The 65,867-nt window shown below is 39.9% G+C and overlaps 9 protein-coding genes and 3 long non-coding RNA genes across 14 annotated transcripts in view; 4 read left to right on the top strand and 8 right to left on the bottom strand.

Moving 5' to 3' along the window:
• Positions 1–354, bottom strand: part of LOC145696326 (uncharacterized) — a 579-nt gene extending 225 nt beyond the window's left edge. Inside the window, exons 1-3 of the mRNA XM_081773350.1 lie at positions 238–354; positions 141–197; positions 1–97 (exon numbers count right to left, since the gene is read on the bottom strand). The exon at positions 1–97 is cut by the window's left edge and continues 55 nt beyond it. Coding sequence (XP_081629476.1) covers positions 1–97; positions 141–197; positions 238–331 — 248 coding nt within the window. The 5' untranslated portion in view covers positions 332–354. The remainder of the gene's footprint in view (positions 98–140; positions 198–237) is intronic.
• Positions 355–1,723: 1,369 nt separating this feature from the next.
• Positions 1,724–2,260, bottom strand: LOC145711416 (uncharacterized). Its single transcript, XR_014135184.1, has 3 exons — positions 2,146–2,260; positions 1,990–2,097; positions 1,724–1,946 (listed from the first exon to the last, which is right to left on the bottom strand). It is a non-coding gene; the product is annotated as an uncharacterized LOC145711416 (long non-coding RNA).
• Positions 2,261–2,722: 462 nt separating this feature from the next.
• On the bottom strand, positions 2,723–5,176 carry LOC145711825 (uncharacterized). Its single transcript, XM_081789514.1, has 5 exons — positions 4,625–5,176; positions 4,224–4,335; positions 3,887–4,154; positions 3,252–3,849; positions 2,723–3,211 (listed from the first exon to the last, which is right to left on the bottom strand). The coding sequence occupies exons 1-5, from the start codon at positions 4,988–4,990 to the stop codon at positions 2,825–2,827; spliced, it is 1,731 nt and encodes a 576-aa protein (XP_081645640.1). The 5' UTR covers positions 4,991–5,176; the 3' UTR covers positions 2,723–2,824.
• Positions 5,177–5,919: 743 nt separating this feature from the next.
• Positions 5,920–7,135, top strand: LOC145711824 (uncharacterized). Its single transcript, XR_014135203.1, has 3 exons — positions 5,920–6,189; positions 6,276–6,979; positions 7,024–7,135. It is a non-coding gene; the product is annotated as an uncharacterized LOC145711824 (long non-coding RNA).
• A 145-nt stretch (positions 7,136–7,280) lies between these two features.
• On the bottom strand, positions 7,281–15,753 carry LOC145710886 (trypsin-like). Of its 3 annotated transcripts, none has more exons than XM_081788594.1 (12): positions 15,572–15,753; positions 13,874–14,283; positions 11,777–11,848; positions 11,519–11,661; positions 11,023–11,140; positions 10,267–10,359; positions 10,007–10,088; positions 9,816–9,957; positions 8,711–8,974; positions 8,528–8,669; positions 8,137–8,212; positions 7,281–7,731 (listed from the first exon to the last, which is right to left on the bottom strand). In XM_081788594.1, the coding sequence occupies exons 2-11, from the start codon at positions 14,151–14,153 to the stop codon at positions 8,157–8,159; spliced, it is 1,392 nt and encodes a 463-aa protein (XP_081644720.1). In that variant the 5' UTR covers positions 14,154–14,283; positions 15,572–15,753; the 3' UTR covers positions 7,281–7,731; positions 8,137–8,156. The 3 variants fall into 3 exon arrangements, with proteins under 3 accessions (XP_081644720.1, XP_081644718.1, XP_081644721.1); XM_081788592.1 differs by having other exon boundaries at positions 8,167–8,212; XM_081788595.1 differs by lacking the exon at positions 8,137–8,212.
• A 16,062-nt stretch (positions 15,754–31,815) lies between these two features.
• Positions 31,816–33,722, bottom strand: LOC145711823 (thrombospondin-type laminin G domain and EAR repeat-containing protein-like). Its single transcript, XM_081789513.1, has 6 exons — positions 33,629–33,722; positions 33,228–33,435; positions 32,914–33,081; positions 32,522–32,592; positions 32,372–32,476; positions 31,816–31,979 (listed from the first exon to the last, which is right to left on the bottom strand). Exons 1-6 carry the CDS (start codon positions 33,720–33,722, stop codon positions 31,852–31,854), a joined length of 774 nt encoding a protein of 257 aa, XP_081645639.1. The 3' UTR covers positions 31,816–31,851.
• A 329-nt stretch (positions 33,723–34,051) lies between these two features.
• On the bottom strand, positions 34,052–34,683 carry LOC145711361 (uncharacterized). Its single transcript, XR_014135162.1, has 3 exons — positions 34,565–34,683; positions 34,267–34,356; positions 34,052–34,177 (listed from the first exon to the last, which is right to left on the bottom strand). It is a non-coding gene; the product is annotated as an uncharacterized LOC145711361 (long non-coding RNA).
• Positions 34,684–35,755: 1,072 nt separating this feature from the next.
• LOC145711822 (thrombospondin-type laminin G domain and EAR repeat-containing protein-like) lies at positions 35,756–42,028 on the bottom strand. Its single transcript, XM_081789512.1, has 6 exons — positions 41,897–42,028; positions 38,378–38,811; positions 37,880–38,020; positions 37,587–37,701; positions 36,411–36,656; positions 35,756–35,913 (listed from the first exon to the last, which is right to left on the bottom strand). The coding sequence occupies exons 1-6, from the start codon at positions 41,958–41,960 to the stop codon at positions 35,756–35,758; spliced, it is 1,158 nt and encodes a 385-aa protein (XP_081645638.1). The 5' UTR covers positions 41,961–42,028.
• A 4,869-nt stretch (positions 42,029–46,897) lies between these two features.
• Positions 46,898–48,607, top strand: LOC145711821 (heparan sulfate glucosamine 3-O-sulfotransferase 1-like). The gene is made up of 6 exons (XM_081789511.1): positions 46,898–46,906; positions 46,983–47,055; positions 47,150–47,230; positions 47,277–47,403; positions 48,151–48,283; positions 48,416–48,607. The coding sequence occupies exons 1-6, from the start codon at positions 46,898–46,900 to the stop codon at positions 48,539–48,541; spliced, it is 549 nt and encodes a 182-aa protein (XP_081645637.1). The 3' UTR covers positions 48,542–48,607.
• Positions 48,608–51,073: 2,466 nt separating this feature from the next.
• On the top strand, positions 51,074–52,286 carry LOC145711820 (uncharacterized). The gene is made up of 6 exons (XM_081789510.1): positions 51,074–51,156; positions 51,311–51,463; positions 51,508–51,545; positions 51,755–51,825; positions 51,870–51,960; positions 52,125–52,286. The coding sequence occupies exons 2-6, from the start codon at positions 51,436–51,438 to the stop codon at positions 52,284–52,286; spliced, it is 390 nt and encodes a 129-aa protein (XP_081645636.1). The 5' UTR covers positions 51,074–51,156; positions 51,311–51,435.
• Positions 52,287–52,817: 531 nt separating this feature from the next.
• LOC145711322 (uncharacterized) lies at positions 52,818–54,429 on the top strand. Its single transcript, XM_081789043.1, has 4 exons — positions 52,818–52,902; positions 53,078–53,188; positions 53,250–53,402; positions 54,309–54,429. Exons 1-4 carry the CDS (start codon positions 52,864–52,866, stop codon positions 54,345–54,347), a joined length of 342 nt encoding a protein of 113 aa, XP_081645169.1. The 5' UTR covers positions 52,818–52,863; the 3' UTR covers positions 54,348–54,429.
• A 1,116-nt stretch (positions 54,430–55,545) lies between these two features.
• On the bottom strand, positions 55,546–56,478 carry LOC145711819 (uncharacterized). Its single transcript, XM_081789508.1, has 3 exons — positions 56,290–56,478; positions 55,629–55,956; positions 55,546–55,582 (listed from the first exon to the last, which is right to left on the bottom strand). The coding sequence occupies exons 1-3, from the start codon at positions 56,345–56,347 to the stop codon at positions 55,546–55,548; spliced, it is 423 nt and encodes a 140-aa protein (XP_081645634.1). The 5' UTR covers positions 56,348–56,478.
• Positions 56,479–65,867: the final 9,389 nt, after the last annotated feature.

The raw sequence follows: 65,867 nt of genomic DNA, 5'->3' as shown, positions 1-65,867 counted from the left end.
ACTTCAGCCAAAATGTCGGTATAATTTGTATTGGTCGTTCGCGCTTCGAGGCTTCTTCGAGCATCTTCGTCGTTTTTCGTGCATCGATAGGCGATTTCTAAGAAATATTCAGCTTTTATCAATCTTATCCGGGAACTTACCGGTGACATCATTGTTCCAGCAGCAGCCAGCTTGAAGACAGTCAGATTCTCCCCATTCTTTTCATTTTTTTAAACGGTCAGTGCGATATATTTTTACCTTGGCTTTGCCCTTGACCACATCGAACACGATTAAAGGTGCTGCAGGTTCCAGCAAGTGCACAGGCAAAAAGAAGCGAGTACTTCAGCCACATTTTCTCTTTCTTCGCAATTTTTATTTTTATGCTTACACAGAAATTTTATTCTAGAGAGAATCAGATACCATACCATAGACACAATCAGATCACCATAAGCAGGCCCCAGATCATGGTAGAAGGATCAACCACCTAAAAGGTGCACCGTGCACCCTTTTTCGGAATATCACCTCACCCACCTCACCTAAAACTTTTCAAAAATTGTCTTTTTTAGGTGCACCTGAAAGGTGCACCTTTTTCCAATCTATCACCTCACCCACCTCACCTAAAATTTTTGAGATTTGGGACTTTTTTAGGTGCACCTAAAGGTGCACCTTTTTTGTACTTATCACCTCACCTCACCTCACCTAAAAACTAGGTGATTTTGAACCCTGATTGAAGCCATTATATAAGATAAAATCAATCATTTTTGGAAAAAGACGGATGCGAATTATTTGCATTTATCAGCAAGAAAGCGAAGCGGAGCACTAAAGATTCTTATTTTTCGGGAATATCAAAATTTATAGTGATGCTTTTTCTTTTGCAAACTTTTCTCGATATCGGAGCAAGCTATTCGAATTATGAATTGTACAACTTCGACCCCTGCAATTTGTCAAAGTTCCCAGAGCATCATAACGAGAGCCAAATGGTTCATGAAACTGATATTCTACATGTGAAGCAAGTCCCGAGTGAAGAGGAAGATGTCTTTGAGCTAAAGATTCTGTCAAAATTCGACTTTCGTGGTTTTATGCTTCAAGCAAGCTACGATGGTGAACAATCGCCTAAAATTGTTTTGTTAGCATAATTTTAAGGACAGCCCGCTGGAACATTTGAGTCGAAAAATGGGACTGTTTATTCATGTTCTTTGATCATGCACAAGAATAAATCTTACAAAAAGTCCCTTCAGGCTATCTGGGTAAGTTTCTTCCTTGTTTCTTTCATTTATTATAATAATAAACAATTTATTTAGAGAAGCAAAGAAAGACTAGCACATGTCAAATTTACGATTATTTTGGTAAAAAGCTACTTTGAAAACTGGACGATAGAAGAAGTTTCTGTTCATCTTCGGGATAAAATTGAACCAAAAGAAACCACCACTCCCTCTGTCGCCAATGCAGAAGCAACCATTCAAATGATTACCGAGAAAGAATCCGCCGCGGAGACAATTTATGGGCCTTTACCGGAGATGCCTATTGAAAACAAGGAAGAAATGCGTGATCGATACGTTTTCATTTTGAAAGTTGTGCTTTCTTTTTGCTCGGCGAGCTTTGCTTTTCTTTTGATACGGTATAAAATCTCTTTAGTCCGTGAAATAAGAGTATTTCAGCCACGTGCGATTGGTGCTTCGATCAGAAAAGTACGACGTCTACCGAAGCCAACACATTCATCGAATTACCAACGAGTTTTTCACCCCTACTGAGTCTTTTCAAAGTTCCATTCGCCGTTAAATTTATTAAATATTCACAAAAGAAAAATAAATTAAAAGAAGTCTCTCGCGAACCAGTTTCTTCTTGAATCATTCCATCTTGCTCTTGCTGTTCTTCTATTCTTTGCTTCGATTTCTTTGGTCTTAAAATGGTTGAGCGGAGAAAATGAGTGACTTTATCTTCGTTTGCAGCTGCTGCTCCGTAGACTCCTTTGAAAAAGGGTTTGAATAGAAATATTGGCGAGGGTAGTACCTAGAAGCGCGGTTCCTACAATCAACAGAATAACCCCTTGAACTTCTGTTGTGTTTTTACACCAGCAATCTTTGCACTTTGAGTCGATACAGCTAAGCAAGGAGGCGGCTGAAAACAGCACTTGTCACCTCTGATTATTTCCCTGTAATTATCTACCTGTAATGCACAAGCCAAAACCACTTATCAAAAGAATCGCAGAAAGCACCTCCCCGGATTTCATTTATTCGTTTTAATTTCTCTCTTTTTTGACGCCAAAGGAAGCGTATTTACTCTTGCTGGCATGAATCGTAAAATGCCTCGCCAAAGAGAGAGAGCTTTCATTATTTTCAGCGTGAGCTGAGTAATTTCGACAACAATGAAGCAAGCCATTAACAAAGTCAACAGTAATTAAACATTCAAACGAAACTGTCGTGGGAAATAATTCTAGATGGAAATACTGTATATTACTAATTAGAGGAACATTTCAGTGAATTTGTGAATGAGATCTGTACTTGTTGAAGAAGTTTTGATTTCTTTGTTGTTCGAAGCAAAGTTAATTTGGTATTTGACGAGAAATCCTTGGTAGTCTTTGAGGGCTTCGAGTTTTTGCTCTGTTGGAAGTTTTTGTTTGTGTTCGTATTCTTCTTTCCACTTTTGCCAGGAAGGGTCTTTATCGTTAAGGTACTCCTAGAAACGAGTAAAATGATGGGTTTGAAGATGAGCGTCTCTTAAACCTTGATGGAATCGTGTGGCAAGTTGCGGAAGGCTTCCCAAAGAGCGGAAGAGTTGGCGTTGGCAACTTTGTTCCAATGATCGAAGAAAAACTCGTCTTTGCTCGGGCAAAGATCCAGGCCGTTCAAGGACCCGAGAGCCACGGACCAGATTTTGAGACGGAAGGATTTGCAGAACTCCTTTCCTGAAAACGCGTTTTTGTTGAGCTTAACTTGCTCCAACCATTGATAAGTACAGAAGTTTCAGTATCTCTGTCCCCGAGAAAACATCTGTCCTGAATATTTGCGCTTCCAATTATACACCTCTCGTCATCAACGATCATCAGTTTTGAATGAACATAAATTTGCGAGTGAAAAAGCTCATTGTTATGTTTTTCCCATTTGTGAAATGCGGCGATAGTGATGTAATTGTCGAAAACGATTTGTTTTTCAGGATTTTCTGAACTCATCTTTGAGTTGTACAGATCTAACTGATGCTTGATTGAGTGAACTCCTTCTGTCAGGCTGTGGCGCTAGAAAAAGATGATATTCATGTAAGCCTGATAAATAAACCTGGAGATGAAAGAAAAGCTCCTGTTCTGGGGTGTTTCGGTCTTCGAATTTACCATAGAAATCAGCTACTTCTGGCAACACAATGTAAACTTTGAAATCTTCGTCCTTCTCGAAGGCGGTTATTATTCTTGAAGCAATCGAAGCCGCGATCTTATTCTGTATTCTGTTGCTCGAGTTTTGAGATAAAGAAGCGTCAGAAATAAACCATTGCGTTTCAATGTAAATGAATCGTTTTGAATGTTTGATAACTTCACAGTAAGCATTGTAGATGGAGCATTCTTTTTCTTTCAGACCAGTTGAAGATTCTCCAGCAGATCGGAGAACTAAAATGACCTTCAACATGAAGCAATTAATCGCATTTGTCTGACCTTGAATACTTTCCACGTTCGTAGCAAGATCGAAATGACCACCGTATCTTTCCTCGATATTGTAGTCTGCTTCGATGCATTTTAATTGAAGCGCCGGAGTATTATTCAAACGAAAACAGCAGAAACTGTTGATTTTCTCGTTCGAAAAATTCCAGCGCTGGATAAAATGCGCGGCGAGATCGCGAGCACTTTCGCCGAATATTTGGCAAGCATTGTCGTGATACGGAATCCTTATCAAATGCAATTAAATTTATTAAAAAAACTTACCTTTTCAAATCTTTTCGAGGCTTTTCCCAGTCGGGATTCTCAAATGAATTGAAATAATCAGCTCCCTTGAATTTCTCCTCTGAGCTGTCAAAAAGCGAGTATTTGCCGTGCTCCCCATATCTTCCTATGCAAAGGTCAATGCCTCCCAGCAGCGCCATACTTTGATCAACAACTAGAATTTTTTCATGATTCATCCATTGCAAGCCTAAAAAGCCTCCTTTTGTCGCTAGCCGCAAATCTGGATGGGCCAGAAAATAAATATCACCATCTTTAGCAGAGCTCAAAATTTCCCATTCCCATTAGCGGAAGAAAAAATTAGAAGGGAAAATCTATGGACTAATGTTCGCTCCTTCCGCTTCCGCAAAAATCCACATTGATTTTGAACTCTGATCAATCGTGCCAGCTTTAGTCTTTTCCGCGCGGACAGGGTTCGGTAATTTGAGCTCACGCTAAAACTCAAGGAAACAAAGCTTGAGACTCACATTTTTTAATTTGAGTTTTGAGAACTCAGAGATGAGAGCTCGGGTGAGAAATCAATTCTGGCGATCCATGAGCCAATCAAGGAAGCGCTCGCTTAATTTGAGTTTTGAAAACTCAAAACTCTCAAATCTCCCAAAAACTCAAAACTTTCAAAACTCTCAAATCTTCTCAAAATGATTTCTCAAGTCACTTTGAGTTCTCAATTTGAGGAAATTTGAGCGTCTAGCCAAAATGAGTTTTAGCTTGAGCTCAAATTACCGAACCCTGCGCGCGGATGTGTTCTATCAAGTTTTCGCGGTAGATCTTGTTCTTTCTTTTGACTGCTGTGTAGAATCTAGTGAATCTGAGGATGTACTCCAAGTTACTGTTGAAGACGAGGATAAAAATCTTGACGCCTCTTCGGACCGCTTCTTTCAGGGATTTCTCCAACGTGACTCGCTGCTCAGTCCGTATCAGTTCTATTTGGGGCATGAACCACCAGCCAGCGATGAAGATCTCTTCCTTGGCCGAATCTATCGCCTCCTTGACCGCAACGAAATAGTCCTCCCCGCAAATGAACCATCTCGCCCTAGAACCTTTTCTCGTCGGGGCAAACGAGCCATGGGAGTTTTCAATTTCGATCATGCTGTCTTCGACCCGTTATTGTTTTTGATCTCTCTGCTTCTTGGTATTTATCTCAGTAGCTCTTCGGAAAAGCATCGAAGCTCATAAACGGATATAAAAAAATAATTTTCATTTGTCGTGAATAACTCTAGTTCTTAAAGTGAATTCTATGGGATTTGCCCACGATTTCCATTATTAAAAAGCTTTTCTACCGCCCGGGACAAGTTATTTTTGAGCAAAATAAACTGCTAACAAGATGATTTTTAGTAAAAACGAGACTAATCGAAAGAAAAGGCGAAGACTCGAAAATTTTTCTTTTTACTGATGACAACGGTTCTAATGAGCTGCTTTATCTTCGCATGAAAGACGATAATTCTGGTAAGTTATCATGGTTAGGGTTAGGGTTAGGAGTAGACAGTAGGAAATAAAGACCAGTCGAACAATAAGGAGGCTTCCACTGACGTCGCATCATCAGTTGAAGATTTGGAAGAAACTGACTTGAAAAAAGAAGAATGTATGGAACGTGAAGTGGAAAGGAGCTCTTGCTCATCAACTAAAGCGAATTCGGTGGATAATGACACCTTCCGGAAAGAATGACTTGAGATTTTCACGATGTGTCAAATCTGTTTCGAGTAAGATTTATGCTAACATTAATCAAATCAAGTAACAATAATTCAGATACTACGATGATGAAAAACATGCAAAATACTCACACGCCTGTGGCCATTGTTGCTGCTTGACATGCATGAAGATGGAGTTTGCTCGTCAAAGAGAAAGTTAATAATTTTAATTTACAACACTCTTGCCAACAATTTTTAGTGAGAAGAAAGAAGTTCTACTGCCATTGCGGGTTTGAGATCCACGAGAAAAAGATCATCCGAATGTTCGCGTGAATAATTTGAATCGTCCTGAGACATTTTGAATGAAAAAGAGTTATTTTCAATAAATGACGTCCAATCTCGAAGAGATAAGAAAATGTATCAAAGAGAGTGACATAACAATAAGTACCAGACGATATACAATCAAATTGACCTCTGTCGAGGCTTTTCATGGAAACACTTTGAGCATTCCAGGAAGCTATGCTAAAATTCAACGAGGGTGCCTGTCGGATTTCATCGATAGTAAAATTGAGAGAAGAGGCGTTGATTCGAAAATTCTTTTGCTTACTGATAACGGTTCTAATGAGCTGCTGATGCTCCGCATGGTAGATGACAATTCTGGTAAGTTTTCATGATTAGGGTTAGGGTTAGGGTAAGATGAAGAATAATGTTAACCTCTTATATTATATTAGTAATATATTTAATAGCACCGTTTCGTAACTCTTCAAGAAGAATACAGTCTCACTCCTTACAGTTGCTTCTATTCGAAACCTCTGTCACCGAAAAAAATGCATTGGAGGGGGCTCCTGATCGACTAGGCTGGATTTGGGACAGCAAAAAAGCGAAACAAGCGGATGGGAAGAGACGAATGTTCATCAAGAATAGGAAGTTAGTTTTCGAACCTCCTCTTGAGACAATTTCTGGCACATATGAAATCCCTGATTGGGTTGAAGAAGAAGATAAAAAGTCCCGAGAGAAAAAATCAGCTCGTGGTACCAACCAAAAGAAAGGAAAAAAGAAGAAGCAGAACAAGAAATTAAATAAAAGACCATCAACTCAACAACACGATGTTCAGGATAAATTATCAAGCAGCCAAGCCGAGTGTTCCTCATCTCGAGATACTGAAGAACAGTAATCTTTTTCAAAAAAACTTTTTGAGAATCTTTTAGCTCGAACTTGACAACGGCGATGTAGCAGACTTGGTGACAGAAGACAATGAAGACCGCCCAAGCAACGAGGAACCTTCCAATGAAATGGCCTCTTTAGCTGAAGATCTTGACGGAACCCACTTGGAAGAGGAAGAATGTCCGGAACCTGAGGTAGAAAAAAACACTAGAGCAAAGTCGGTCGACAAGAAGACCCTCCAAAGAGAACGACTTGAGGCTTTCATGATGTGTCAAATCTGCTACGAGTAAGATTCATGCTCACATTCATCAAAAAAAAATTACAATTCAGATACTACGATGATGGAAAACGCGCAAAATACTCGCATGCCTGTGGCCATTGTTGTTGCTGGACTTGCATGAAAATGGAATTTGCTCGTCAACGAAATAGTAAATATTTATAATTGAATATTCTGGCCAACACTATTTTAAGTCGGAAGAAAGAAGTTCTACTGCCATTGCGGATTCGAGATCCACGAGAAAAAAATCATCCGAATGTTTGCTTGAAATTTTTTTTGTTTTCAAATTGACTAAAAGTTTACAAGCAGCTTTATTTCTTGGCCATAAAGGCCAAATTTTGATTGTGTGATTTCATACAATAAAACAGTGCACAGTTTATACAAATCTCTTTTTATATTTTGTCTTCTTTATCGTTTTGAATTATTTTCGGGGGTTTTTGGGCTTCGTGTTTTTACAGTGGAGATTTTTGATTTTTTTTATTGTATTTACAGTTATTTATTTATTCATTATTCATTTTTCGGACTCGAAATTCTACTGAATGTTCATTTTTCAACCTTTTTTCAAGATTGCTTAGTTTGAACACGTGGCGAAAATTTGAGAAATAAATGAAGTAATCTCGAGTTATATAAATAAGTTAAAGGATCGCTTTTTGGCTTGTGGCAAATTGGGTGGGGCTGTTTTCGTGTTTGTGTTGATTTGGGCAAAGTTGGTTTCTTTGTGTGTTCATCCGAGGTTCGATTTTTTTACCTTTTTCGGTAGCCTAAACACGGGAATCAAGGAAGATCAATTCAGGGAAAGTTAAAAAGGAAAAACTAAACACCACGTTTTGGCATTTCCAAAACTCGCGATAACTCGAAAAGATAACTGTAGTTGAGCGGAGAAGCAGCTGAGGCCCGGATGCTCAATCACAATTATCACTCTTTTACAAACAAAAAAGTTCAGGTTTATGATAAACAGAAAACTGGGACTATACCAATTTTTGGAAATGGATTTTTGGATGACAAATAAGATTGCTGTATTTGGCCTACCGGCCAATCAAAACCCTTTCCAAAAAATCTGTTCCAAAAATTGGTTCTACCCGAAAACTGAGCTTTTTCGGTTTTTGAACTTTGGGATTCCAAAAGTTTTCCAATTCAAAATTGGCTGATGATTTTGTTTTTCTAACCGGTTGAAATCAAGAATCTTTTAGAAAAACCTTCGGCTTCGTCCACCCTTTCGGCCGGATTGTTTATGGGCGGGTTCTGAAAGAAATTTTTGTCATTCAAAAACTTCTAGTTTTTTTTTTGGTTAGCGGGTTCAATGATCTTTTTAATCAACGATCAGTTGTTTTTTATTACAAACAAACTGTACTTTAAGCATGTAAGTAGCTAGATAAGAGTTAATTTGATATGTTCAATACACTGTATTGTTCTACTACTGTATGAAATGAGCGAGCTAGATGGCTTGATTCATTGAATCAACTCAAAAAGACTCAAGCTACTTTGTTTCTTACTGTATTTGAATTTTAAGTACTGATCCTATTATTGCTCGCCCACATCCAACTAATCGTGTCTAACCTTCAAGAATACTCCTGATCCAAGGAATGTAGTGAGAAAGTCGAGTATAAACGCCGGGGAAATTTGCTTGTGCGCATTGATTTCCTCCCATGACCAGTCCGTGGACTCGGCCGTCGCAGATAGCTGGTCCTCCAGAATCGCCCTTAAATTTTGCTATGGAAGTGGTTTTGAGGACTTCCCTACCTGGCAAGAGTCCTGACCGCCAGTCATGTAGCCAACGCACATGATGTCCTCGTGAATCGCTCCGGCGTATGAATTCGGCGCGTTGCATCGATCCGTGTCGATGATCGGCAAGTCGACGCACTGAAGAGATTGAGCTTCGGTATACTCACCTGGTGTGGCGTTGGTGTTGCCCCAGCCGCAGACTTCGCACTTGCTTCCTGGCGCCAAATCGTGCATGAAAGAGGGGAGGACGGCGGGCTCGATGAAATTTCCCATTCCTTTGTTCTGAAAAAATAGAATGAAGTAGAATAAGGGTATCGCAGTGTTAATTCAAAGAAAAGCCATTTGGAAAATCAGCTTAGCGATCCCTACCCCCTTAAAATCGGACTCATCAGATGGACACTTATTACATAATCACTTGAAAATTGGATTCCCGAAATAGTCAAAAAAAAAGAATCGAGAAAAAACTAACGTGTCCATCTCGCTTTTAAGATGACAGCTTCCTGACGCGTTTTTATCATAAATTAAATTCAATTTCAAAATCCACCTATTTTCGCCCTTTTATGATAAATTTCTGTCACTTTTGGGTTCCTTCATTTTCACTTTTTAAAACGTCACTTCACCGAAATCAAGAAATTATAAGAACAACGGTGATGGGCGATTTGGTGATAATGCTGCCAAATCTTGCAAATTGAGGGGTTGCAAAAGACGGGATGGAACTTTGTCGGTCAGAAAAAGTGAAAAAGAATGGGCGAAAGCGGATCGAATCGAATGTCATTTTCATAACCACTCACGTGTCCGTTTTTTCCACCGAAAAAAAGTTGAGAACACTTTCTTTTTTGAAAAGAAGATCGACATGTTTCTCCTTAAGGAGTCCTTAATAAGGACCCCCCCCCCGTCAACAATTTTCGAAAAATCTATTTTCGAAATTCCAAAATTTTGACCCCGGAAATGGATTCTATTATTTTTCGGAGCGGGTTGATAATTTTAAGCGTAGAGGGATTAGTGGGTACTGATAACTTCATTTATGAATTCGAATTACAGTTATTTTCCAGGCCCTTTTTATCTATGGGTATCGTTTTTAGTGCCTGAATTTCAAAATTCTTTGGAGAAAATTCCAACTTACGTTGCATTTGATCTTCATCATCATAATATCATGCGAGATTCCATGGTACATTGGATGCGGAACCGTAGCCACAACTTTGCAGGCTCTTTCCCGCTTCGAGTCCTGTCTCAAATTGTGCTCTCCAAGAACTGCGAAAAGATTTCTGAAGCAAAAGTGTTCAAAAAGTTGAGGTTGAAGAATGTGCGACTCACTTTTTCTTGCAATGCGCCGCGGTGAGAACCCATTTCGGATGGATCAGAACACCGCCACAATGATGAGTAGGAGCACGGTTCTAGCGCACGATTTTACAACTTTGGAATTTACAAGAGAAAAATTTTTTCTTTGATAAAAAATTTGAAGATCTAAAATTAGAATTGTAAGATCTTGGATTAAATTTTCCGCGGAAATTCGAAAATGGATAGATTCAAGTTTGCGAGCCCGCGAAAAATCTTGAATTTGTAAAGCCGTGTCTTTGCGCGGGTTTGAACTGAGACCATGTATTTCTTCGAGTTAGCGATCGCGTCTTGACCATTGATGATTCGGTTGGTTTTTGAGAACTCGCACACTAAAGAATTTTTTTATCGGAAAGCCCTCATCTTTGTTTGATAAAGAAAGATAAGCGGCTTATCATAAGCCCTAACCCTAACCCCTACGCGCTAGGTATTTTTTGGACCAGCCAATTAACGCCGGAACGCATAAAATTTTTTCAACGTCGAACGCAGGTCGTACCAATTTATTGGTATGCCCATTTCACCCCTTTTTAACAATGAAACTGATTAGCTCACTGTATTAATGATATGAATAAATAATTCTCAGACGCTAAGCTTCAATTTTATTCTCATATTATACCCATATCATAACATAAATATGAGTAAATATGCAAATTTCCAAATGTGTCGAAATGGCATTAAAGGGCGTTGTACCAATTAATTGGTCGCCATGCGTTTCGGCGTTAATTGGTTGAAATGCGGGTAATGGTTAAGTCTTTGGTCAACCCAAGCCAACCCTTACCCTTACCCACAGTAGTCCTAACCCTAACCCAGAGGTTTATGATGGCGAAATCATGGAAATTTTTGAAACTTTATTTTAAAAAGAATGTCCTAAGATAGACCTTGAGTTACGAAAAGACAAAAACTAACAAGAAATAACTCTATCGTCTAAAATTTATAAGCGGCCTCAAGAATATGTGGCCAGAGCAGATAACAACGACTTATCCTTTCTTTCTTACTTGGAACAATGTCACTTTTGTCCTCGTGTTCTTCCATATTCATCCTCCAATGGCACCTTCCATTCTGATCGTTGCACTTGCAAGTCTTTCGATAATCCTTGTAGTTGAAAAGAGTTCTATTTCGCGGATTGAAAAATCTGCTTCAATCTCAAATTCTAGTCGATCCGAATAACCAAATTCAACGGATTTTCGCGGCGCGTTTAGATTCTAGCGCCGGTTGCACAACAATTAGTTACCCTTTGGTGAACGTGGTGGGCGCCAATTACGACTTTTTTACTGATTAGAAAATGGCGTGAAATCAACTTGGCCGGAAGATTTCCAGTGATCCCTTTTTAATCGACCTTGTCTGTCAAGAACAACTAGAGATACGTAGTTTTGGACGATCGACAACTTTTTCTTTCACAAAATTTTTAGAATTCTTATTTTTTAACATAATTTGGCGCTAGAGCCAAATTTTTGCCAAAAGAAAAAATGTCAATTTTAATCCAACGTTCCTTTTAGCTCCAACTTCTGTAAAACCACGATTGCATTTTGCAAAGCAGTCCAAATTATTGGCAACAATATTCGTGCCTTCAAATTCGAGGGGACAGTTCCAAGCTCCATTGTCGAATTGCGGTAGTAAGCTCTTGTCGCATCCGCCTAAATTCAAAAATAACTATGCTTAAAAATGAGGGTTCCGGAGATGATGAGTCCGGAAAGCTGAACTTCCGTGGCGGTGCGCTAAACGGGTATGAGAAAAGAGAAAAAAACTCACGTTCGCAGACGACATCTCGAAGGGCGATCTTCTCCCGAGTGTGTGATTCTTTTAGCTCCCAGTTTCCGTCGCCTAAAAAAATCAATATAATGCAGAAACAGAAACACTTAAAAATTTTGTCAGTTGAACCATAATAAAGTATAAACGTAAGAGAGTGCGCCTGAAGTTTAATTCTGAAGTGAACTTTGAACACGATCACATGGGGAAGACAACTTGATAATTCTTGCAGTAATTAACTGCTTGTCAGCGATACAGAAGTCTAACAAAATGTGACTACTTCTGTAACTTATCACAGAAATAGATAACGATATTATTCATATTTGTCTTTTTATCTTTTATGGATGCACAAAAGGAATAAGCAAAATTATAAAGAATTATGGCAATGAATCATTGACCGTCATTTAAGCTTAGCCCGCAAAAAATGAATACCCTTAGTTTTCAAAAAGTATTCGTACTTTGGGAGCTGATATCACATTTTAACCGTTTATCGAACGTCTGGCGTACTTTAACGGGCTAAGCTTCAAGGTCTTCTGTTTATGATGCTCACAAAGGTTTGTACAGTCAATTTCTCCTGCGATGCTTTTTGCGGTGACGAATATATGACTCGGATTCAAAGAGAAGCTAACAAATGCAAGAAAACAGCGCAAACTACCTTTCGCGAGTGCATTAAAACTTGTTTGGACCAAAATTGCCTTATGACATGCAAAAGTGAATTGACTTCTCATCTCAAAGACTGCCCTAGCTCCAAGAATGAATTCGACAAAAATATCACTTATCAACTTGAAACAATTGATGTTTTTGATGATGGAAAGAGTTCATATATCACTTAAAATAATAAACTTGTATTCGTTCTTTAAATAATTTCTCTTGAACTTCATCGAAGACAGAAGAATATAACGTTGGAGAAAAGATCGAGCACCGTGACCCCTAAAGATGATATAAATTTATCTGAAGGAGAATCTTCTTTGCTTGAAAGTGTCAAGACCCTTACAAATCTCGTCGCGACTCTTCAAACAGAAAAAAATGACATTGCATCTCAAGTGACCTTATTGAAAGAAAATTTGATCGAGGAGAAAGATGAAAATTCGAAACTCGAATCAAGGTTAATATCTATCCTTAACTTCCTTTTATTTATAATTTTTGAAGAATCAATATTCGTGAGATTGAGAATTTTTTTCTAAAAAATCAAACATCAATATGCAGAACCAAGAAACACCGGCTCATCAATTTTCAAATACGATTAGAGAAGAAAATCGACGACGAAAAAGCAAAGAATCAAAAACTTGAAATGGAAATCAATGCATTGAAAATTGAAAATGAAAAACTTGCCGATGAAAAATCGCGCCTGGAAAAGTCTCAATTGTCAGAAAAAGAAAAAGAGCTTGAAAGACTGTCAGCTGATCTTGGACCGCTTGGAGGTGCTGGACACTTCTTTGGAAACGATAAAAAACTAAGTCATGGCGGACGAAGAGATGAAATGGAAGAAAAAGATATCCGTAATGCTCTTAATCTTCTTCTTCTCGGCGCGAAAAAAGTCAATTTTAAGGAAAGAAGTTTTTATCGATTCCATACACCAGCCCGTTTTTTCTACCTAGAAAGTAATTTTTGAAAAAAAAACCTTCGCGAAGATGTATTGGAATAACTCTTGGGAAGTCGAAGAGTCTGGTTGGCAGCATAATTTTGATAATCATGAAAATAGTTATTATTTCAGGCTAAGCAAAAACGGTGAAATACTCAAATATTCCAACTCTTAATGTTATTAAGGCACTGGTGTTCCAATCAATTTAACGACTGACTTCATCCAAAAAGATGGAAAAGAAACAAGAATAAGAACCGGGATGAGTATGCTTGATGGTCAAGCAATAATCAATGAAAGTAAAAATGAGTACTTTATCCGATATAATATTGAGATCCTCTAAATAAAATTATTTTAATTATCTCTTACAAGATTACCACTCTCATTAATCGCTTTAATTTCGAGAAATATGAAAAAAATACTAACGCTCAATAGAATATAAATTTGAAAATAAATAATGAGCTCTATTTTATACAAACTTATTAATAATAAGTTATTATGCTTAGATATTATCTACTTACGGCATCTGATGGCTCTTGAAACTCCAGGTCGCATTATATAATAATTATCTCCACTTGGCTCGTGTTTTCCACAAGTCGCAAAGCATTTTGCCTTATTTGGGACATCCTTAGCATTTTCCAGATCGAAGGATTCTCCAGATTTTAACTGACAGCTCCAGCTTCCGCTTGTTTTGCCTTCAGAGTTCACAATTCCGGGCATATTTTCCTTCGAGCAAGCATCATCAGCGAGAACCAAGGCTTTATAAGAAAGCGTGGCAACTAAGTGCCTCCACAGAATCATCTCTTTTAGAGCTCTCCGGCTGTCTTAGTCTTCTTGCCTGTCCGAGCAAAGTAGCTTTACAAGCTTTATTGATCGCTCAGTTTAATACAGCATTCCGGCGAGCGACAGCGGAATTTTTTACACAAGCTTTCTAAATATAAACGTTAGTACTGGAATCTTATCAATTCCAAGCTCTAGAATTAGTGCAGATGCCATCGACCTAGGCGGGGCAGACAAAACTGAACAATTTGGACCAAAAAAATCCTAAAAAATTGAAAAAATTGAAAAATATTTCTAAAGAATAAGATTCATTTTAGAAAAAAAAATCGATCCCGTTCAACCCTTTTTGCAATAAAAATATTCTTCAACTACATGTGGCTTATCTCAAGTCGGAAAAAATTGACTAGGAGTGGCGCCGCATCTGAAGAGAACGAGATTATGCAATAATTCTGCTCGTCACTTGGCAAAATGAACCTTTTTATGATGTTCGTTCTTATCTAACAGAGTCGAGAAACGATAATTCTTAAGCCGACCATCGTGTTTCTTGATAACTGAGTGGAAAACCCTAACCCTTATCCTAGCCCTTACCCAATCAATCCAAAATCGATTTATGAACCAATTTTAAGGTCAAAGAAAGAAGGTACTCTTTTCCTTAATTGGTCAGCAATAGACTCAAAAAAAGCTCAAGCTTCTAAGAGGGCGTATTGTTTCAAGTTTTATGTCTCGCAATGCTGTCCGCTGCGGATGAGGGCTGAGGCGGATGATCCGAGTATTAGAAAGCGAATCAGGCTGCAGGTCGCTCCGGTTACTATCTGCCCCAGAAAAAGAAAAGAAAAGAAACGAAGAAGCTGGTAACATATGGCGCAATCGCACTCAACTGCGGCTTAGGGTTGAGGTCAGGTTTATGAGCACCTTTATTTCAAGTTGAGCGAGTTGGTTTTTCAAATTTGAAATCTTATTAAAATTATTTCAATAATTAAAAAAAAAAAGAAATTTCCAAAGAAAAAGGCCTTCTCTTTCTCTTGATTTAAAAAAATAAGGGTGTTCACTCTGTTATGAATATGGGGTTCAGCTAAGTTTATTTCCCTCAAATCCTCAAAAATCGAGTAAATTTTAAGCCTCTCTCTAATGAATCAAAATCGCGCTCCCCATAATTCTGACATTGACTTGTCAAACAATTCCCGGTCCGACGGGGCTCAGCAACACCGCTCCGTGGATTCATTAACTTGATTTAGCTTATCCGGCAAAAACAAGGAAAAGCTTGGAAATTCTAAATCTGGCTTGCCAACAACATTAATTTTCTTCTAAAAGATTTGAACTGTAATCAAATTTTAGCCTCTCGTTGCTCTGTTTTTGCCGGAAACATCAACGATATTATAACTTTTCAGCGTTTCTAGCGACGTTTCCTCGATTCTTGAGCATTTTTCTCTCTTGGTTACCTTTATAAACTTCTTTCTTTAATTCTTCTTAAATCAAATTTTTTGATTTTAGGTTCTTTTACGTCGTTTCTCTCGATTTTCTTCAAAAAATATAAATATACAGTAAGGTCTTTTATTTGAATGTCGGACAATGCCGGACAATAAATCTGTCTGTGTTCTTCAGAGAAAAGTGATAGGGCAAATAGGAGGAGCCCTTGATGATGATAGCAGCGGGCGAGCGCGCTCGGCGGGAGATCGCGCTTGGACTCTCGGGCGCCCAGCTCTTCGGGGGCGCAGGTGATCTTGCAAAGGTGATCTGGAATCGGGAAGGAAGTCACCGTGGAAGACAGATCTTCATGGACAATTCAAGAACCGCTATCTTTTTCTCAGAAAACAGGCTGTTTGTGACCTCACTAAAATCATACTATCTCAGATAGAAGGTCCTTCACACCGAATATCATAAAGAATACCATAACACTTTCTTAAGTATCTTCCATTTTTATTTTTTAAAAAGAAATAATCGTGAATGAAATAGACTATTCCCCCCGTCTCAGACATAATTGTACCAACGGGCCTGGCCTCCCCTTCGGGTCGGCTTGGCCCCGTCTAAGACTAAATTGTACAAACGGGCCTGGCCTCCCCTTCGGGTCGGCTTGGCCCCGTCTCAGACATAATTGTACCAACGGGCCTGGCCTCCCCTTCGGGTCGGCTTGGCCCCGTCTAAGACTAAATTGTACAAACGGGCCTGGCCTCCCCTTCGGGTCGGCTTGGCCCCGTCTCAGACTGAATTGTACAAACGGGCCTGGCCTTTCCTTCGGGTCGGCTTGGCCCCGTCTCAGAGTGAATTGTACAAACGGGCCTGGCCTCCCCTTCGGGTCGGCTTGGCCCCGTCTCAGACTAAATTGTACAATTGGGCCTGGCCTCCCCTTCGGGTCGGCTTGGCCCCGTCTCAGACTGAATTGTACAAACGGGCCTGGCCTCCCCTTCGGGTCGGCTTGGCCTCGTCTCAGACATAATTGTACCAACGGCCCTGGCCTCCCCTTCGGGTCGGCTTGGCCCCGTCTAAGACTTAATTGTATAAACGGGCCTGGCCTCTACTTCGGGTCGGCTTGGCCCCGTCTCAGACTAAATTGTATAAACGGGCCTGGCCTCCCCTTCGGGTCGGCTTGGCCCCGTCTCAGACTAAATTGTACAATGGGCCTGGCCTTTCCTTCGGGTCGGCTTGGCCCCGTCTCAGAATGAATTGTACAAACGGGCCTGGCCTCCCCTTCGGGTCGGATTGGCCCCTTCTAGGACTAAATTGTTCAAACGGGCCTGGCCTCCCCTTCGGGTCGGCTTGGCCCCGTCTCAGAATGATTTGTACAAACGGGCTTGGCCTCCCCTTCGGGTCGGCTTGGCCCCGTCTCAGACTGAATTGTACAAACGGGCCTGGCCTCCCCTTCGGTATTCATAGTATAGGTATGAATAGTATTCAGAGCCGCCCTTTACCGCTGTGAACAAGGCGGTCAATCAAGCGGTTTGGTTCGAAAGCCTGTTCAAATGATTTCTTATGAGTAGAGAAGCATTTTGATATATTTTATTCAGCAATTTGTGAGTATTTTGAGCTTGAACCGCCCTGAACCGCTGTGAACCGGGCGGTCAACCAAGCGTTTTGGTTCGAAAACCTGTTTAAATGATTTCTTACGAGTAGAGAAGCATTTTGATGTACATATTTCAGCATATTTCTTTTGACTAGACAAGCATTTTGATATATATATTCGAATATTTTGTGGATATTCAGAGCTTGAACCGCTTTGAACCGCTGTGAACCGGGCGTTTAGCCAAGTGGTTCGGTTCGAAAATCTGTTCAAAAGACTCCTTATCATTAGACAAGCGTTTTGATATACATATGTCATTATTTTGTGAACATTCAGTTCTTGAACCGCTTTGAACCGCTGTGAACCGGGTGGTTAGCCAAGTGGTTCGGTTCGAAAATCTGTTCAAAAGACTCCTTTTGACTAGACAAGCATTTTGATATACATATCATATATAACATTCAGACCTTGAACCACTTTGAACCACTTTGAACCGCTGCGAACCGGGCGGTTCGCTATGTGGTTCAGTTTAAAAATCTGTTCAAAAGACTCCTTTTGACTAGACAAGCATTTTTATATTCATATTTCAATATTTGGTGAACATTCAGACCTTGAACCACTTTGAACCACGTTGAACCGCTGTGAACCGGGCGGTTAGGCAAGTGGTTTGTTTCGAAAATCTGTTGGAACGACTCATTGTCAAAAAATATGCATTTTGATATACATATTGCGGGATCTCGGCCCTTCTAAATCCTTGAACCGCGACGAACCGCCAGAATGACCAGCTGGTTCAGAAAAAAACGCCTCACAAAATTCAGTGGATCATGAGCTCCAAGATGAGCTATAAATCGTCATTGTAGCATGCGTAGATCAAAAGTTGAAAATTTTGAAATTTCATATCTGGCAGACTTTGTCGACTTTGAAGCTCTAGAAAGTACCGAAATCGAGGTCTGCAGAATTCGTCCAGCGGTCAAAAGAATCAGCAAGCCCTCCTCTACAACATATCCAAATATGATAAGAATTGGTATGTGGGAACACCCTTAAATGTTGGAATGACTCATCTATATGCATTTTTTCTCATCAAAAATCGCCCAAAAAAGGCACAAAAATGAGCCGTTTCGAAAAATCGGCTAGTGCAGTTTTGAAAGGCGTGTCATTGTGCATATATACTGTAAGTTTGGTAAGTCTCTGCAAAAGAACCTGGAAAAAAGGTTTCAGCCGCGGTAAGCCTAGAAATAGTCCTTGAATCAGATTTAGTAGATATTCGTACATATCAGAAAAAAAAAATAATCGAAAGTATCCGAGCTTCAATTTATCCTCGATGTGAGAGAATCACGTTCAGGTCAAGTAGAAGAAGACATGGCACAGGAAATCAAGCCAGGGGATTTATTCAAGAGTACGCAGTAAGCCCAGTAAACTCTCAAAACGTGCATACGGCAAGAACAATCCTTCCTCTGCAATTTCGCTAAAACCATCGCTAAGCCACGAGAGGAGGACGGAGATCAACTCGAACTTGAAAGGAAGAAAAACGATGTTTTGAGAACAAAGTTCAAATCGAGGATTTTTTCCGACCTATTTACAAATAAGTTTTGTTTTTGATGGGAAAAGTTAACCATAGATCCCCCAAAAGCCATAAAGATTCAAGAATAATTTTCTTTACAAAAATCATAATCGTATGAAAATGAATCTCTAAATTTACCTGTTTGTGATGTTGAAGTGCATGTTGTCGTATATCCATTTTTAAAACAACGAAAATTTAATAGAACTTCTGGATTTAAGGGTTGACACTAGAACTATCCCGGACAGTCTATACAACTGGCTCGGAATCTAGTGGGCTGTCTGACTGTCGGGGAGAGTGCGGGCTGACTGCGCTCTGGGCCCGAGAGACGTCCCTTTTTGAGGACGCGCTCTCGTGCTCTGGAGCGCCTACCATAGTACTCCCCCCTTGTTCAGAAAATTTTATTTGCAGTTGAAATCAAGGAAGAGTGAGAGTAAAATAAAATAAATGAACAGTTTCTTCTTTCTTCTGTATATAATAATAAGAATAAAGATTTTCAAGGAATAATAAATTTTGGAACAGTGTACTTAGGTGCTACTAGTGTTTCGTGTCGAAATTTCAGTACTTTAAAATTTGAACGATCGGAAAATTGGAAAAAAGGAGAAATGGAAAGATGAAAGATTGAAAATGGAAAATATACTGATAAGGAGCGAAAAAGGAGAAAAGGACGGCGGAGACGAATGCGCGCGCCGAAAGGAGAGTTTTGGAGGTGGAACTGATAAGGCGCCGCGCGCGCGTGAAAAGGAGAGATCTGGGGGGTCGTGGGAAAAGGAGAGTTGGGGGTCTGCAGAACGCCGCGCCGGCTGATAAGGAATACGCGCGGAAAGAGAGAGAGAGAGAGAGAAAGAGAGAGAGCGTTTTTAAACTGTTTTGGAATAAATTTTTTATTCTGTAATTATAATTTATTAGAGATTAATGTATTTACTTAAAGAGAATTTATTTTAGAGGGATAACAAAATGAATCTTCGTAAGAGGATCAAAATAAACTATGCGGAAAGGTAAAAAATTATTATCTTATTTATAAATATATGGTCAGTTATTTCTAAATTCAATTTTGTTAATGATTGAAGCCTATTTTCTAAATTTAATTCTAGCACTGTATCAACTCTCGTCGCGAGTGAAGCGGGGCCCTTGGGAGAAAGTCACGACATCGTCCCTATGTAAAAATGCCTGTAAAATGAATAAATAATTATTTTTAAAGACGAATGGAAATCGAGGAATTTAAACAAAGAACGGTATTAACAAAAAAAACTAACATAATTAAATACTAAAAACGGCCTGATTGCCAAGCATCCTGCCTGCCGGACGGATGATCATGAGAAGAGCTCTTGGTGCGAACGCACAAGACACATATTGTCTAGAGTTTCTGATCATACTAAAACTATAGATTCTATTTTTAATTGTAGCTGGTTCGAACTGCTCAAGGCAAGTCCCTCGAAAATCGATATCAAGAACGAGCGGATCCCGACCGACAAGAATATGAAGTTTTAGGAAGGAATTAATATTGAAACAGTAGTATAATTTATATCTAAATAAATAAGAATGTATTATTAAGCTTTATTTTTCTGAAAATTTTGAACGTTTTATACTATAAATTTGAATTGAATTATTCATGAAAATTTCTCTAAAGCGGTGGCGCCCGGCAAAATTCCGAGAGTTTTATTAACAAACGAAGGCGAATATGTTATGTCTGGGAGACCTGTTCTGATAGAACTTTTTCGAAATACGGAGGGCGAATTAAAACTTTTTATTAGGTCCTATGCGAATGTACTTTTTGATGACCCTATCTTTTACGAAAAAATCAAACATTTTCAGTATCAGTTACCACTTCTCTTGCTTGACCGTGGGGAGGTTCTTAGGATTCTCAAAGACTCCGGCCTCGACCTTAGCTGTAAGACTAGAGGTCAATTTGTCGATGATTATCTAATGGAAGGGTATATGGGTTTTCCTAAATGCTGCAAGCTCATAGATTATTTTACATTCGAATATTATGTGAATATGTATACTAATAACGAATCCCTTCCCGCTGGCTTCACTGAACTTACTAATCTGAAATTTACTGAGATGCGACATGAGGCCCTAACTGACTTTGGTACGCGCTTATTTGATGAGCATGATGCAAATGCTCGAACTCTGATTTCTAGTGAATGTTCTCTACGCACCTGTAAATAAATTATATATATCCTGATTTCTGATACCTATCGTTGATTTTTTAAATCAAGAGTCATTTTTAATTTTTGAATTTTTATTTCAAATAAAATCATTTTTAATCATAATCAAGTCCTACTGACGGGGCTTGTCTAGGTAATCATCGAAATTTTGTTTATACATTTTATAGGATATAAGAAATTCGGAGGGATTCTAAATTTTGCATAGATGAAGTATTTTCATTTTAAAAATTTTCATATTCATTATGTTATTATTTAATGTAGCATAAGTGAGTTATCGGCCCAAGTGCTTACAAATAACGTCTAACTTTTGCTTTTAGTTCAGAGAATGTTCGAGAATTTGAGAATCTTGCTCGATAAGTTGGGAGATATCATGAGGAGGATGCGAGAGAGAGGTTCACATGAGACAATACGGGTGAGACTACGATCAGGTAATAAGTGTGTCGAAATTATCTTATCTTGTAAATAGACGGTCGGTTTGTATGTGAATCAGATCGAGTCCAGGAGTCGGCACAGCAAGTCCGGTTGAACGTGTCGAGTCTCGCTGTGGCTTTGTGCAACGAATGCTTCTCCACCTTCCCAGCGGAGCTTGAGACTTGTCCTAACTGTTTCAGTGTTTATCGGGTTTGATGGAATAAATGAATCGTGAACTCGTGTTAGTGCAGTAAAGAGTTTGTTTGGAAGTGAACAGTAAAGAAAGTGCGAATTGTTCATTATGGTACAGAAAGGGAGTTAGTAAATATTTTTTTGATTTTCATTTCTTTTGAGTATTTTTTTGTCTTTTCTTTCTTTTGAATATTTTTCTTTTGAATTTTTTGTGGAATTTTGAGAATTTTTTTTGTTTTGTTTTTGGATTTTGAATTGTTGATGAGAGCAAAGTCGACTCAAGCGTTAGTCGAGAATGGGAGATCCTTGAGGTTCTCAGGAGTTGGCGGGCTTGAAGCATCGTCCATGTTGATTTTATCGTCGGTTTGAGCTTTGCGAAGAAAGAGAAGTTTGGGAAGAAGGCGTGACAATCCGTAGGCTATTGTTGATGAGATGAAATTTAAAAATTGTCGAAGTAGTGGAGCAAAGGCGATTGTGATTCTGAAAATTATCAGGAGTATGATGATCGAAGCAATTGTGTGAAGGGTCGTCATTAAAGTCGATATCCAGTTTGTTTTGTAGTGTGAGATAATTTTGTTTCCAAAGGTTTCATTCTCCGTGAGTTTGTTCGCGATGTCATTGTATTCCGCTGTCGAGATATTTGCGCGTTTGTGTTGGAGAAAATTTTGAGAATTGCGGTAATCATCTTGACTGATGAGGTCAAAATGGTCAAGTGTGTTTGTTGTGTGAAGTTGAACGTGATTTAGCGTCTCTTCATAATGAGCGTAGAAGATGTCGTTTGTGCAGTGAAGTGTCGTTGGTTTATTAGTCAGCTGGTACACGAAGTTTCCATCAGAATGTGTAAAGTTGGTGAAATGTTTTTTGTGTCGTCGGTCAAAATAAGAAATACCTATTTGATTAAAATGACTTATCATGATGTAACGTTGAAACTGAGAGAATAGGCAATCCTTGTCGCTTTTGATGAGAGTTGTTTCGCAGTTCTTTGTTGAATTGTTGTTTGCCAAATCAGTAGCACATTTGTTGAGTTTGAAATTGTTGACTTGTCCATACGAGCAGATATAAGCGTCGTGAATGTCCTCGCAGAGATCGAGTGAAGTTGAAGTTGAGCTTGAAATCGCAATTGTGTGCGGAAGGATGAGTTTTTCGTAGATGAAGGTGTCTTCTTGATTGCTGATTGGTTTCGGTCCTTCCAGAATGTGAGTGGCATTTCCTAGTTTTTCAAATGACGGAATTTTAGCTGTGGCGTTGATTTGTAGTATCATCTTGTCTTCGTAGATTTCAGAGTTTATGTTCTTTATGCGGAGCGGGTAGGAACTGATGATATTTGCGCAATTTGTGTAAAGTTCATCGTAATCGAACGAGCAAAGGCTTGAGAGAAGATTTTGCAAGTCAGATTTGATGACGACGTGGGAAATTCCAGTGATTGTTGATTTAAATTCATCGAACAGAAGTGAGTTGATAAGTTTCATAACCAAGGCAGAGATTTTTGCGTCAAAATCGCAAAGTTGAGCAACAAAATTTTCAAAGTTCGTTTCGTCGTTGATAACTTCTGATTGAATCTCCAGCAAGTCCTTGTTGACAATGTTGACCAGGTCGACAGTTTCTTTCGCGTTTGTTGTTGATTTCTTGTTGAGAGTTTCAAGTGCGGCCTTAGTTTGAGATTTGCGTGACGGCCATGAGAAGTTGATACGGAATGGGTCACCGATAAATCGGCGATGACGATGGGATTCTTGTTCTTTGAAATTTTCGTTGATCCAATTTTCGATTTCATTGAAGAGCTGGTGCGTGCCGTTGCGAGCATAAGCTTTAGTTGAGTGATTGTTGAAGCAGGGATTATCGATATTGGTCCAGTTGAAGGCGGGGATGTCCAAAGACAGTTGCAGGTTTTTATCGATTTTGGACTTGATAAGGAATGCTGCCTTTCCGGAGTCGATCATAAAAAATCGTTTGGCTAGAGCTAGTTGAAAGATGAAGAAAATGATCATCTTTTGCGCAGATTGTAAGAGCTTTCTACTTTGGAATCGGATTTGGGTTTTGGTTTAGTTTTACTTTCCTGGGGTTGAAGAAGAAATTCGGGTTCTTGCTCAAGTGAACTTTTCGCAAGATCTATTTCGTTATCGTCGAAGAGAATATGTCCGGATTTTCTGATGAACAAATTCTTTGACGTCAGATTTTTCTTATCTTCCTCGCTTAGATGAACCTTTCTCAGAAAACGGCCATTTCGCATCAGCTTTTGGCTGGTGAAGAGATTTTCGATATCGTGGCAGTTGTTTGAACGCGTGTTCGTGATCACATATGGTCCAGAAAGACCAGGATCATGTTTTCTGAGGCTGTTTTCTTTCAAGACAACAATATCGCCTTCCGAAAGTAGCGGTGTCGAGTCTTCCGATTTGAAGAGATATCTGTTGAGCTTGAATGAAGCTAGATTTTTGAAGAGAATATTGATATTTTGAGTGAATTCTCGAATTGAATCGCATTTCGATTCGTTTTGGCGGTGTTGGAGATAAGCAGAAAAGTATCTTGGAGGTTTGATACCAAAAACTTCCATGGGAGTCATCATGTCTAGGCTTGACTTCACCTGATGGTTATATGTCGAAACCGCGAGATCGAATTTGTGTTGAACGTTTGATTCCGTAAGGGCGATGGCTCGTAGATTATCGCGAATAGATTTGTGGCAGCGCTCGACTTTATTGGCTCTAGCGTTTGTTGGTGAGATCTGTCCGGCGTGCATTTGAAGGTATTCAAGAAGATCTTGAGTCTTGGAGGCGACGAATTCAAGTCCATTGTCGCTAAAGACTTCCATCTGGCCAAGTCCACCGACTTCGCAGGTGAGTTCAAGTAGGCGTTTTGATATGACAGCAGCAGTTTTATTTCGAACAAAGCGATAAGTTAGGCGGCATGAGAAATCGTCAACCATCGTGAGACAATTGACAGCGTGTTCGCGATTTTGCGTTTCAATTTGGAACGTAACGAGATCAATAAATACTTTCCGGTACGGTCCACTAAGGTTCGGTTTCATCACCATCTTCATTTCGCTGGATCTGTATCGATTTGATGTCAAATGACAGAGCAAACATTCGCGTGTTGTTTCCCGGACGAGTCTCTCTCGTCCCTTGATAAGAATGTCCTCTCTATCTAATACTGATAACATTTCATTTCTTCCACTGTGAGCCGAAACGACGTGTAGGTGTCGGACGATGTCCCGTTGATCCAATTTTCGATTTCATTGAAGAGCTGGTGCGTGCCGTTGCGAGCATAAGCTTTAGTTGAGTGATTGTTGAAGCAGGGATTATCGATATTGGTCCAGTTGAAGGCGGGGATGTCCAAAGACAGTTGCAGGTTTTTATCGATTTTGGACTTGATAAGGAATGCTGCCTTTCCGGAGTCGATCATAAAAATCGTTTGGCTAGAGCTAGTTGAAAGATGAAGAAAATGATCATCTTTTGCGCAGATTGTAAGAGCTTTCTACTTTGGAATCGGATTTGGGTTTTGGTTTAGTTTTACTTTCCTGGGGTTGAAGAAGAAATTCGGGTTCTTGCTCAAGTGAACTTTTCGCAAGATCTATTTCGTTATCGTCGAAGAGAATATGTCCGGATTTTCTGATGAACAAATTCTTTGACGTCAGATTTTTCTTATCTTCCTCGCTTAGATGAACCTTTCTCAGAAAACGGCCATTTCGCATCAGCTTTTGGCTGGTGAAGAGATTTTCGATATCGTGGCAGTTGTTTGAACGCGTGTTCGTGATCACATATGGTCCAGAAAGACCAGGATCATGTTTTCTGAGGCTGTTTTCTTTCAAGACAACAATATCGCCTTCCGAAAGTAGCGGTGTCGAGTCTTCCGATTTGAAGAGATATCTGTTGAGCTTGAATGAAGCTAGATTTTTGAAGAGAATATTGATATTTTGAGTGAATTCTCGAATTGAATCGCATTTCGATTCGTTTTGGCGGTGTTGGAGATAAGCAGAAAAGTATCTTGGAGGTTTGATACCAAAAACTTCCATGGGAGTCATCATGTCTAGGCTTGACTTCACCTGATGGTTATATGTCGAAACCGCGAGATCGAATTTGTGTTGAACGTTTGATTCCGTAAGGGCGATGGCTCGTAGATTATCGCGAATAGATTTGTGGCAGCGCTCGACTTTATTGGCTCTAGCGTTTGTTGGTGAGATCTGTCCGGCGTGCATTTGAAGGTATTCAAGAAGATCTTGAGTCTTGGAGGCGACGAATTCAAGTCCATTGTCGCTAAAGACTTCCATCTGGCCAAGTCCACCGACTTCGCAGGTGAGTTCAAGTAGGCGTTTTGATATGACAGCAGCAGTTTTATTTCGAACAAAGCGATAAGTTAGGCGGCATGAGAAATCGTCAACCATCGTGAGACAATTGACAGCGTGTTCGCGATTTTGCGTTTCAATTTGGAACGTAACGAGATCAATAAATACTTTCCGGTACGGTCCACTAAGGTTCGGTTTCATCACCATCTTCATTTCGCTGGATCTGTATCGATTTGATGTCAAATGACAGAGCAAACATTCGCGTGTTGTTTCCCGGACGAGTCTCTCTCGTCCCTTGATAAGAATGTCCTCTCTATCTAATACTGATAACATTTCATTTCTTCCACTGTGAGCCGAAACGACGTGTAGGTGTCGGACGATGTCCCGACCCAGCGATTTCGGTATCACCACGAGCTCTTTTCCAGCTTTTGTTATCTGGACCAGCAGGTCCTCTTTCAGGCGATATCGACTGCCTTTATCAAGAACGTGGCCATTTGTTCTCTCGGCAGCAAGAATTAATCCCGACAAAGCAGGGTCCTCCTTCTGATATCTTTGTATTGTCTCTTTCGAGACTTTCGGTCGACCAATCCGTGCTGTCTGTGTGACATTTACCTTGAAGTCATCTTGCTTCGTTTTTGTACACAACGAGGGTTGAAAAATGGTTTCGGTTCCCTCCTCGTAATCGGATCGTGAAAGACTATCAACTACGTGAATCAGTGGGTGAGTGTTATGTAGATGGATCAGTCGGCTGTTCGGAAAATCGAGCAAAATGGCGTAAGCGGCACGTGTTCGTGTCGCGCCTGACGTTTTCAATGATGGTGCGTGTTTCGTTGATTCAAGACTTTTGTGATCGGTGAAAATGAATAGCGGTTCAGTCTTCGGGATCAAGTCGGTGAAGTATGATAGAGTATGCGCAATTGCGATGAGTTCGCGAGAGCGTGACGAAAGCAGCATTTCTTGTTGGACGAATTTTTGCTCGTAAATCCACAGTTCGAGAAATCCGTGAACGTTGATCCAGTCTTTCTCACATTTCCGATTACGCCAGCACATGCGGTTAAACTCGCATCTGTCGCAATATAAATGAAATTATCGTTATCGTTACTGTAATTCAAATGACTGATGAAACCTCCTTCTTTGATTGTCTCCTGAATTTTCTCAATCGCATTCGTGATCTCCGGGGTCAGCTTGTATCGTTTCTCGCCTTTACTGATCGCGTCTGTGATTGGAGCAAGAAGAATTGAAAGATTCGGAAAATTACGTTGATAGTAATTGAATGAGCCAGCGTAGGCTTGAAGAGCTTTGAAAGTTTTGGGTGCTTTCCGTGTTAATAGAGCTTGAATTTTCTTTTCGCTTGGAGAGAATCCATTCGGAGTAATAACGTATCCAAGAAATTCGATTGATGATTTGAAGAATTTACATTTCGCAATGTTGAGAATCAGATTGTGCATGCGCACTCGTTGAAAAAGAACATCCAGTGCCGCAATAACGTGTTCTTCTGGAGCAACAATAATCACATCGTCTTGATATGATAAAATTTCGAAATTCTGGGTTGAGGTATTTTTAAATACTCTGTAGATAAATGCAGCAAAAATCATAGGACTTGATGCGAGTCCTTGAGGGAGCCTTTTGAATGAGTATTGATTGTCATTGAAGATGAATGATGTGTATCGGCGGGCTTCTTTGCGTAAGAGCAGATTGTGGAACGCGTTGGATAAATCAATCGTTGAGAAAACGACCTTTGATCGTGGAAATTTTTCTGAGAAAAGCGCAAGTTTGTCTGAGATTCGTTGAAGAAGTCTTCGGATGTTCGCATTTGGGAATCTCGGCAATCTGATTTGTTGGTTGAGGCTTTTCTCACCACGTTTTGCAGCGCTGTAGTTTTGAACTAAGCGGTGACGGCCATTAGATTTTGCAACGAAGAGGCAAGGGCTATTGTATTCAGAGACAATGTTGTCGGTCAATATATCACCTTTGATCATTCCTTTTACTTTCGTTTCGAACTTGGGAATCATTGCTGTTTCTATGGGATAAGGTCTCATAAAAACAGGCTTGTCGCTCAAAAGTTCAATGTCGGCAATGTAGTGTTTTGTAAAGCCAACATCATTTGAATGTCGACAATAGTGAAAATCGTTCTCGGTAAGGACTCTGTTGAGTGGTTTGCGATGTTGTCGATCAACTGCATTCGTGATTTTCTCGATTTCTTTCGTCATTGGAATTTCTTGAGTGAGTTTTTCTCGTTCAAGTTTCCATGCTTCAAATTCCTTATCGAGTTCTTCTCGTTCACTTTCATCGAGTTCTTGACGGGCAATGAGTGTGTTCAGCGAGAAATGATTCTGAAGTTCCGAAGTTTCTTCAAACGACAAAAGGGTTCCTTTTGTGATAAGAAGAGTGCGATCTGTGTTGTTGATAATTTTTGCTTGGATGAAGTTAGGACCAAAGAATGTATTCTGAACATCCAGTCCCTCTTCGATTAGGTGTCCATTGGTGATAAGGCGAAGTGACTCGCCTTGAACGGGGAAAGTTTTCGCATCGATCCATTTTTCCTTTGTTGGATAAACATAAGTATCCTTGTTGCAAATAAGTCCGCGTGAGAGGTTATCATAGCTTGACGCTTGATAATCAATAATTGAAATTTCATCTTCATCATGAGTATCAATAATGGCATAGTTGTTGAGAAATAATGGCTCCTTGGCTCGAAGGTCGAGTTGAAAGTTTTGTAAGACGTCGGTGCCGATAATTCCAGAGAATTGAAGTTGATCAGCGATATAAAATTCGACGTTTGTGATTTCGACTTCTTGATTCTTGATGCAAAGATTGCAGAAAAGTTTCTTGTTGAAGCGAGCAGCGACTTCGTTCGACGCATGCTTGGCAACAACTTCCTCGATGTCTTGGGTTAAAAACTTTTCCTTCGACTTAGTGAGTTCTTCAGAGTTGATGATTGAGATGTTTGCGCCGGTATCAACCAAGAATTTCAATTCCCATTCGTTGTAATCTTGGGAAGCTTTGTATTGACGTATCGTTGCTGTGATAAAAGGGAGATTGGTTGACATTGCGTCAATGGATGAGTTTCTCTCTGTCTCTGAGAAAGTGATAGTAGCGATTGCTGTCGTAGATGATGAGTTGCTTTCTCGGCTTTTGGGAACTGATACCAACGATTACGTGCGTCACTGATGATGCAATATCAATCGATTTTTCTGGGATAATTGATTCTTATCGAATTCAGACCAAGCGTCATGAGAAGCTGATAGCAGGCATATGCGTAGATATTGACGTGAATAGGACGATGGGAACGCTGAGCGAGCTTTTTAAAGGATGAGAGTAGGCATTTACGAGGAATAACATTCGAATTTCATGTGACCATATCGGCCACAACCAAAGCACTTTCCATTGAACGGCCTTTGTCGTCGTTCACCATGCGGGGTGTCGCTTCTTCCTCTGGACAACTGTCGTCTTTCCTGGCTAGGATCTTGGAAACTACGTTCTTGGCTTCGTCGTTGGTACTGACGATCCTGACTCCGGCGTTGATATCCGCGGTCTCGGCTTCGACGATCGTAACTGCGGTCCTGGCTTCGACGGTGAAAACTGTTGTCCCGGCTTCGACCACGGTGTCTGTCCTTGTAACCACGGTCCCTGGAAAAGCTTAGGCGATCTCCGTAGTTCTGGCGTCTGAAATGTCGTCCGCGAGAAGAAGATCGGTGATCTCTGGAGTTGCTTCGTCCATAACCTCTGTGTCGACCATTGCTGTAAGATCGGTTTCGCTGGTGAGGTCCACGGTATGGCTGTCTTCCACGGCGGTCATTCGTTTGCAGTGCGTTCAAAGACTTTGCAATTTCATTGACCTTATCCTCAAGCGATACAGCAGGTTCGGCATCGGCTTTTTCGTCAGCGAAGGTGACGTTACAGTTGCTTTCCTGTTTATTTCTCATTTTGATGAGGATTCGGTCGGCAATCTTCGCGTTTTGAAGGATATCACGGCCTTCCGGATCTTCATTCAGGTTCCAGTACTCACAGTATTTGATCGGACTAGGGAGCTTTTCGAGGAACTCGCTGTTGGCAAAGGCTTTGATGATGTCTCGATGTCTGCCTTTGTAGATGATGCTTGCGAGATCAAGGATTCTGTTCGCAAAACCAACAAGCGTCTTATCAAGCTTTTCGTCATACTGACAGGCTTTCAAAAGTTTTCGCGCACGTTCCTTGGAGATTTCGAGTTCTGATTCTATGATTTCGACAACGTCATTGAGAAGATAGTCATACGGGATCAAAGATGTAATCGTTCCAAGTTTCGATTCTGGCACAGCTTGGAGAATCGCTCGAATTCTACGTTTGTCGTCATAGATTCCTTCAATATCGAGAAGAAAGAGACAGTTGTTAATCCATCTGGACACAGACAGTCCGCTTTTCTCGAATTTCGGGAGTTCAATTTTCGTTCTGCTGACATACTCAACCTTGCTTTCGGTTTCTCCAGACATTCTAGCTTTTGATCGTTCGCGTGGATCAGGAATTTCTCCGTCGAGTGCTTCGCGAGTCTTGACAACTATTCCGTTTTTATCGCAGCAAATAAGGAATGAATCGTTGTCAGGCTTACAGAGCTCGGAAAACTTTCGAGAGTGAGTTTGGTGTACTTGCTGATGAAGCTTTCTTCGTCTTTGTCGACGCTTTCGGCTTTCAGATTCTCAAATTTGAGGGTCGTCGTTCCGCGACTTTCAACGTTAAGGCGAACGTGATCAAGAAAACCGTAGTAGTCGATTCCGATTCGTGTTTCCGAAAACTGCGTAAAGAGAAGGAAATATTCCAGGTGAGTTACACAATCTTGTTCGACAACGAAGGTTTCAACCGATTTGAATTTCTTGAGCTCGTCGAGGAGTTTTACCTTGTCATCGGCGGTGCAGTCGGGGTTGACGGATTTTGCAAGTAACTGGAGGTGTTGCTTACGTAGCCTATCGCTTATTTTAACATAAAACGGCTTAAGACTAGAATTCATGAGCTACTCATCCGATCCTTTCCTTGAGATAATCCAAACTTTCTAGCTGGCACAACTGTGGTTTGACAGGACGGCGGTCAGGGAGCTGTCCAAATCTCTAGCTGGCTGGCTGGCTGGCGGTCAAGTAGGCTATCTCTGAGGGCGGGTCTTTCTCCAATTCGTCACCAGTACAACTGGCTCGGAATCTAGTGGGCTGTCTGACTGTCGGGGAGAGTGCGGGCTGACTGCGCTCTGGGCCCGAGAGACGTCCCTTTTTGAGGACGCGCTCTCGTGCTCTGGAGCGCCTACCATAGTACTACATAGTATACTATAGTCTATAGTCTATAGTCTCTATAGACTCTGTCCAAAATCCGACCAATAGTTCTTTGAGTATGTTCTTCGTTTACTTGACCTTTAACTGTCAACTGTCCGGATGACCAAGGTTATGATTATTTAGCGTTTGAGTCCACGTTGTTAATATTATGGCGGGTGTTATCAGTATTTGTCCGCGCTGTCGGATACTCCCCTACCGGTAGTTACGAGTCACAATCTATCCATCAATCGTGAACTCTTCCTATCGCATAATTTTCCTAGAATAATTTTTCTTCTTTACAGAGTTTATTAAAATTTACAGCTCTTCGGAAAATGAGCAGTTTTTATAGTAGAATCCGAAAATAGAATCATTCGGAATCGAAAAGAATCTTTCAAGTTACAGTTACAGTTGAAGCTACAGAAATTTTGAATGAGGGTTGAAATTCAGGAGGTATTCAGGTTGATGCTTGTTTAGATTATTTTATTTCTAGTCGGTCTAGTCGGTGATAAGCTCGTAGATTGAGCTCTTTTAGCGGCTTCTAGATAAAATACTAGTGATTTCTCAAACTGTTTTCGGCCTCTTAAGAGTCTATTGATTTCTAGAGCATTTTCTAGAATCGCCCTTAATCTAGCAAAAAATAGCCTTAACTAAGAAGAAGTCTGAATCCTTTTTTTTTGCTAGAAGTAGGGCCATTCTAGAGCTTTTGAATAGCTCTAGAAAACACAAAAAAAAAACTCGATGAAATAAGTTTATGGTCTCTAAAGAACGCTATTTGGCCTGTAAAAAAGTGAACTCTACTTGCGGTCGCGCGCAAGTGGCTTGGAATTAAGTGCTCTACTTTGTTTTAGTTTACTGGAGTTTCAAACAAACTTGAAACAACGAAACTGCTCGGAATGAATAGAAGCCGCTGTCCTGCGAGTGCCGCGAGTTGGCGCCAACCAAGAGCCGCTTTCCTTCGATCTCCACGTATTTCCAATCTAAACAACGAACAAGTTTAAAGTGAACTTGGCAATTAACCCGCTGACGTGCTCTGGTACTTTTCGGCTATTTTTATTCAATGTTTAGATGAAAATTGATCACTTAACTTTTTCAGGAAAAAAAAACAAAAAAACGAGCAATTTTTTATCAAAAATAAAAATTATTTTTTTGAATAAATTTTTTTATAGAAAAAATAACAAAAAAAATTCAGGGTAAAAAAAATTTATTTTTTTATTTATTATTTTTTATAAAACATTATTTTTAAAAAATCTATTTTTATCGATTATTTTTTATAAAAAAATATTAATAAAAATTAATTTTTTATTAAAAATTTCTAATAAAAATTTCTATAAAAAAATATCTCGCCTAAGACTTAGGCCCAAAGTTTTACCTGAGACTTCGCCCTGCCGCGTCGGAATATTATGCGAAAGTTTAAATAGCTCCTCTCCGGACCATTTATACAAAATCGAAGTTGGATTATCCTGATGAAATGTTTCTAAAAACGACTTAAAAACTCTGTTTTGCCAATTTGCGACTTAACCTGGGCGCAGCGAGTTGCCAGCGAGAATGAAGTAATCGCCGCCGATTTGGAAGTTTTGCCAATTTCGCAAGCTAGCGAAATAGTTAGATCCTAATTATGAACGTGCTTGGGTAATTATGATTCACGTAAACTTTGAGGCTAATTTAGAAAGTTTTAAAAGGAGGGGATTAACGTTCTCGGCGACGCTCATCAACGTTACAGCTTCTTGCTTCTAAAATGTTCATTTTCGAGTCGAAAAATTACTCTCTAGAATTTCTAGAATTATCTGGCTAAAATCTGCCCTGGAAATTGAAGAACTAAGGAAAATCAGTTATTGACCAATCGGAGAACTCCAAATTAAGGAAAAGCGCCATCTATGGCCAGAAATTATTTTCTGAATAAGAATTTCTTACCCATTAGTTTCGATAGTTTGGAGCAGGGATAACGACTCATTGTGCTCGTGAAATTCATAAATTTCCGACTGAACTTGATTCTTCACGTTTTTGACATCTTCTCCAACTCTTGTCGGGGTCAGATCGCCACCGAAATTCCCGACGAGAAGCAGGTTTCGTCCGCGTATTCTGAACGTATAAACTTATTAACGCGAAGACAAAGAAACATGTTTTGAAAACAAATTTTGTCTGAAATTTCAGACGATACAAATAAAATTAAAACTTTTCAACTTTCATGCGTCCTAAATCAAATTTGCAGAATCATCTTACTGTACCTTGCGAAAAGAATGTCTGTAGCGCCGTGGGAGGGGATTGAGATGTTTTCCAGCAGCTCGAACTTGGCAGTTCTAGGGTCGAATTTGAACATGGGAGAGGTTGTTGTGTAGCGCATCTTCCCGAACTCGTCGATAGATGTTTCTTTGTGCCGGGCGCCGACGAGGTAGAGTGATTTTTGGACGATAAAGGTGCTCCATTTTAGGACTCCTAAAATTGATACTTTTGAAAACAAGGAAAGTAATTTTTGACACAATGGATGGTGATGTTTGTTTCAACCAATCAGAATACAGAAGATAAAAAACAGCGCCATCTTTTTAAAAATTGTGAAAATTATCTCTTTAGCCAATCAGATTGCTTAAATCAATCGAAAAAGCGACATCTAGTGAGTGAACTTTCTTACCTCTGACATCGATGTGGTCCTTGGTGACTGTTAAAAAGGGTGGCACGTGGTTTAGTTGCAAGTTGGAAATCGCGTTCCGGCGTGATATGATCATATTAACGCGTGACAATCTGTCACAAGGTTAAAAATTATTCTCCCTTTCCGGGGCTACCGTTAGTTCATTTGAGCGCAATTGACACTGTCAATTTTAATTTCACGAAAAAAGTCTTTCTAAAAGACATCAGCTTTTTTAAGCCTTTCAGTTTTACGACAGAATATTTTTTCTAAGCGAAAGTAAAACACGTGACGTTCTAACTTTTGTGGATGAGCTCTTGAAAATTTCGTGACCAAGTTTATTAGCTTGGTGGACGATCAGCTCAACCAAAACAAATGTCGTTGCACCAATTTGGGCCCGCACACGTTCCAGACAAGGCTCCAAGATTAATTCGATAGATTCAGCGTCTAGAAACGCCTTCTAGACAGAATTTCCCGTGCCACCCGTTCCGAACTGCTCGATGCCGAAATCGTACCAGAAGAGTTGCGAGGAAACGTAGCGAGAATGAGCATTTCCTAAAAATTAACCCGTTAAGAAAAGACTGGCCAGTTTTGTACAGACAAGGGGGAAGGGGGTTAAATTTGTGATTAAGGGTGAGACTTACTTTTTGGGTCTTCGTAATTGGCAATGATGAGGTAGTGTTGATTCAAATAAGAGAAATATTCTGCTGATGCTGCACCATGACTTGTAAATCCTAGGAAAATTTTGATGAGTTTTATTTTTACTGGGACTATGAAATTCTAGATCTATTTTCAAAAGATAATATGAGCGATATTTTAAAAGAAAGCCTGATTATTTCAGGTCCAGTCGAAAGCGTAAATATAGCTAGACTATCTGCAATTAAGTTCCACTAAGACTTTCCAACAAGCATTCTTCTGAATAGTGTATAATAATAATCGAACCTTGAACTGGTCGAAAATGTCGTTTTTTGTTGTTCCATCTGTAGAGCATCGAATGCGTCAGGCTCGACTTCTTCTGCCCAGCGTTGACTGTTTTCCGGTGTAAAATTATCACCAGTTTATAAATTATGGAATTACGAGGTTCGATCGAATTACGATCGACGCGCGTTTTGATATAACCGAATTTGTCAGCCACTTCTTTTTCCCGAACGTTTACGGTAATGCGTTTACACGAGTTTTTAACGATGGATCTATGACGATCGCGTTTTTCCGATTAATTATGCCTTTTTCAATTATTATCTCAGATCAGATTTACGTGGAAACAGTGATAGACCAAAGTTGGACACATATTTACGCCGATAAGCCCTCCTTTAGGAGCCCTTTAATATTTTGCCGCTTATCAGTAAGGATAACGCGTTTATATCTCCTTTTAGCGGGGTTAATTCTGGACTTTAGATTGGTAACTCCACGCTACCCTTTTTAGAAAAAAGGCAAACTTTAAAGCCCATCGATAAAATCATCCAAAACGAACAACTTCATCAGCCAATCAGAAAGCGGCAAAGTGAGAAAAAGCGCCATCTACGGACAAGTTTTTCGAGTTTTCATGAACCCTAACCCTAACCCATTGATGGAATCATCAAAAAGAACAACTTCATCAACCAATCAGAAAACGGCAAAATCAAGAAAAGCGCCATCTATAGATGATTTTTCCGAAAAGTCAATATTCTCGTGAAGCCTAACCCTAACCGATTGATAAAATAATCAAAATAATAACTTCATTAACCAATCAGAAAGCGGCAACAACAGGAAAAGCGCCATCAATTGATGACTCTACCGAAAAGTCAATGTTTTCATGAACCCTAACCCTAACCCTAGCCTATTGAAAAAAATCATCTAAACAATAACTTCATTAATCTATCAGAAAGCGGCAAAATCGAGAGAAGCGCCATCTATAGATGATTTTTCCGAAAAGTCAATATTTCCATGAACCCTAACCCTGACCCTAATCCTTACCCTAACCCTAGCCCTAAAAGTTCTTTTGCTCATTTTTCTGAGTGCATATGAACAAGAATACTTTCGTTAACCAAAAGAATGTGCGCAAAACAAAATGCCAGTAAAAATCTACGTAACTCTCCGTTGCTTTACAAATACGCTTATCACGTGTCCCTCGACCAAGCCATTTTATAGCAGAATTTACACCGTAACGATAATGAGATAGAAAGCATTTTCAAATGCGAAGAATGTTGAGCTTGAAGCGCCGTCCCCCCGGAGTTCGGAAGTTTTGTCTTCTTTGAAGATCGACGAATCTGGCGCCCAGCGCCACAGAGAGACTTTTTTCGCTGAAGTCGTCACTAGAAATTTTTCTTTAGATTTCCAAATTTCAAGTTTATCATGTTTTCACTGCATGTTTCTTCAGTCAATTCAGCTGAGTTCAAGTTTTTTTTCATTTTTATCTGTAGGTACCAAGCTGGTTCCTTGTCTTTTTCTAGAGATAAGAACTGGGGATAGTTGAAAGTATCTGTGATAAAATCAGATTCGGCGCTCTTGACGCATTTTGAATTTTCGATTCTTTCTAAATTGACAGATTTTATACGCCACTTCTTGAGGGTCATCTAACCTTGCTTCGCTTTGTTAGTAGAGCTTAGATTTTAATCTGTATTCGAACTCTAGAACATTCTTAGAAAAAAGCATAAAAGTGATTTTTTTCAATGAAATTTGATAATCATATTTCTTAATTAATTGAGGAATAACATCAAAACGCATTGTCGTAATCATCATTAATGATTGATAATGAATGGCATGTATAGTCTATAAAACAAATACTTCAATTAATTTCCTTTCGACTTACCCATAAAATATCCTTCCCCAGGAATAGTAAAATGACAGCTGTGAAGAATCGGCTCCCTCGGTTCAAAACTCCCTATCTTCTCTATAAAATTCAGCCTCGGTCGACTTGCTCCCATCAACCCCTTCCAGGAATGACCATCGCAGAGCATCAAGTCGTTTTCGCCACCGTAAAGAAGATGTCCTCGAGCTCTGGCGTCGCAGAAGTTGTCGCCAGGGGAGTTGGTTTCGAATTTGACGAGCGAAAAGTCTAAAAATTTTTTTACGAAAACCATAACTATGAATTTTTAAGGAACAAATTAGTATTTTTATTTTAAATGATTTATGGTTAGTTAATTTTAAAAGGTTCAGTCTAGTACCGAAATTAAAGACCTATTGATTTTTGAAAACATAGAACTGACGCGCTTTTTTTAAGGTGGGCCAAGTTATTTCCCCAACTTCTTGATGTTAAACCCTGGAACATAATACATATTTGGAATCAGCGGAAAAAATCTAGAACCGTGACCTTTTTTGTTTCTAAAAATTCACTTCCAGTTGCGATTCTAGAGCCGGAAGTTGAATAAATTAAAGAGTAACGGTAAAGTGTGACCTATCAAATTGATGCTCAGAAGATTCTGAGTCGTTTCATCATCAATTCACTAGAAAAAACAGTGCCAATCTCGGTCAAACCGACCGGTAAAACTATGAAAAGAGGCATAATTTAACGTTTTTTTATTCATCTTTACCGGCTGGTATGACCGCGGCTTGGTTAAATTCCTTTTTTATATGAATACAGATGTTCTAAGCTTCAATTTGATATGTAAAATATATGCTATTGACATAAATTTCGGCAATTTCCGGCTCTAGAATCCCGGCCGGAAGTGATTTTTGGGAAACAAAAAAGGTCAAGTAACGAGATTTTTTTCACTGATTCTAAATATATATAGTTATCCGGGTGTCCAAATGAAAAAGTGGGAGAAATAACTTGGCCCACCTTAAAAAAAGCGCGTCACTGCATTCTGATTAGGGCCTTTCCGGGCCCATGCGCGTTGAAGGGTTAAAATCGCCTTGAAAGCGCTAAAAAGCCGCAAGAAGCCCCGCAAGAAGGTGTAATTTCTAAAGTAATTTTCTAAATCGGAAACGTGTGTAAAAATACTCTTTCTGTCATGGTGGTGTTGGTGTCCTTTCTGTTGCGACTCACCTGCTTTGATCTGGGCCGGCCGTCGTCGCTCGGCCAAAGCGGCCACAAACGAGTCCGACTCGCATAATCGGGAAATGTCGAAGCCAACGCCAAAACGAACTTGTCGGAACAAACCCTAAACGTTATTAGCTTAGACGAAGCTTAAAAAAAAGACCATAATTCACTAAAAATTATCACAAATAAACTTTTTTTTTATTTCTTATAATTTCGATTATTCTCATTCTTGCCATTCATATATTTGACTATCCCCAAAAGCCCCTTCCCAAGTTGAGTAAAACAGTGATTCAACAAACCTTGAAGCGTTGTTTGGGCACTCGTCGGGAGCCGAGATAAAAGTCGGCTTTTGTCAGGTCGACTTCGCTCGTCAACTTCTTCACGGCTTGATCATTTGGATTGTGGACCGTCATCACTTCGCAGTCCACAGAAACTTGAATCTAAAGCAGCGTTGTTTCTACCTTATGAACATCGAAACTGTAAAACAGTGTTTTGTGGTTTGAGTGTCAAAAAAAGCAGCTGGCTGACAATTAATCGGACAGATTTATGGCACTCTTCCGGAAGAGCGCTTTTCAAGACGGAATTAGGCGACGTCAGAATTTGATCATAATTTGAAAGCTACAATTATTAGAAAAAAAAATATTATGTAATTTATTGTCAGATAGCCTATCTGAGATAGAGCACTATCAAATGAAGAGAATTTTTAATAATGATTCAACATAGAAATTATTGTAAAAAATCAAATTGAGAAATAAAAATCTACATTTATGGTTTCGTCTTTTTCATCTTCTTCTTACCTGTCCTTCAGCAAAAGTGACAAAAATCGAGTGCCACCATCCATCATGCAAATTCGGGACATGAACCCTCGGCGAGTTCCGATGACTCACATTCGGCAGATCCAAATAAATCGTATCGTAATGCAGTCTGAGTCCAAAAAGCGGTCGGTGCGGCCTCGCTTGCCGCTCTAGAAGAGTGATCAAGAACTGTCCCTTGGTGTCGATTCTTCCGGGCTTGATTGTGAGGAGCAAGGAGCTTTCTGATGGAAATTTGGAGCAGTTTCCGAGCGCCTCTGCAGCGCGGAGGGAAAGGAGTCGGGCTTCCTCGTCGAAGCGATATCCGTTCACTTCCTTCTTGAATTCAGGCGAGTAGTCCCGCACTAAGGTGATCCCTTTCCGCTCAGCAACGGGCGTAGCGGAGATTAATTCGGCGAGCAGGTTCAGTTGCTTTCCACCTAAAAACGACAATCTTTATCTTTCTCGATAATTGTCTGACGGACAGTCTTATAAATCGCTTATGATATCCTTGGTCTTATCGACCCTTAGAAAAGTTGTCGGACTGTTGGCTAAATCTTATAATCTGAAGGGTTACTGTCACTCAGACTGGAATTAATACAGCTAAGCTGAGTTTAGTGAAAATTAAATGTACTTGCTGTACGTTTTTATGGGCCCAAAATTAGGGTTAAACCAATTGATGAAAGTGATTTTCTGGATCAGGGATTTCATTGGCTGGTAGGCCAAATACAGCAATATCATTGGTTATCCAAAAATACACGTCCATAAATTGAGTTAGTCCCACAATTGTCGATTTGATTATCAAAATTGACAATCTTGGGCATCGCTGTTCAAACCAGATACATATATTTTTTGGAAGGGCTAGGCTGCCAGGTAGTTGAATTCAGAAACATGCTCCGCCCTCATTTAGCGGTCCAAGGAATCATGAACATGCTTTTGGCCCCTTTTCTGATTCGTTCCGACAGAATTTTTTACTCAGTCTTCGTGGCTCATTGCCGAATCCTTTTTTTATGAAATCCACTCGTTTTGGCTCATCAATCATAATTTTACATAAAAAACAAAATTTCAAAAATACTGTTCCTCATTTTTTTGCTGAAACTTTTTCTAATAAAAGATGAAAAAAATCATTAGGATTTCATTAAAATTTGGCTTGTCAAAACAAAAGATGTTTCTATTAGAGTCTTGATCCACTTATTTGTCGAATTCGTTGTCCACTGCCATTGTACCCGTTGTCATATGCGGAAGAAGCCGTGTAAACAACATTTAGCTCAAATTTAACCCCCGCGTGGTAATCTTGTCAAATATGGCTGATCTTTTTAGAATTCTCGAGACATAACTCTTACCGAGTTTCTTTGCGAATTTTAAATTCTTGCTTTTGTTTATTCTTTAAGGGTCTTTTCAGAAAACCAGACTGCTCTGAAAAGTCTTCTAGTATCGCTAAGAAAATCACGATTTACGAAAGTGACACCCTTAAAATAATCCATTTCAAAATCAAAGCCCTGATTTCTAACCCTAAGACATGCTGATTATGCCATTTCCTGCGTTTCCTTATTCTGAATTTTAAAGATTTTTTCCTTGTTCAACAAGAATTTCCTTGGCATAATTCCTCAGAGCCAGCCTGTCAAAAATTTCAATTGCGGTCGCTAGCCGGGGCGCCTCAGACATAAGAAAAAAGAGGTAGACGGAAGCAATTTTTGGTTATTTGGAATTTTTACTAGGGAAAAGAAAATTGAAAAATATGTTATTTTTTGAGATTTTTTGACGCAAAATAGACCAAAAAATGGACGAAAAAGGGCTGAAAAGAGCGATTATCCTTCGAAATTAAACTTGACTAACATTCTACTCTACACTACTAACAGCTCCCTCCTGCTATACGATAATTAATTACGCCGCCAAGGTCATCTCCACCCTTCCCGTTCTCGGACAATAAGGAGCGAATTAGAGGCCACTTGATTTTGAAAATGGCCGCGACGCGGCTAATCCGCTTGATTTCTCCGACGATGTCATATCATCGTATTTTATTTTCAATTGTTCGCGCACTTGGAGCGCTTTGGTCGGAAGAGCGCTTTAACCCATTTTCGGCTGATGCTCGCGACTCATTACGATCGTCATTACGCGGCCGGGTTAGAAGTCAATGTTGACTTGTAATGATTGTAATGAGTCAAGGTCGATTTCCGGCCAAGTTGATTTTCGACTATTTAATCAAAAAGTGATCATTGTGGTTGGATTAAAGGACGCTCGATTCATGTTCACGGTTAAGTTTATCATAATGAATGGGGTTATTTTTATTGGAAAGCGTTTTCTCCGAGACTCTTTTTTCGGCAGATTTTTTCGAAAAAATAACATAGTGATACCCTTATTATCATCTATAGAGTTAGATAAGCCCTTCTAAGACCCCCCCGAAATAAGGGTGTCGCTTAGATAACTCGATTTCGAATCAGGTTGAAAATATGTGACAAGAGACAAATTCTGAAAGATTTTAGCCAATAAAATGCCTGTATTTGACTGACTGGCCAATCAGACGTTGGAATTTATCATGGCTTATAAGAAAAAACAGTGATTATGGTTGTAGTCTTGTGAAAGAGTCTAAAAGTTCGTTTCCGCTTTTTCGAAGAAAAAATGTCGATTTCGAGTGTTTTATCAAGCGTGCCATTTTGTGCGCTGTGGAATGCGCGTTTTCGGAAGTGGCTCAAGGGAAAGCCATAAATTGCACACTTGGCGTTGAAGTTTGGCACAGAAGGATGCGCCTAATTGCAGCCCGTAATGCATTGGGATCATAATTTTGCGAGGAGGTTAGTTACGATCTTGGACAGGGTAATTAGTGATTTTATACCGGCCAGATTGCCAACAAAATTATTTATCATTTTCAATTGCATCATCCGACTATCTTTCGGAAAAACTAGATTTAACCCGTTTCAATCAAATTGACCAATTTTTTGGGGTTCAGGGTATGAGGGTCTGGTTAGGGTCTTGTTTAGGGTTAAGGTAAGGGATAAGGGTTGAGAAATTTTAAAGCTAGAAAAGGGGTCTGGATTTTGGCTAAAAATGAAAAGCGAAAGCGAAGCGAAGCGAAAATTTTCCTCAAAAGCGAAAGCCAAGCGAATCCAGACCCCGGCTAGAATTTATATAACTGCATTTTTCACCCTTTTGGTCAATTTTTCGTCTTATTTTCTAAAATCTCCCTCAAACCCTGACCCTAACCTTAACCCTAAAATTGGAGGATACTGACTATGTCAGGAATGTCAGGAATGTCAGGATTTGGCCAAAATCGGGAAAAAAGATTTGACGATATTGGGCATGCATTAGGGCCTAAACGCCCTTACGCATGCATTTTCTGGTAGAAAACTCATTGGGTTGGTGGGGCCCAACTCTCACTGCTCGAAAAAAATTTTTTTGGTGGAAAAATTTCCCACATCTTATACCCCTAAATTGAAAAATCCTGACATTCCTGACATTCCATAGTCAGTGCGCCCCCTAAAATTAGCGAAAGCATGATTTTTTTTATCGATTTTGATATTTTCGTACCTTGGCAAGAATTCGGCAGCGTCCCAGCAAAACTCGTTCCCAAAAGATAAAAGGGAATCTTCATTTCAAAATCTCTTTCAATTTTCTTCTTTCACTTTTCATTTTCTCAATTTTTGTTCAGTTTCAATTTTATTTTCCTCATTTGATCATTTTTTTAGCTTTGTCGAGGGACCTTGAATTAACTCGTTTGCACTTGAATCGCGAGTTGGTGCTCGTTGGTGGTGCTCGAGATACAGCTCGACGGAAATCGGTGAAAATCGAAAAAGCAGTATTCGAGTTTGGCCGCAGCCGAGATTCACGGATTTCGCCGCGGCGCTCGAAATCACACGCGCAGCGCCAAACAAGCGCACAGATCAAGAAAGCCGAGCATCTCAAGGTCGACGCGCTCCAGCTCTTCACCAGCTGGAAACTGAAAACTGGAGGAGGCTTAGCTTAGCGAGGACATGAGGTTTGCTAAAACCAAAAATGCCCTTACCAAAATGAAGAATTCTCCAGAAAAACACCCGGCATTATTGCTTTTTTTTCGCTCGGTATCAGACAAATATCCAGCTGTCTTGGGCTGTTAGACATCATGTCTAAGACTTGCTTCTATCTTCTCAAATTACGCCAAGTCATATTTTTTTTTCTAAAGCTATTTTTTGATAAATAAACAACATTGTCGATTGATTATGATTATGACATTCGATTGAATTTCCGACTTGTTGATTTTTGGAAATCCAGTGATAAATTGAATTGAAGCAGCAATAAAGCAAAAGAAAAACATGTTGTAACAGGTGTGGAGGTTCCGGCGACATAAATGCTGAAATTTATACTCAGTTTGCTTTTAGTGAGTTGAGTGATTTCTTCTGTACTTTGGCACGTGAGCACTCGGCCGCGTACCCTCTTTGATCCAGAATGGGACCCCATTCACCGCTAAAAAGACCAAAAGGGCAGTCACTCTCGTCTCAGCGGACTTACAAACCAATTCACCCTGTACTTGACCTCATAATCCTCCAAAAAGGAGGAGTTGCTCGACAGAAAAGTGCAGAAAACAGCCTTCTGCTTGTAATTAAATCCCTTTTTTGAGCGAGAAATTGCGAGGTCACGTGACTAAGTTGAATATTCTGAAGCAGTTTAAGCTCATTAGTTTTCATTCTAAAACAACGATTCATTGTGTCAAAGCCGGGTAAAAGTCCTGTTTGATCAGGCGCAGCCCCGTCCGCGTGGCGTCACTCGTCCGTGTCCCTTAATTTCTGTGGTCGCCGAAGGTTCAAGTTCTTTCAATTAAAAAAGCAAAAGAGGAAAATTCATCTCCCTTTGATAAAAGATGTTTCCAACACAGTTTGATTCAACTACAACTTGAGACATTCTTGAGCGGTCGGAAAAGTGCGTGAAGCAGCGCTAGAATTTAAGTCTTTCATCTTCCAATACAGCGTAAATATACGTTTTATTTGCCTCAGCTTGGGGCGGAAGCTCCGCGTTACCGCCAGGTTTATGTATCCAAGATGTCAGATTTTCTTTCCACAGTCATTTCTGACAGTTACTGTCTCACAGAACACTTCCTGTAGTAAAGTATTGAGCTTTTGTTACAGTATAAAACTTAATTTTTGCCATTCTTATCAGCGAAAAGCCCATTTTTTACTTATCACTTTCCGTAACAATTTCACGGTCATCTCCTTTCCCGATTTCTTCATCCCTATGGAAGTTCCATTTCCGGGCGGCTGCATTCCTTGGCAAAATACCGCCAAGTACCGCCTTTGGTAATTGTATTTAGGGATTGTAATTTTTGACCTGCTTATCTAAGTCGGCAAAAAACGGGCGGAGAAGAGTGGACACTCGCCAAAACTAATGTTTCCGCCAAATCGACCCTCAAACCTTGAAAATACATCATCAGCGGAAGTTCGAGTGGAACTAATGAGTCGATTTCTGGTGCTTCATAAACTTGAATGATGAATTTGCCAGAATTTTGACCTTCTCAAAGAGGCGTAGATACTTGATGGTTGAAAATACAAAAATTGATACTCAAGTGCAGCGAAACGAGGGAGACTTAAATGACAAATATGATGACGATTTGATACAAGGCCAAATTCGTCTGCTCTTCTCCTATGACAAAACGAAAATTTAAAACTTGGTCTTCTTTCTCAAGAGCATTTGATCAAAAAACTATATAAAAGGAAAAATGAAAAACAAGTTATGGGCCATAATTTATGGCTCTCATAAACAATTAATTAAAAAGAATTGCTGCTAAAATCGGAAATTTCCTCGATCGCCTTGGGCGTGTGCTCCCCCCTTGTGGCGCATATTTACATTGGATCGGGTTGAAAGTAAAAATCTGAAGCAGTTGAGACAATTTGAAGACCAAATTGGCTCGCTTATCCAAATTATACACATTATTCCTCGTTAATTTTACGATCCAGCATCTCACAATGCTCACTAATGCATGAAAATAAAATCTACAATATTAAGTGATTGCAGCGGAAGTGGATCAAATGGGAGGACGTTTCCGTTTTGAAATTAGCGCCTTTGAACGCTGAAACAGCTGTATAATTTGGCAAGTGCAGAAGAAAAAAAGCTCTGGATTTTGCCAAAAATTGAAAAAATGCAGAAACCATAATAATTTAAAAACCCGTGAGAATTGGTATTTTTCTCCTAGGACTCTTTGATGAGTCTAGTTAAATTTCCTCCTGATTCATTTGTCCCCACCCGGTAGAAAGAAAGATGTTATTACAAATAAAGATAAAGAGGTAAGTACTTTACTCTTAAAAATTTAAAGACTACTGATTTGATCATTTGTCATTTCAAATCAGTTTATTGACAAATTACTGACTCAGTAATACTGAGCCTTCAATTCGAAAATCAACTCTTTTTTTGTCATTTTCAGAAGTATAAAAGGCAATTTTATGGAAGGTATTTACTAAACGAAATATCATTTATCGCAAGTATTGAATACCTGTTATAAGATTGTCCCTAAAACTTCTGAAAATGACCAAAAGAGAGTTGATTTAAGAATTGAGGGCTCAGTAATTTATCAATAAATTATTGAGGTATCATATCAACTCGTAACTGTGTATCATTCTTCTAATATCTCCTTAATTCTAGCCATCGAAAAACCGCAGAATGTCTCAACGCAACTTTCCTTTTTCTCACATGCTCGCATTTCCCTACACATAAATTATAATTTTTATAATCACAGATCTTGAAATTCACCTTCGCCTTGAGTAGCGGCGGCTTTGACCAGCTGGTGAGAAGTTTACACCAAAATCGAGTGGGCAGTTGAGCGCGTGAAAGAATTATTGCCAATCGGATTAGGCTCATTTTTTATTTTAGATCCCGCCGACGAAATTCTTAACGATGATCTTGGGTGTCTTAATCCGACAGACAGAGCTGCCAACAAATCAAAGCAAAAGCCGATGATACCCTTAACTTTCCTGGAAAATTTTAATAACCAAAAGAAAGGGATCATTAAGGGGGTAGAAACAGCTTTTTTCGAAAAAAGACGATTTTTGACCAGCGCTACAGACAAGAGAATCTTACATTTTCAATTTTTCTCTTCATATTTAGATAGATACATCTTAGATCTAGGAACATCTCCCTCAAAATTGGTTTTAGTCATCAATTTTTTGAGTAAGCGGGCTCAGAAGCAGCTCATCTCTCCGAAATTCTCGATTTTCGCCAATTTTCAAACAAGAATATCTCGAGTCCCCTGATAGTTAAACAAATTTCATTCACATTTTTGTTAAGCTCAACCCTTTTTCTAGGAACATTTATGAGGAAATTCCGTGAACATAAATAAATCTTATACTTTCTTTTATGTAGCAGCAGTCCAAAATCGAGAAAGCTGTTTCTACCTCCTTAATCCTGACTCTCAAGAAACCCAAACTTTCAAATTTTCTTTAGTGACACCCTTATTTTCAGTCGGACAAAGAACCATTATTTTGAAGTGAAAATAAGGGTGTCACTTCATTAAAATTTGATGAAAATAAGATTGAACACCGAAAATAAGATGTTTTGCCATAATTGGCTATTTATAAATCACGAAAAGTATATTTCTTGGGCAAACGAATGTGCATCTGTTTGGTTTTGCGCCAGACCGCGGCACCTCCACCATCGATCAACTGGTGTTGACACCACCGAAATTTCGGCGCACGTGTCACCGGAAAGAGGGACCTGACCGATCTCTGGAACTTTAATCGCCCATCTTCAGGTGACCAATTTAAGATCTTCTTTTGCTTATTTTCTAAATACAAACTAAACGGTCTTAAAATTCGAATTCACCAAGAATTACTCGTATCAATTTAACAGCTTTTAAAAAGGCAAAGAAGGAACATCAGGGGATTAAATGAGCGCGCGAAAAAATATCTCGACATTGGATTTATTATCGGAAGTACGGGTCGTCAAAATATGGGGATAATGGCCTTTATTATTTTCAGCTGGAAGGGATTTATTAAGTGGCCATCAATGTTAAGCGTTTTCTGTTTGATACAGTTTTTGACATAAAAACCATAAGAAAGTTTTTTCATTAATAATATACATATTTTTTCGTTTGCTCACCAAATTGAATTTATTAATATGAAATTTACAGTGTTTGGACGGCCACCCATTGGTACTTGCTGATTGAACCCAACCCTAACCCTAACCCTAGGGCTAACCAAAAAATTAAAATTGATGATTCCAGCCACAAGCTATTTTATATGTGTGTGTCCATTCCTCATCCCTTGTTGACTCTGTCCTTCCCTTTGATGTTGGAAGCGCAAACTCGCGGCTCGTTCAAGTTCAACAGTTGTATTCTTTGGCGCATCTTTCACTACCGGCCCAAAACATTCAATTCGCTCTTTTTCGCTTTCTATTCCAAATGCTTCTTGCCTTGCTTTTTTCATTCCTAATTTTTGAAAGAGAAGTTGAGGGCAGAGAAAAAGCCGATGAATCTGAGGAAAAATTACGAAATCATCAATTTTGTACCCAAATAGCCGCGTTTTGAGTAGCGAAAAATGATAAGAGCAGTTTTTATCAGTAATTTTCGTCATGAGTTTGGTTTTATCTAACTCCTTGGCGTTGATACCATTCAAAACCAAAATATTAAAATAAATGCTTCGTAATCTCCGAAAAGTACGGTGACGAGGAATATGAAGAATACGCTGTAAATGAGTACTCTGATATCTCCGAAAAGCGCTTCCCAAAAGGTGATAAACAAGATTTTTGTTTCACCAATTTTTTGGTTGAGCTACGGCAAGGGGTTAAAAAGAAGCTTGCATGTTCAAAAAATCTAATCTTCAGCAATAATTGTTGGCGTACGCAAATGCGGAACAAGAGCTTTGCTGCAGTTTTGCGGTCTTCATCCTCAGATCGTACACGCAGGTGACGTTAAATCCCACCGTAAAATGACTCTTTATTCGGCACCTAGAGCGCGAAATTCACTTCTTCAACGACAAGGAAAATTTCCAAAAAGGAACGACTTGGTATCGTCAACAAATGCCTCTCAGTCTGCCTAGTCAGGTGACCATGGAAAAGACTCCTGGTTATTTTATAAGGTAAATTTTCAAAAACCATAAAAACTAAATTTCTCATAAAGAATAAAAATTTTTCTAGGTCATTCTTATTTGGCCTAGCTCTCCAATTTTGTCAAAAAGCTAGAGTCTCCGGATGACTTAATAATTATAGCGCTGATGCTCCAAACCGACTCAAAGAGCTGATGAACAAGGGCTACATCGACAACTCCATCAAGGGGGCGCGAAAAATGATTACTCGTTTACTTTTTTTCACCAAAATTACAAATCGCAACGTGGCGGGGAGACCACAGTAGCTCAATTTTTTGCGCCCAGACAAGATCATTCTTGTCGTTCGCGACCCCGTCGACCGAATAGTGTCAAGCTGGGCGCAAATCTTGGAGAACCGAGTCAAAAAGGGGCTGCCACCGCCATCTGAAACGTTAGAAGATCGAATTTTGAACCGAGGAGGAAGAGTGAACCGACATCATAGTGCTGTGAGGACCAGCATCTATCTCAAGTGGTATAGAAACTGGCACAGGGTTAGGGTTAAATTTAGAGCTAAAAGTTAAATAAGAGTTTTAGCTTTTCAGAGGAAGGATTTTGGTGATTGATGCAAATGAACTCGTGGAATATCCTTGGAAGAGGTAAAATTAACGAGCTGTATAAAAAGAAACCATAACAGACTTCTTTTATAAATTGAACAAATATTTTTTAATAATTTCAATTATTGATTATTCAATTTTAACCGAATAAATATTTTCAATAAATAAATTATAAATTGCTTTTTAGTGTTCAAAAAGTGGAAGATTTCCTAGAGCTGCCAAATCTGGTGGACGAGTCGGAGTTCTATTTCAACTCAACTCGCGGTTTCTATTGCATGAATAACGGAAAGGGCCCTGGCCGTCCAAAATGTTTGAATAAGGTAACTTTGTGCTGCGTATTTTTTTTTGTCGTTGCGGCTAAGCACCACTTTTGACTCGATCGGGGGAGGAAGGATCTAGCAGAAGTTGTTTCGCCGCGGTGAGGAACAGACTCACGTTAATTTTCATTTTAGAGCAAGGGTCGGGAGCATCCGCCGATTTCGACCAATTTGAGGAAGAAACTCAAGCAGTTCTTCTACATCTACAACAACGCATTCTTCAAGAAAATCAACCAAGACTTCGGATGGAACAGAAACTGACTCTAGCAAGAACAATTCTCCAAATTCATACATTCGTCACTGCACAACAATTGATTATTTAACCCTTTAGCGGTAATAAACCAGATTTTAGTCAACTGTCTCTAGAACGCATATTTATAAGTAAGTTGAGCAAGAATGCTTTTAGTTGATTTTTACAAAAGAGAAAATGCATAAAAAAGTCGTCGGAGCCATAATCGGCATTCTTGTTGTCGGAATTTTTTTTCTCGTGAAATTTTTAACTGGCCATGGACATAGACTCAAGCAGGAAATGTTCCAACTTACTTTCTTATCAAAAATATAATTTGATGAGAATACAATTTGAACATTTAAAGCCATACACTAATGTTTGCCAACCAAAGTCAAGTGCTGAAAAGCCTGCTCACTTTTTTGTCGGAGACGAAGATTGGGATGCCGAGAAATTTCCTGGTGCCCAAGACAACATGTTTGTGATCGCATAAGTTTTATCCCACTGCTATCAAAGCTATTATTCTTCAATCAAGGTCGCCAAACCTCTTCAACGCAGAAGGACAAATTCTCGCTCAAGAAGAAATGCAGGTCGTTATGTCGGGCGATTCTGATATCCCCGTCAGCGACTGCCACCTCAAACTTATCCCAAAGAAGGACGAGAAGATCTTTGTCGCGTCGACGAGTTTCTTCTTCAACGCAAATAGCACTGAAATTACAGTAAAGGGTTAAAATGTGATGCATTGCGAGGCCCAAAACAAACAATTTAACCCGATATAAGACCTAACTACCGACATGACCAGCTGTGGACACGAATATTTGGCGATTAACGACAATAAGAAATGTGGTGGAATGAATATGACCGATCCCAACTTCTCAATGACCAACTTTGAAAACGTCGAACTTGGAGATGCTGGCGAAGTCGTCTTCTTTCACCTGAAAAATGACAACCCTGTTGATGGATATTTTATGTTCATCCTCACTACTCAATAATTATCACTTTGCTGTTTTTATTTTAAGATATATATACTTTTTTGTCAAATAAAAGCGTTTTCGAGTAAATGATCGAAAGTAGTAGAAAACGACCCGAACCAAGGGCGTGTCATTTCAGAAAAGAGCCGATTTTTTACCTGAAGTCTGAGAGGCATTTTCAGCGATTTATGGTTTCGACTAAGCTCGCCCGTAAAGCGGATTACTTACGATGTTGTTGTCTGGTTAGAAATTTGTTGCGGGTTACCAGAAGACCCTTGGTTGGGCCCTCAATCCTTCCCGGTAGAAGTTTTCTTTAGAAGGGTGTGGTGCATCAAAGTTCAAGCAGTTTTCAGCCCGATTCATTACAGTAAACAAGCTTGGATCGGAAGTACTTCAATTTTAATCGAACGGGGGTTCTTTAATATTGATCTAATGCATAAATTAATCCCTGAATGGATCATCTCATCACTTTTAGCGCACTTGGTTTTGGTTTTAGAAAGAAAGCTAGAATTTTCAATTAGCTTGATTTTTCAACAGCTTGAATTTTAAACCAGTCCTCTTCCTTGCTCAATAATTTACTCTCTCAAAGCAAGTTTGAGAAAGCACGCTTCTTTTTTTCGAGCCTTTTTTGAAAAATTAGCTAGTCCTGTACTAAGGAAAGAGAGAGATACAGAGATCAGAAGATGTTCAAAAAGCTCAGAAAGAAATTAAATTTGACCCCGGTAAGAAACGAGAAAAAGTGTTGATTTTCAAGGAAGATTTTAGACACAACAACAGGAGTTCATACCACAAGAGCAAGTTCAAGATTTGCAGCAACAGTAAGTTCTCTATTTTTCTCCTAAACTCAAGAAACCTCCTTATCACTAGAGCCGATACGCGGGCTAAAACCGTACCGAGAATGTCTTATCCTTTTTGCTAACAGAGGATTAAGTTTATTAATTCTCCTTGATTAACATTGAGTTGATTCTTCTGCTAAAGAAGGAACTAAAATAGATAATCGTTTTTTGCTTTATTTTTTGGTAATTTCGCAACAATCCTGGGCAGGGTGAATCAGGGACGGTCAAAACGCTGCGGTCAAAAAAGGGATGTTGTATGGTCGTGAATTTCTACCGGTAGAAGGTTCCTGTATCCGGATTTGTCGGCCGGTGTCAACAAAGGGACGCAACTAACGAGTACTAAGATAGCACTTTCCTTCCATTTTTTTTCTAAAACAACTGCTAGTATTTATTCACGTTTTTTCGAATCCAAGTCACGATTTTTTGAATTGCGGCTAATGTTCAATTTATTCAAATGAAATTATTTTTCCTGGCAAATGAGCGTCGACATGGAAATTGAGTTGAGCAATAAAAGAATCGAAACCTGACGTGTTTCGCCGTTCGAAATATTTTCTTTCGCAATAGCTGTCAGATTTGAAGTTCCTTGAAAGCCACCCAGCTTCAGTGGCTATTAGAAACGGACATGACTCTGAATTGTTTCCATAATGAAGCGCATAATCGAACCCGCGCTTGTCAACGCTCTTGGTTGAAAACTCCTTCCGGAATACAACCATTGAGCAGGAGCATTTTGATCAGTAGCCAACTTGAACTTTAGGGAGCTGGAAGCAACGACCGGTGAACTAAGCGGAGGAAATTGTAGGAGCTGGAGCGAGAACGTCTACTCAAAGCTCTTCCTCGATCCAGGTAGGATGAACAAACAGTAATTTCGGGATCGTCGATTGAAAAATATACGATGTTGATAATTGATGTTCTCGAAGTGTATTTTTGTTCAAGGTCGAACTAAGAGACGTCTTTGCATTGAGCTGTTTTTCAGCTTGAAACTAATTGTAACCCTAAGACAATAAATCTGCGACGCTGGCAGTCGTCAAAACCGAAATCTCATATGTGGACCTGTTCACCGACCGTGAGCACGTTCTTTTTCGCAGCAGGTGCATTGGTGGCAAGAACGACTCCGCGGCTCAGATGTTCGTCTACGACTTGATGAAATCAGGTAAGCTACTTTTCAATAATCACTTTTCAAGCCTTCTCGTTCAGATTGGGAGTCACGTGTTCCGCATGTAGAAGCTATCGAGGTATATTTTTTCGCTACAGACAGCTTTTTACAGTCATTTTTGGGGTTAAAATAGGTTGAAAACGTAGATTAATAGACAAAAATCAAAATAAGGATTTTATCTTTTTATGTCTAACAGACATTCTTGCTGTTTTTTCTAGTATTTGACCTAAATGAATTCCAGCGCAATATCAGACAGTAGTTTTTACAGGCTGTTGATAAATAATTTAGCTGAACGTGGACATTATCATGTCCTCAAGCCCACTTTCGACAACAGCTCAGAGCCTCTTGAATCTTATCAGGTACAGTGATAGATATCTACGGACTGGCTTATCCATTCACCTAGGGTGGAGAAAGAACTGCTCAAGCACAAGCAGTTTAGAGGACAGCTCAACATTACGATTCGCTTTGCTCATCCCTACGGCTGGGAAGCAAAGGTATGATTTCAAAATTAAAATTGAACTTGAAAAACCCGATTATTGACCCAGAAAAAAGTGTCAAATAGTTGAAAATTCAATTTTTGCGAAAACAGGACTGAATTATCTCATGCTTAGTTAGTTGCTTAGTTACAGTAATAGAACACCACTAAGCGGCTTTTGAGGATGAGCTCGTCCGGGAACAGATACATCAAGGCCTCCGTGATCTCTACGCTCACGGAGTAAATCTAGGAGCGCTGGATTTTCAAGGCATCCTCGAGGAAATGCGCCTCGACGGATTAGGAATGGGATTGAAAAACAATCATAAAACTGCCAATTTTAACTAATTCGATGTTGAACCCCGAATCAGAAGAACTCCAAGACGAGACAATGGTCCGAAAGCTTATTGGCCGTCGGCAAACTTATCAAACAGGCGATAACGAGCAGCAGGTAATCAGTCATTCAAGGGCGCCTTCTTGTTAAGAACCGAGGTGGATAAAGGACCAGTAGTGCCCTGTAAAGCAGTTTTGATAACTCTCACTCTAAGCAAGCAAAAGATTTTAGAGAAGTCAAAGCGTGCCACGGTCTCCGGCCGACGCATGGTTTGAAAATCGGCTTCCGCGGTTGAAAAACTAACGAGAGTGCGACCGGACGTCCTAAACGCCGACCTCGTCCAGCGGGTCGAACACATAATGTTTTGGCACTAGTTGTTCCGTGAAAATGGAACCGGTTTATTTTCAGGCTTTGGTTCATCCGCTCCTCTCGTCCAAACCGAGTCCGTTTCCTTCTTCTACGAATCTTCCGCCGGGGGTCATTGAGGAACGACAACGAGCGCAGATTGAGTTCTGAAATCAATAAAATGAAGTGCAAGAAAATCGAGTTAATCGGATATTTGAATGAATACAGAACTCCGGAAAGTCGCGAATGGGCCAGCCGTCGCTGAGCGATGAAGATCAATACCAGGTAAACTTCCTCAGTTTGAAAAGACACGCTCTACAGAGCCGGATTCGATAATCTTCCCGCCAAACTCAACCGCGGTCAGGGCGCGGTTAGACAAGCCCATTGAATCACACTTTTATATTTATTTTACGAACGTGCCTGAAATGTTAAAAAAACTGCTTATATTTCTTCGTTTTAGGCATATTTGATGAATCGGCTGGACAATATACTCGAGCCGGATTTCGAAACTCGGGGAATTCAGCGACCGACTTCAGTGGCCCGACATGTCATGTCTACCACTCCGAAAAAGGTTAGGAAAATTGAATGTTTTGGGAGTTGCTTGACAGGATTTGATTAATTGAACATTCTAGTGCTTCGATCAAGTTATGTCGCAACTAAAAAGGGGATCGGATGCGCAGACGTTGGGGAGTAAAGAGGCAAGTATTGCAGGTAACTCGACTAGATCGACGAAGCCAACGACGCCGCTGATGACTCATCAGAATGTTAATCAATTATCTGTCAAGGTAAGGAAGTCATGTTTCTCGTGAACTTATTAAAATTATATATGTGATACTTATATCGATTGTCTTCAGGAAGTCTCGTACTAAAAATATACTCAGAAAATCATAAACACCTGAAGATTAAATTCAATATTTTCTCTAAGAATAACGAGTTTTATGGTCTCTGAAAGATTTTATTCAATAAGAGCAGAATACGTTAAAACCAATTATTTCTTCGAGTAAAATCCATTTCCGCCAAGAACGAATCGCATCAGCTCAGGGTACTTTTCGTAAAGCTTGGCTTGCTGATCAACTGTGCTATCAGGGCTCTCAATTTTTCGTACGAAATTAGCCTCTTCTTTCTATTTTTACTCAATATCTCGAAAACTAAAAGTCAAGTGAGAGCCCAAAATCTTCCTCCATCCCTTTTCACATCCCAGCCCGGGAGCGAGGCGTAAAAAGCCGAAGCAGTGAAAGAAAAAAAACTCAAGAAAGTCAAAAAGTTCATGTTTCGCTTTTTCTTCGTTGCTCGAAAGTATTGCTGTCGGAAGATAGCTTTCATCCCTTTTATCCATCATCGGCATTCAATAATTCAGATCGAGTACAACTGTATTGAGGCTAATTTTGCATGTAAATATTGATACTTGCTGACTTTCATCTTTCGAATTCCATTTATCCATCAAAGGGGCCTTATCCTCCATTAATTTTTGAATATAATACTTTTATCCCCTCAGCTATTCAAACAACGATCTGAGACAGTAAACGATATTGAGTTTGCCATCAAATATTGCATTTTTATCGCACTTTTCAAAGAAAAAAACAGTGAGTTCATCAGTTCTCTTGAGAAAACTATCGATAAAGATATGTCTCGTTGAACTTTATTTGAACCGAAGATACAGATAGAAAAGGTATAAAACTGTACAATTTCAGATCGCCGAAGAAAACAATGTCCGCGACGAGCAAATGTAATTTACGACTTTGGGAGCGCTATCTTGACATGCGTTTATCAAGATAATTTTTGTAAGAAAACTGTAAAATAAAAATCTGACGCTTGTTCTTTCCTCGCATTGAGTTCCCTCGCAAACTTGAGTTAGAATTTGAAGCATTTGACGCGCTCTGCCGCGGACCAGGAAATGCCGTCTTACGAAGCGAGTTCCTCGTTGTCGCCAAGTTGGTGGAGTGGGGGAGTGATGATGACGCTTCCTTCCCTTGGGGTTTTTCGCGACGCGTTTTTGTTGGTGGACTCGAGGAAATTGGAGGAAGTTCGGGGAGGATTCGGGAGTTGGCAAGATCCAGAAAGCGCTAAGATATTTTCTGCTGACAAGAATCTCACACACTCCTTGGGCAATATTTGATTTCGTAGAGCTGTTTTGATGTATTATAAACTAATTTAAGGACCCCTCGTCAACAATTTTCGAAAAATCTGTTTTCGGAATTTCAAAATTTTGACCCCGGAAATGGATTCTACGGGTCAGAAAACGATTTTGAGGCTTCATTTTTGGGGGTCGATCTCGACTCTAACACACTCAAAATCGTATTTGAAATTTGGACTTTTTGACGAAAAATGACGAAAAAATCCCAATTTTGCTTAAATTTTACATTTTATTGGTCAAAAAGTGCTCCTAACAAGTTTTTATGATAAATTTTACTTCCAGGCACACTCAGAAGCCAAAATATGGCTGTTTTGAAATTTTCGATTTTTTTGAGGAAAATTGTTGACGGGGTTCCTTAAAAAAAATTTCTTTATCTTATTATGCAGTCGTACTGATGATGTTAGATATGCAAAAATATTTTTTATAAATTCATTTTTTCCTCAATAAAAAGACTTTACTGATATAAAATTTATAATTCTTATGGTGATTATTTTTCGTTTATATATTAATCGAAAACAGCTCTACGAAATTCAAAATTGCCCCTTGGGTGCGTGACATTCTTGTCAGCAGAAAGTTTGTTGAAAGAAGTGCCCGGCGGTTTTTCTGTTCTATTTGCGCCCATATTCACTGTCTTTCGATAGTTTTAGGACAATTGGGAAGGCTACTTGAAGCGCTGAGGCTCACCTGTGCCAATTCAGAATGCGGATTGCGCTCAAGTACTTGGGTACATAACTCTCTGATGCGACGCCAGGGTGTCACTTTGGACAGGACTAACGTTTTTACCAGCTCTTTATTTATCGGATAATAACAAACATTAGTCCATTTGACAAACTGATAGCAAGGAAGATAATCAACTTGGAATGAAATTACAATCCGCTTTCCTAATCGTAAATTCTCATTCACCAGCTTCACTCGTCTCAAAATCTCCTCCGTCAATTGCGAAAGCTTCCAATTTCTAGTGACAGCAACATCTTCCTCATTCAACCCTTCTCCAAAATCAAGTCCTCTGAGCGCTAGAATCCCATGATGAAAATGCCTGATTCGCTCGGCATTTGGACTGGAAGATTTTCCTTCTTTGAGCTTTTCTTCCGCCAGTTGTAATTTTTCATAAATTTCTTCGATTTTCGGCGAGCGGGAGAGAATCAGCCCTTTTTGCGTGATGGGAGGAAGCGATCGCTCTTGGATCATCTTCGATTTCGAGAGCCCTAGAATTTGATTATCAAATTTATGCAGCTTGGAAAAACGAAAAGTGGGCGAAAAAGGACGGTCCCTGCAAATATTTTCACCCGTCGCCCGGAAGTAATTATCAAGTATTTGTGTATTCACTGAGGCGATAAATCGACAGCAGGAAAAATTGCCGCAATCTGCATGCCTCATTGACTAAATCTCTTCAGTCAAAAAATGTTCCGAAAAGTAGCAGAATCTACAATTTCAGACATGGGAAGAAACAGGGAAATTTGACCGCAGATTACAAAAAAGGGTTCAAAAGAAATTCTAGCCGAAAAATTTTCTGTAATAAAACTGTCTTAAAATCTTACCCATGTGCTCCCAAGTCGCTCCAAAATAATTCTCATCTTCGTCTTCGCTCTCTGACATTAGGAAACGGTAGTTTCTCTTTTGAAGCAAAATCTTGGCAAGTTTTCTTGACGCCCTTTTTTGATAAAAAAGATTTGGATTTTGTATTGTTGGTTGCGTGAATGAAGATTGGTGAATAAAACCTGTGTCAGACAAAATGTTCTACTTCACACAAGAGGTTTTCAACGAATTACTAAAGACGATGGGACAATAATCAAGATTAAATAGCAGAGCACTGTATTTGAATAGCAGCGCACTCTCACGGATATCCAGTAAACAATTGTCACCACTTTCAAAAGAAGCTACATTTTAATTTACAACCCCGACAGATTTAATTCTAGTATAAGAACTTCAATCTGCGCATGCAGCATGGACACTGTATACTTTCGACAAGTATTTGAACGCCCGAAATATTCTGTAAATTGTGTCCGAAAGTTAAATATTTTCGAGGCCCTCGAGTCTAGGGAAAAGAGGTCATTCGAAGTAGCCAGCTTCGTTTACGCCTGTAAACAATTGCGATGACTTGCGTTTATTTGAGGGTGTTGTAGTATGGCTTGCGTGAAATAAAGACACACTACAATTGTAATAAAAAGCTAATAAGCGTTTCCGATTTATTCTGCGACCAGCGCTAGTACAGTCTCAGTACAGTAATCTCTAGGCATAAAGCCGTATGTCTTGCTCAAAGTGACCCCTGAGAACGTTACTGATTTGATGGAGGGTGTCGTCCTTATATAGTGGTCACTTTTCTACGAGGATATTCTCGGCTTATCCGAGAATATCAGAGCAGCGCCCAAGAATATCGGGAGAGCGTCCGCGGATATTCTCGGCCCTTCCGAGAATATCGGAGCGCCGCGCGAGAATATCGGCGGAGCAGCCGAAATTATTGGTGGTGCAGTGAATAATTAATAACAAAAAGGGAAAAGGGAAAGGTCGCCGCGCGTTGGGCGCGTACAGTGATCAGTAGCAGAAATACTATGTAGTAAAACAGTCATACGTTATAGTCATACTATAACACTCTTCCCTCCTTCATTAATTAACACTTGGGCTCCAATGTTGATTCATCGATTCTGGATTCATCATCAGGTGATGCGGATATTGTGCTCAAGTTCCGTCAATTTTCTTAGCAGCAATATTACTTGGTCAAGATTTTTGCGCGATTTTAAGACGAGAGTTCCGACTTATTCAATCATCCTTTCCGTGAAACACTGAAAACGTTGACTTTTGTCCACAATCGAAAGAAGAAAGTGAATGTTTAGTCGGGAAAGATGTCGATTTAGTTCTTGTTAGAGATGAAAAGATGTCGCTTATTGACTCTTGACTAAATCCAATCACAATGTTTTTTATGTAAGGCTTCTGAAATGATGAATAACAGGCTTTTTTGATCAACGAAAGTTTGAGTTGTCAGAAGAATCGAAAACATTTTTGTAACTCGGGTGATCCAGAATAATAAAAGAAGATTCAACTTCTTTTCTCTTCTCTCCTCCCTTCGGTTAGAACTTTTTCAATCTTCGAAGTTCTTCTTCCTTTTCGTCAACTTTTGTTTTTTTTTTATATTCTCTTCGTTGAATTTGTTAATCAAATTTGTTTTCCATTTTGGTCCGTTAATTTCGCTCCAGCTTATGTTTTTCCTACACTGGGGGCAAGTCTTACTGGAAATCAAATACCAGTAGTCGATGCATTCACCACAGAAGGCGTGGTTGCAATTTAGTCTTTTAGGTGATCTTACAGTATCCAAGCAAATCAAACATGAAATACTGAGTCGGTTTGTTTGAATCTGTGATTCGGTTCCCCTGTTTGTCGACCGCGCTTGACCGTTTTCGTTGTAGCTGATTTTTTTCTTCTTTGGCGAGTTGTTTGATTTTCCTTCTGTTTCTTCGTCGTTGATTCGTGAATTTTTCGTGCATTCCTTATCAAATTGCATATCATTTTGGTGATGATAAATTTTGTTTTTGTTTGGTTTTCGTTTCATTTCGTAGACCTCGAGTTATCTTAATAAGTCAGAGTTAGTGTTTTGTCTTTTACTCGGCTTATTCGCAGAAAGAATTATCGAGGTGAACAAATTTTGATTTCGCAGTGAAGTCTCTTCCCGAATCGACGTTTTCTGTCTCTTCTGCGTGAGTTGTTGACATGAAGTTTCTTGGAGGACGATCTTCTATCCTTAGCTCCATGTCTCAGAAAAACTTACCATACGGCACTTTCTGTCCTCTAGTCTTTCTTCTAGGCACCGCTGATGTTGATATTTCCTCTTCTGCTTCTACTGATGGCGCCTGACTATTAACTACCGAATTTTCATCCGGTTTAACGATTTCTTCTTTATCGTTATTCTTCTCCTGAAGTGTCGTCTGCTCCTAGGTATATCCGTTAGCCATCAACATACACTTTTCTGACGCGTCATCATACCTTTGGCGAATTCTTAAGATTCCGGTGCAGGATCCGTATTCGATCGCGGTGCACAAGAAATCGCCTCCTAGGAGCTTCGATCGGGGTTACAATGTACGTATATTTGTCGCATCTTTTTTGTACGACAAATCCTCTTTTCCACGGAGTGAAGAGTTTTCCACTTACTCCTGGTGGAATCATAGTTTTTAAAAGAACTTCTGTTCCAATATCTATCCCATTAGAATCAGTATCGTCAGGTATCTCCGTCGATGCTACTGCTTGCTTCGCAACAAGTTGTGAAAGTGCAGCACACATTCGAGCTCCCGACTCTTTAACCCATAGTCGAACATCTTCGGGGATTTTTCCATTGTAAGTATTATTACGAAATGGCTCGGCTAGAGTCCAGCCATGAATGGCTTGAAAAGGGCTTGAGCCCAAGGCTGAGTGGTAGCTAAGGTTCATTGACAGTTGGATTGATGGGATGTAAGTGTCCCATCGGTTTTCTTCTATGTTTAACGCTTTGAGATGCTTGACAATCTCACGGTTTGCTCGTTCTATCAGGCCTTGTCCTTGCGGCCGATAAGGTGTTCCATAGTTGATGCAGGTTCCAAAGGACGTAAGTAGTTCTTTAAGGATGCTGTTGGAGAATTCTTTTCCATTGTCGCAAGAAACTGCCCGTGGTGGCCCTCTTAGGAAAAATATATCCATTATTGCTTTAGCAACATGAGGTGCTGATTTATCCACGATGGGCCTGAGCTCTATCCAGCGAGTCAGATTGCATATTGCCGCCAATATGTATTTCTTACGTGTCGGAGTCGATGGCAGGGGTCCGAGAAGATCGATAGTTACGGTCATGTATGGATGTTGTTCTTTCGGAGCCGCTACTGGTGAAATCTTAGGTTTCTCCAACGCTGCCATCGTAATACAAGCTGGGCATAGTTTGATGTAGTCCTTTGTCTTTCTTGACATTCCAGGGAACAAGATTCCAGATTTCCTCATTGCTTCGATCATATTCGTTACTCGCGCGTGTTGTGGAAGATGGTAAGCTGAGATGATTCTCTTCTGTAACTCCATTGGTATTGGTATCCGATCAACTTTCCCTACCAAGATGAAGATTCCGTCTTCAGCAAGTTTGAGCTTATATTTTCCTTTCAATGGTTTCCAGTCATGTTTGAATTTCAGGAGAGATTCATCTTTGTCTTGGCATTCTCGTAGCTCGGCTTTTGTGATTCCTTTGAGCTTGATCCAGGTTGGTATCGCCTTCTGAAGACTTCTGAATTTGGTTTCCGTTGCATTATCGATATGGTTGACAACTTCAGGTGGATCGAGTCGGCTAAGGCTATCACAAACGCTCATTTCACGTGATTTTCCGTCCATGTGCTTGATCGCGAAATCGTATTCGCTCAATTTTTGGAGCCAACGCGCTTTCTTCGCTGATGGTCGTTTAGTCTGTCGGGTTTTATTTTCCGAGCAGATGAATGCAAGACATCGACTGTCTGTTCTCCAAAGAAATGATCTTCCGTAGCAATGATGATGAAAATTTTCGAGTGTTTTGATGAAGGCATACATTTCTTTCTCGTGAATCGGCCACTTCAGTTGTGAGTCTTTGAAAAATCCACTACAGTATCCAAGTGGGCGTTCAGTCTCGTCGCCGATTTTCTGGCTTATCATTCCTCCGTATCCCGTGAGACTCGCATCGCTTGTTACTATAAGTTGCGAATCGGGATCACGTGATGGGAAGGCAAGTTTATTCTGTTGTAGAATCGCTGCTTTTATCTCATCAAACACATTCTGATGTTCATCTTCCCAGTCATAAACTGATTTTGTTCCACTGATTTTGTATAAAGGCGCCAATTTAAAGTTAAGTCTTGGAATAAGCGAGCTGTAGTATGAGCACATCTCGATGAATCGACGAAGAGCTCTCTTGTTTGATGGAACAGGATAATCTCTGATTGGAGCTAGGTTGTCATGCTCGGGAGAGTATCCTGAAGGGGTTATTCTGTATCCAAGAAAGCTTATGCTCTTTCGTGCGAAGAGGCATTTTTCCGGATCGAGAATGAATCCAGCAGTTGTAAGTCGATCGATCGTTTCCTCGACGGCACTAAGATGCTTTTCTTCCGATTTTTCGATCACAAGGATCTCATTCAGAGTAACAAAACAGCTATCACTTATGACGTTTCCAAGTGTTTCCTTTAATGCCATTTGGTAGACATTGGGAGCAATCTTCAATCCTGGTGGAATACGTTTGAATTGATACTGTTGGTCAAGTGCACTGAATGCTGTTAGTGGTCTGCTTTCCTCACATAAGCTCATGTGGAGAAAAGGCTGCTGAATCTCAATTTTGCTGAAGAACGATGCTCCTTCCAGCTTTTCCAAGGTCTCTTTCGGTTCGTCCTGAAGACAGTCATTTCCAGCTATTCTGAGATTGAGCGAGTGCATGTCTACACAAACGGTATGTTCACCCGTCGTCTTTTTGACTAGTTGGAGTGGTGCGTTGTATTGGCTTCCTTTAGCTTTTTCGATGATTCCAGCTTTCTGCATTGCGTCAAGTTCTTTTCTTAGCCAGTCTTGCTGGCTGATGGGTATTCTCTTCGGTCGGACCCAGGCTCCAGGGAGTCTTGGGTCAAGTAACTGCAGTTTAACTTTAGGTCCTTTATATATTCCAACGTCGGTCTTCTTCTTCGAGAATGAACAGGAATGCTTCTCGAGAATGACTTTCAGCTTCTCTTGGCCTTGTGGGCTTAGCTCTGTTTTTGATATAATATCATTGATATCATCAGCCGACAATCCCCTAGGAGTTTCGGTTTCTGAGTTTTCCGGTACCGAGTCAATTCTGGCCAGGAAAATCTTCGGTACTGTGGTCGGTGGGCCCGGGTATGTGATCAAGAAATCGGCTTTCAACTCACTTGACTTCATGATCATAGACACGTCCGGCACACCAGGCGATGAGCTGGATTCTAAGGTGAGTAAAACTCGGTTAGAGGGCTGCTTCTCTTCTGCAAGGTCTTCGGCAGCAAGTTTCAGGGTATTGAAGCCCTTTGAAGCATTTGCCTCCAATACTTTCAGTGTAACTGTGTTCCTCTGTCTCGCGAGTTGCACTGGTCTACCATCAATCAGTGCAGAATTGCTATTTATCTGCAGTGTATGGTTCTGGAGACTGTCACATCCAAGTATTAATTCCGCGCGAAGGCCAGGTATAATACTGACGCGAACTGAAGGGAAGACAATATCAGGATAGCTTTTGATTGTGACATCCAGTATAATGTCATAGGCGATTTCCATTGTCCCTCCCTTAGCCGCTATTGGATGGGCTCTGCGAGTTTGTTCTTTAATGATTTTGGAGCCGTTCTTTTCAAGACTTTCGGCGAAATCAAGGCTTGCGCAACTGTAGGTTGCGCCTGTATCGAGTAAAGTCAATACGTCTTGTTTGACGCCATTGCGGGCTTTCGCCTTGACATTGGCGTACACAATAAGTGGTTGATAAGGTTTTTTCTTAGTCGGTTCCGGTTCCGTTTTCGTTTCCATATTTCTAAGCCGATTCGCAGCTGGCTTAGGTGCTTTTGTTCGCTCGATAGCCTGTCCCTCGAGGGGTTCTAGGCTCTCTCGGATATCCTTGTTGTTGTTTTGTTCTTTCTTTTATTCGGACAAATCGTTGTTTTAAAGGCTTTTGGCAGTCACGCCACATGTGCCCTTTGGAGTCGCAGTTGTAACAAACAACATTTGATTTGTCAATAAGCTTTCTAGAGCTTGATCTTGGCATTTCGTTTCGTTGTTCATAACCTCTTTGTTTTTGCTGATCGTTGATGTTATACACAAGATGTTGAGTGTTTGCATCGTAGCTTTGATCATCCACCATTTGGGCCTTCAAAACTGCGTCTTTAAGGTCGTCTAGCTTTATTGGTGTTTTCCTTCTTTCAACATCTAAGTCTCTTATCAGTTCGGTCTTCTGAATTTTCGTTGCATTGTTCAGCAGGATAGTGTAAAAGAGGTTTGGTGTCTCCCCTTCTGTTGGGTCTCTTCCCGTCATTCCATACATTGATCTTAACCGTATGAAAAATTCGATAAGTTTCTCATTCGGTTTTCTTCTTGCGGTGATAACTTTGTTCATGCTCGTTGTTGAGGATCCATTGAAATATCGTCCAAGGCCTTCGATGAACGTCTTGAAGTCTTTTCGATCTCTAACCCCAACTACCTCGTCCAGGTAGTGGTCTCTTGGTCTCAGCGTGAGAAGAAATAGGTTGATTAATTGGCTGTCAGCAAGTCCTGATTCTTTAGCGCTTCGTATAGCAATCCGGTTTCTTGCTAAATGCTCGTCAAACGTAATGTCCTCGTTGTCAGTCCACGATATCATATTGAATTTTGCGGGATTCGCGAAAAATTTCTTGACTTCCGTCCTCACAAATCTTTTCCTCTCTTCCTTACTCTCATCTGCTCGTTCCTCTAGACTTTGCAGGTTACTTCCCTCACTTCCCCCAGTGAGTTCCTCATTGTCACTCATCGTGTTCTTCTTTGCAAAATATTTTCTGAGATCATTGATGGATTCTCCCATGTCTTTTAATGCGTTAAACTGCATCTCTCCTTGCATTCGCAGGTTAAGAAGTTCAGTTTGATTCGCGTTGACAATTTTCTTCAGCTCGGTGTTTTCCTTCTCAAGTTTCTCGAGTCTTTCTTGCTTTTCGTCTTCTCGCTTTACTTCTCCGATGTTGTTTGTCTGGGTCTGCTGTGGTGTTTCAATGATTATGTTTGATCGTTTTGCATAATCCTCCTCGATAAAAATTGCTGAATCCGATTCTTCTTTCAAGATCCTTTCCGCCATCGTTCTTGATTTACGCAGCTTTTCTTCGTTCTCACCTAGTCTCTGAACTATACCTGTGGAGCTTTCTGTTATCAAAACGAATGTGTCAGGACAATCTGCTTCTTTCGCCGCCAGCCGAAGATCTCTTTCAAGATCTTCTTTGGTCACGTGAATCGCGATTTTATTTGGAACTCCGTTCGCTTGTGCTGTGTTGATTTTGATTAGTTTCATTGTTAAGATTTGCGTTTGTCTAAAAGCATATAAATTTTAATTTTGATTAGCTAAGTGTCTTTTATACCCGGACAGACTAGACAGTTAAGGAGAAGTGAGAGGTTAACTTCAGTAAAAGAAATTGTCAACAATGAAATGTTTTCGCAATGCGAGATTTAATTCTTCCCGTTGTAGGTGAAAGTTTCATCGAACTTCTTGACATTGTCCGCCTCAAGTTGAGCAAAAAAAGATTCAAAGTCGGTGTCTGCATCGAGGCACGGCAAAGGAGGATTTAAATTGTTGGAATCATTTTGATTAGGCTCTCCGATTTCGTTTGCTGGTCGTATATCTGGCTCAATACTCTTGTTATCATTCCATGATTCGGCACTTTGATTTGGTAGAATAATGTTCATGTCATTATTTGTTAATCCTTGCTCTGAAAGAGTTCTCGCTCTTTTGGTTTGTCGATGAGTTTGTTGGTCAGTAGTTGCTGACTGTAGCTGATTGCTTGGTTCCACCATGTGTGTCCCTTCATGCATATTTCCGGTAAAATTTCCCTGGTTACCATCTAAATTCAAAATTTTGTCAATGTTATCAGGCAATAGGTAAGCTTGAATTTTCTCGCCAGTGTTATTTGCCATGAAGAAAGAGTCACTGTCGCCGACAATTTTTTGCCGTTTAGCTGGTGGGCCGGTCGCATCAGTTGAGTCGAAAGCTTGTTGGCTTGGCTGAATTCCGCCGTTTCCAGTCTGATTCATCAGTTGTTGGTTCTTTGTCTGCAGGCTTGATTGTTGACTGTGATGGTTGGTAATAATCGGAAGTGGTCTTATATCGACAGCTGAGACATTGTTGTTCAACGATCCGTAATACACCTCTTGAAATCGCAAATTGAGAACTGGAGGTTTATTTATCTCTATCACTTGTTGTGCCCTTTTCTCGTTTCTCACAGAATGTCCCGGATCTTGTCTCGTCGGCACCATGCCTGTTTCAGCCTGCCAATTTCTAGGATCCCTTCCTTCAGAAAATCCTTGAGAAGTAGTTGATCTTCCTTCATGGAAAGAATGTTCAATTTTCCTCACGAACTCTTCCATCTTTATTTTGGAAATTCTCATCTCGGAGTTGGTCTTGATCTTTAAAAAGTTTCTCCAAAACTCTTGCTGTCCATTGAACATTTTATCAAACGCAACGCGCACTTGTGTCCCGATTCCCGTTATATTTCCATGTTTTGATTTCCAAACGTCGCACACAAATGTTGCTTTGCAGATCCAGAGAATTAAGTGCTCCCTTTGGTCTCTTCTTTTCCTTGACTGGCTAATTAACCAATGATTGTAAAGAGCTTCTGATTGTCCGACGGAGAAGTTTTGCGTGGCTATGAATTCCGTCGTGTCTCTACGGATTTCTTCTATAATCGCAATCATGTCGAAAATTATTTGCCATTTCTCTGGTTTCTGTATATGTTCGGTTGGTGGATATATTGACAGGACTCGTGGAAGCACATAGCGGTAAACCATTTCTTTTTCGGTGCCATCTTCAAAATAATAAAGGATTTGTTTTGATTTGATTGGCATTTTCACGATATCAAAAAATTGAAATTTTTCAATTTTCGAAGACAAGTTAGTCTTACTTTTTTAAAGGTGGTGATTTTGAGAGGGTGCGCACTTCCTGAATAATTTATTTCTTCTATCGTCTGATTGGATGCCTGAGTCAATATAGGTGCTGCGAGCCACTCAGAGCGCGCGCTTGTCCATAAATATTAATGTATTCAGCGCCGAAATTTTCGCTTTTGAAATCGGGCGTCATTCTGCATTTTGCCTTCCTTGTGATCAGTCGCACTATTTTTCGCGTATTGTCCAGCTCTTTGAAAGAGAAGAAAAAACTAAGAAAGAGATGATTTATTGTTTTAATCTTTTTGGAAATAAAAATTTCACGTTATTTATTTAATACTTATTCTTGATAGTTTTTTTTTTTTAAATTTGTTGTTAATGCCCTCTTTATCCAAAATTATTCAAAATTGCCCCTTCTATTTTTCTTAGGGGTGTAGTCATCGCTTTTTTTGCCAAGTCTCAAATATTAAATCTGGGTCAATTTTTTTTTCCAATCCTCATAGAACTCTGAACAAATTATTCGAATGGTCATTTTCTCTATTGCAACCAGAAA

Source organism: Oikopleura dioica, chromosome 1 (assembly GCF_907165135.1).
Source record: "Oikopleura dioica chromosome 1, OKI2018_I68_1.0, whole genome shotgun sequence".
Taxonomy (NCBI): domain Eukaryota; kingdom Metazoa; phylum Chordata; class Appendicularia; order Copelata; family Oikopleuridae; genus Oikopleura; species Oikopleura dioica.
The sequence above is the reverse complement of the archived record's forward strand: the minus strand, read 5'-3'. Positions and strand labels throughout refer to the sequence as shown.

Bases quoted from the DNA above. Each gene is read 5' to 3' on its own strand.
- LOC145711825 (XM_081789514.1), bottom strand. From the start codon at position 4,990: ATGATCGAAATTGAAAACTCCCATGGCTCGTTTGCCCCGACGAGAAAA. The intron at 4,155-4,223 runs GTCCATAGATTT...GCTCTGCTAAAG, and splicing joins AGCGGAAGGAGCGAACATTA to ATGGTGATATTTATTTTCTG. The intron at 3,850-3,886 runs GTAAGTTTTTTT...GCATTTGATAAG, and splicing joins CCTCGAAAAGATTTGAAAAG to GATTCCGTATCACGACAATG.
- LOC145710886 (XM_081788592.1), bottom strand. From the start codon at position 14,153: ATGATTCTGTGGAGGCACTTAGTTGCCACGCTTTCTTATAAAGCCTTG. The intron at 9,958-10,006 runs GTGAGTCGCACA...CTTTTGCTTCAG, and splicing joins GCGGCGCATTGCAAGAAAAA to AAATCTTTTCGCAGTTCTTG. The intron at 7,732-8,166 runs GTTTTTCTAAAA...TCCCGTGTTTAG, and splicing joins AAGGGTGGACGAAGCCGAAG to GCTACCGAAAAAGGTAAAAA.
- LOC145711823 (XM_081789513.1), bottom strand. From the start codon at position 33,722: ATGATCATATCACGCCGGAACGCGATTTCCAACTTGCAACTAAACCAC. The intron at 33,436-33,628 runs GTAAGAAAGTTC...TATCAATTTTAG, and splicing joins GGACCACATCGATGTCAGAG to GAGTCCTAAAATGGAGCACC. The intron at 31,980-32,371 runs GTAAAACTTTGG...TTCGTTGTTTAG, and splicing joins GCGGCAGGGCGAAGTCTCAG to ATTGGAAATACGTGGAGATC.
- LOC145711822 (XM_081789512.1), bottom strand. From the start codon at position 41,960: ATGAAGATTCCCTTTTATCTTTTGGGAACGAGTTTTGCTGGGACGCTG. The intron at 36,657-37,586 runs GTGAGTCGCAAC...AAAAATTTTTAG, and splicing joins GCCGGCCCAGATCAAAGCAG to ACTTTTCGCTCGTCAAATTC. The intron at 35,914-36,410 runs GTAAGTCGAAAG...AAAAATTTCTAG, and splicing joins TGGGGAAGGATATTTTATGG to TGACGACTTCAGCGAAAAAA.
- LOC145711821 (XM_081789511.1), top strand. The intron at 47,231-47,276 runs GTGACGTTAAAT...TTCGGCACCTAG, and splicing joins TCCTCAGATCGTACACGCAG to AGCGCGAAATTCACTTCTTC. The intron at 47,404-48,150 runs GTAAATTTTCAA...ATTGCTTTTTAG, and splicing joins ACTCCTGGTTATTTTATAAG to TGTTCAAAAAGTGGAAGATT.
- LOC145711820 (XM_081789510.1), top strand. From the start codon at position 51,436: ATGTTCGTCTACGACTTGATGAAATCAG. The intron at 51,464-51,507 runs GTAAGCTACTTT...CTTCTCGTTCAG, and splicing joins CTACGACTTGATGAAATCAG to ATTGGGAGTCACGTGTTCCG. The intron at 51,546-51,754 runs GTATATTTTTTC...TAAATAATTTAG, and splicing joins CGCATGTAGAAGCTATCGAG to CTGAACGTGGACATTATCAT.
- LOC145711322 (XM_081789043.1), top strand. From the start codon at position 52,864: ATGGGCCAGCCGTCGCTGAGCGATGAAGATCAATACCAG. The intron at 52,903-53,077 runs GTAAACTTCCTC...TCTTCGTTTTAG, and splicing joins GCGATGAAGATCAATACCAG to GCATATTTGATGAATCGGCT. The intron at 53,189-53,249 runs GTTAGGAAAATT...TGAACATTCTAG, and splicing joins TGTCTACCACTCCGAAAAAG to TGCTTCGATCAAGTTATGTC.
- LOC145711819 (XM_081789508.1), bottom strand. From the start codon at position 56,347: ATGTCAGAGAGCGAAGACGAAGATGAGAATTATTTTGGAGCGACTTGG. The intron at 55,957-56,289 runs GTAAGATTTTAA...ATCAAATTCTAG, and splicing joins AGCGACTTGGGAGCACATGG to GGCTCTCGAAATCGAAGATG. The intron at 55,583-55,628 runs GCGGATTGTAAT...CCTTGCTATCAG, and splicing joins GAGAATTTACGATTAGGAAA to TTTGTCAAATGGACTAATGT.